The sequence below is a fragment of the Pleurodeles waltl genome, chromosome 11 (assembly GCF_031143425.1).
Source record: "Pleurodeles waltl isolate 20211129_DDA chromosome 11, aPleWal1.hap1.20221129, whole genome shotgun sequence".
NCBI classification, from domain to species: domain Eukaryota; kingdom Metazoa; phylum Chordata; class Amphibia; order Caudata; family Salamandridae; genus Pleurodeles; species Pleurodeles waltl.
Genome location: NC_090450.1, coordinates 366983632 through 367055720, shown reverse-complemented (window position 1 = coordinate 367055720; position 72089 = coordinate 366983632).

Genomic DNA, 72089 nt, shown 5'->3' with positions numbered 1-72089 from the left:
TCCGTTCGATATATACGGGCCTACAGAGATAATTCAAATACCATACGTGTTAAAAATTTCTATGTCTGATGTTATTACACCTAATGTTGTCTCTGATGATTGGGATGTCCAAACAGTGGATTCCATGCTAACTGAAATGAAGGACTACTCCGCTTTTGGAAGTGATGATGTATATGATTTTACAATGAATTATGGTGAAATGTTCTGCTATAATAATTGGGGACATCACTACCTGCACCGTGCAACTAGATATAGGCCTCTTTTTAACTACACACAATGGGAACATTGTTCAACACCACGTGTGGGGAGTCCAAAGTATTACAGTGACAAATTCACATACTTTTCTGGGCATGATACAACGAAAGCTGAATCTTATTATTTTAAATTACCCATGACACACATTAGAAAATTGTTGCTAACAGATGCAAAACTGATTTATTCAGATCCCTTTGTTTCCCGACTTTCGATTGAGGGTTATGAATATTGGAAGAACACTATCGATTTGAAGAGTGTATGGGGGACGCAAGATTGGCAGATACAGGGTAGGGAGGCTTTGTTTCGAGCTTCCTAATTCCTGTGCAAATGATTTTTTTAAATGACACTGTTGAGCAGACATCATGTCTGGGATTAGCTAAAATAAAGGATCTAAACACGCCCAGTATCCCTACACCGACAAAATTTAAAGATTGGCAACACTTTCTAAATGTTTCTGAGGAAAGGCTAGATGCATTGGTTAAGGCTGGTGACTATAATTCTTCACTTTCCAGTCCCGGGGGATGGTTGGTATGGCCCACCGATACTGATGAGTGTCAAAGGCGTTTTTTGAACTCTTCAGGGGGTTTTTCCATTCATAGACCAGACCCTCGCTTTTTGTCAGGTCAGCATGCTGGTATAATTACAACATACAGTGTGGGCAAGCTGTGCCAACAATGGGTACAAACGAACACCTTCACAGCGGTGAAACAACACCTGAATACTCTTTCTGACAGTATAGACCTACAAGATTTCCTATTAGGTCCTAGAAAACAACGCTCGAAACGGTTTTTATATGCCATGTATAATGAAATTTGGAAACTTTCTCAAATTGAGGCTGCTGCACGTTTACGGCAACTTGATAAAGAGAATTTGGAAAACACATTGGCTGTTGTCGACAATGGCATGAACACGCTATCCAACAGGATTTATTCCCTGTCGAATATAGTGTCATCTGCTATTGATATCACTCAGACTGATTTGTCTCGGTTATATCATGGGCAAACACAGCTGCGTTCCATCATGCAGCTGAGTTGGGCATTGCAGACGCTGAAAAGTGGCCACATTCCATGGAAATACCTTAATGGGAGTGAACTATTCGCTGCTTTTAATTTTTCCAGGGAACAAGTGACAATGGCTAAAAGAGAGGCTCGTTTCACCTTGCTTCAAGTAGAAAAATTAGATAAGTTGCCCTTCACGGTAGCAGAGAGTCCTTCAACTATCTGGCTCTTACACGGCATTATTAATTTACAGTTTTCAACGTTTAGTTTCTCAAGCTGCCTGAAACATCTTGCAGTGGGACGATATGAACGGCTGGGAGATAGCTTTATTAAGGAAGAGTGGGAGTTGCCCTTTGAGTATCGATGTCTGAACGGCGAACAAGAGGTCTTTCTTAGCGGAAGTGAATGTGAGACTACTGTTCGTCATTCCATGATATGCAAACAGGTGTCTCTTCACGGTCTTTGCAATGCGGGGGTCGCAAATTTGGCCTGTTTTCTGAAGGGTACTCCCGTCCCCTTGATTCGTTCAGTGTTTCATGTTCTTTCTAATGGGAGTTATGTTCTTCTGAGCGATGACAGCTGTTGCGGCTTGCAACCTGGAATTGCCTACGCAATCTCAGTCACGAAGGTCGTTACGTGTTGTGGCCATGTTTTGTTTCCCCCCACACGAGAGATACAAGTATCTGAAATGTGGCCCCACATTGATACTATTAATATGAACTATGACAAGTTAAGTAGACTGTTAGAAATGGGGTTTCTGGTTGGCTATGGTATGCACCTCAGCCAGGCAGAACTTACCCACTCTAGTCAGGGCAAGGGAGTTACACGTCCAAGATAACCCCTGCTCACCCCCTTGGTAGCTTGGCACGAGCAGTCAGGCTTAACCCGGAGGCAATGCGTAAAGCGTTTGCACAACACACACATACATGTGACGCAATATCCCCACCACAAAGGAAACACAACACCAGATTATATGAAAATACACTGTATTGTACACAACGTAATTATTAGACCAACATCACATAACAGTACTATCCTGCTACCTTAGCAGTTGTCAGAACGTTACACATTAGTTACTCTGCAAACTAGCAGTAGTCACACATAACACACAGGTTACTCAGTATTCTGCAACATAAGCAGTAGTCAGGAAACACGTAATTACATTAGCACACTTGTCATAAGAATATCATAAAACGCCCATAGTAGGAACATTAGAAAACCTATGGCAAGTTAAGCAAACATATTAGCAAGTCATGCCCATAAAAGGAACATGTGCACACATATGTAAAACAAAACATCATAGGACAGGCAGGCAATATAACATAATTACAAAGTCTGTAAAAAGAACTTTAAATCAACGTTACATTAGTCCGTTTTAAAGTACCTGAAAAATGATGCAAAGGCACCTCCAGTGCCTAAAACGAATAATGGGGCGGCACTTCCAGTGCCTAAACAACCAATGGGGCCCCCGGCGCTCCTCTGCGCAAAACGGGGGCCTCCTGTGCATATTTGGGCCAAAGAGGGGCGGCACGCACCCTCTCAGCGTTCCGGACGGGCCCCTCCTAGGACCCGTAATCACTGGGGGCCCCCCCGGGCCTCCACCGGCCCTCCTGTGGGGGGCCAAGGTCAGGGAAATCCTGAGGATCTGGAGGGGGGCGCCACGCACCCCCTCCACTCTGCGAACGGGCCCCTCTGGGGCCCGCAAACTCCTGGGGTCTCCCGGGGCCTCCGCTGGCCCTTTCAGAGGGGAGACCCCTTCACAATTGCCCTGGGCCCACGAGGGGGCCCACCAGAAAGCCGGCGGCACGGGCGAGCCTCCGATGAGGCTGCTGCCCCGCCCGCACGCGCCGAGAGAGCCCTCCGGGGCTGGAGCAGGTGAGGGAGAGGCGTCCTCCTCTCCCTCCTGCTCGCACACAACGCCGGCACCCGGTCGGGCCGGCCGGTGCCCCGGGGGCGCTCCTCGGAGCGATCCCTACCCCGGGGGCACCGCTAGGAGCAGGCTTGCTCCTTGTCACGTCCCAGGTGGATTTCTTGTGCCCCGGGGGCACGGAACGGAGCGCGATCCTCGCTCTTTACAGAATTAAGTTCCCCGGGCTGCGGCGGTGATTTTCTTTCACGAAGCGCTTTTCACAGCGCTTCCGAAAATTATGCAGCCTGGGCTGCGGCGGTGATTTCCTCTCAGCAGAAACGCGCTCCAGGAAGCGCAAGGGCACAATTTAAAAGCCCGGGCTGCGGCAGTGATTTCTTTTAGGAAAAGAAAAGCGCTTTCCAAGCGCTATAGTGCATCAGCAGCCCAGCACTTAAAAGAATGCCTGTTTCTCCTCCAGCATCCTGTCAAAGATGTAGAAGATCGTTGCAGGGGTCAGGGGCCACAGCACCCTGCCCCTGGGAACAACTTAACAAGAGGGAGCACAGGGCTGGTGGGCTCAGCTACAGGCCAGCACAAAGGGTGCAGATGGTGGCAGTTCCTCCTAGTGACCAGGCAGGTCACAGGTCAGCACAGCAGCAGCAGTCCATGGCGGTTTCCAGGTGAGTCCATTCATCAGCGTTCTGTGTCCAGTTCCAAGTTCCAAGAATGTTCAAATTGTGGGGAAAATTCCCCTGTACTTATAGTCAGTTCTTACAGTGTTTTACAGTGGTAGGGAGAGGAGGTTCCAGCCAGTTACAACTGGTTCTGGGAGTGCCCCCTCTCTCCTTTCAGCACAGGCTCCAAACATCAGTGGGGGGTTAACGACCCTATTGTGTGAGGCCAGGGCACAGCCTTTACAAATGTAGGTGTGCCCCGCCTCTCCCTTCTCTCAGCCCAGGAAGACTATTCAGTATGTAGATGCACCTCAGTGACACCTCCACCCTCCCTGTGTACAGGCTGTCTGAAAAGTATGCACAAAGCCCCAACTGTCACTCTGCCCAGACGTGGATTGGAGTCAAGCTGCAAAACACCAGAATCATAAGCACAGATAAATGCGCACTTTCTAGAAGTGACATTTCTGTGATAGTAATAAAAAATACACCCACACCAGTAAGCAGTATTTATTATCACCATCACCCCCATACCAAACACGCCTACGCTACCCCTCATAAATCAGACAATACCCTTTACACATAAGCCAGGGCATTTCTAATGCAATCCTATGAGAAGGCAGCACTCACAGCAGTGAGACACCAAGTTAGGCTGTTTGTCACTACCAGGACAGGCCATGCAATATGGCACATGTCCTGCCTTTCTACATACATGGCACCCTGCCCATAGGGCTAGCTAGGGCGTACTTTAGGGGTGACTTACATGTAGTAAAAGGGGAGTTCTGGGCCTGGCAAGTAAATTTAGATGCCAGGTCCCTGTGGCAGAAAACTGCGCACACAGGCCCTGCGCTAGCAGGCCTGAGACAGGTTTGAAAGTCTACTTCAGTGGGTGGCGCAAGCAGCGCTGCAGGCCCACTAGTAGTATTTAATTTACAGGCCCTGGGTATAGAGATACCACTGTACAAGGGACTTATAGGTAAATTAAATATGCCAATTAGGTATAAGCCAATCATACCAACTTTAGATGGGAGAGCACCTGCACTTTAGCACTGGTCAGCAGTGATAAAGTGCTCAGAGTCCTAGAGCCAACAGCGAGAGGTCAGAAAAACCAGGAGGAAGGAGGCAAAAAGACTAGGGATGACCATGCGTATGGCCAAAAGTCCAACATAGACTGAAGGCGCTATTGTTTCAAAAACAGGTCGCCTTGACATCCGCAAAAGAGACGTATGCTCTCCAGGTTGCGAGATCATCAGCCGAGATACAATCCCTTTTAAATACCGATTTCCCCATACACTTTGGAGAGTTGGTATCGAGAATATTCAATGCTTCAAGCACCACTGGGATTGTTCATTTCTTTAAGGCTGTCGGGTCTGGTTTCGTGTCCATCTTCCAGACTGTCTTCGGAGTCATCCCATCAGCCATCCATTCTCTCTTTTCCAGTGTGTTTGATGGCTTTCCAATTATTTTGGCTTTAATTGGCGGACTACTACTATTTTTTCTGATTCGCTGTGGTTGTTTTTTTCCAGCGACACAGAGCAATGGAGCCGCTCCCGTCAACCCCGCTGTGCCGTGAACGCATGGTTCGGATCTTCGGTACACCTTTGCTGGTGGAACTAGAGTTTAACTGGTCATTGTCATTCCGGCCTCTACTCTGGTGTGTACAATTGGTGTTCCACTGCATATGGTGTCTCTTTGAACATCTGCCTATGGTCTGTCTTGCTGTTGCACCAACATCTCCTGTGGACCACGAACTGCTGATGTCCCCGATGAGGGTTCATACACGGTCATGCCCCTTGAGACTGAGGTTGCTCCGCGAGGCCACCTGTGAGCCTTCTGTTATACAAACTAACATGGATGAGGACGCTGCAGCGAGTGTCGATACACCGATGAATATGGCTCACTTCTGCTCTGTGGATCCGTTTGTCCGTCCAGCTCTCAATTTCACTTCAGACGATGTTGACTCATTTTTAAGATCCTTGAATGGTGACTTCGATGACATTCTTCAAGATCCTGCATATAGCACATAATTTGGTGAATTCGCTTGCCAGTTCCCGGTTCTAAAAACTAGCAATTTAACTAAAAGTTTGCGATACTTGTCATGGTTGATATTAACATCTCTGAATGTTTTTTTTTTTAAAACGTATTTTAACACACAGCATTTATTTTTGTCATTACGTAAATTTTTTTAGCTTGAGTTTTTATTTTCGTTTTTCAGCTTTTTTAGCGCTTGGGTTTCCTTACCTTCATCATACCTGTTACGGCCATGGGGAGGGTGTAGTGAATCCTAGTTTGTTTTAGTGGGATAACAGGAGTTAGCTTAGCCGTAGGCTTGTAAACTCGTGCCCCCGTCACCCAGTGACTTTTAACCTACTTAGCTTGCTCTGTCATAGTCCATTTAATTATTTATTTCCTTTAAAATGGCGGCCTTGTTTATAGTTAGGCCACTTGTTATGGGTTCTATTATCAGAGTCATTGCGCCAAGGCGTCAAGATCAAGCACGAAAGACAAACATACAGTAGGCATTCACACTTAGGGATTTTCCCTCTCTATACTTTCGAGGGATTGTTGATATTAATTGCCGTCCCAAGCATGCCTGTTATCTATTGTTATGAATAACACTTATGTCAGGGGACCTTGTAGATCTGTATAAATACAACACACTTTTAGACAGATAATCATAGGGATTCTGACCAGAGGGCATCGCCACCATCGCTGATACCGATGCTGCAGTCATCTTGACACTGATCCAGTCTTCGTGTCCCTGCGGAGTCTGAGATAGAGACCTCATTCCAAGGTAACGAGGGTTGGGGGCTCCTCTCATGGACACGGTTTTGGCAGATTAGGTTTAACGAACCCAGCTCTTCCTTTTTAGGTAGGAGGTTAGACCTACTCTCCTTAGGGTATAAGGGCTTATTCCATCTTTTACATATACATATATTTCTTTCATATATTGCATAATGGTGGGGGTCTTTATAACAATGACTCTCCTCTTTACAATACTGTTGCTTGGTATATTCATTATCCTAATCATCGCAGTTCATGCAACTTATCACAAATTGCAGTTATGTTGAATAAAAACTATTATAACTTTACTGCATCTGTGTTATTGCCTTTGTTTATATGAGACATTATAAATCTGTGAGAAAAGGGTAATTTCCGTTTAACCACGACAACCCTGAGATATTGTATTTTGAGTCCATGCGTAAGCGACTGCTACAAATCACCTTTTACTATTGTGTTTTTGGTGAGGTACTGCTAGTAAGCCGGTAAGGTTTGGACAACAGTTACAAATAGTTGTAGGAAGAGACTTAGCCACCTACAAACGAAAGTACTGTCATCCTGAGACCAGCAGTCTTGCTCAGAGCAAGAGTCCAAACTACGACACATCCCTGCGCCGTAATGCAGCCCAGTGATCTAGGATTCCTAGGAGTCCTACGTAAGGACCCCCAGTCTTTCCTGGGAAATCGTATTATTTGTTTAAAATTGTTTTCTACTGCTACCAGTGCATGTTTACTGTAGACTGTCTGTGTTTCAGGCAGCCTGGCCTTTTTCAAGTGTTATTTTTTAGCCGTGACTATTCCAAATTTCCATCCTGGTTTCTGGCAAAAGACTGCATAAAGCTCCCCTTATTTTTTAGGTAAAAAGGCTACATACACCTCGGTGGCTAACCAGAGTGTGTTTAGGAGACTGTTAAATCTGTTTCTGTGATTTTAATTGTGTTCAGAAACTCTCTCCATCACCTGTTTTTGCCTTGAAAAGCCAATTTTCTGAGTGCGCCACAAGCAGTATTTCAGTGTTTTTTACAATCTCTGCATTACCTGGAAAGTAGACTCTGCTAGCATGGAAGTGTGGATTCAGCCTGTCTGTATCCAAGGCAATTCTGAATAGAGCAGCAACTCCCTCCTCCCTTCCAAAGGGGCTGGGGCTTGCTGATTGGCTGTCTGAGTACCAGTCACACTGAGCCCTCATCCCACACCTGCCCTGGCCTTTTAAGTTTGTGGACGGAACCCCAAGACAACCACCTACATTTTGTGACCCAGCTTTTTCCCTGCGCCGTAATACAGCTCAGTGATCAGGGATTCCTAGGAGACATACGTAGGGAGCCCCAGTCTTTCCTGGGAAATCATATTATTTGTTTAAAATAGTTTTCTACTGTACCAGTGCATGTTTACAGTAGACTGTCTGTGTTTCAGGCAGCCTGGCTTTTTCAAGTGCTATTTTTTAGCCGTGACTATTCGAAATTCCCCTCCTAGTTTGTGGCAAAAGACTGCATAAAGCCCCCCTTCTTTTTTAAGAAACAAGGATACATACACCTCAGTGGCTAACCAGAGTGTGTTTGGGAGACTGTTAAATCTGTTTCTGTGATTTTAATTGTGTTTAGAAACTGGATCCATCACCTGTTTTTCCTTAAAAAAGCCAATTTTCTGAGTATACGACAAGCAGTATTTCAGTGTTTTTTACCATCTCTCCATTACCTAGAAAGTAGACTCTGCTAGCATGGAAGTGTGGATTCAGCCTGTCTGTATCCAAGGCAATTCTGAATAGAGCAGGAACTGCCTCCTCCCTTCCAAAGGGGCTCAGGCTTGCTGATTGGCTCTCTGAGTCCCAGTCACACTGAGCCCTCCTCCCACACCTCTCCTGGCCTTTTAAGTTTGTGGATGGAATCCCAAGACAACCACCTACATTTTGTGACACAGCTTCTTCCCTGCGCCGTAATGCAGCCTAGTGATCTAGGATTCCTAGGAGTCCTACGTAAGGACCCCCAGTCTTTCCTGGGAAATCGTATTATTTGTTTAAAATTGTTTTCTACTGCTACCAGTGCATGTTTACTGTAGACTGTCTGTGTTTCAGGCAGCCTGGCCTTTTTCAAGTGTTATTTTTTAGCCGTGACTATTCCAAATTTCCATCCTAGTTTCTGGCAAAAGACTGCATAAAGCTCCACTTATTTTTTAGGTAAAAAGGCTACATACACCTCGGTGGCTAACCAGAGTGTGTTTAGGAGACTGTTAAATCTGTTTCTGTGATTTTAATTGTGTTCAGAAACTCTCTCCATCACCTGTTTTTGCCTTGAAAAGCCAATTTTCTGAGTGCGCCACAAGCAGTATTTCAGTGTTTTTTACAATCTCTGCATTACCTGGAAAGTAGACTCTGCTAGCATGGAAGTATGGATTCAACCTGTCTGTATCCAGGCAATTCTGAATAGAGCAGAAACTCCGTCCTCCCTTCCAAAGGTGCTGGGGCTTGCTGATTGGCTGTCTGAGCCCCAGTCACACTGAGCCCTCCTCCCAGACCTTCCCTGGCCTTTTAAGTTTGCGGACGGAACCCCAAGACAACCACCTACATTTTGTGACCCAGCTTTTTCCCTGCGCCGTAATACAGCTCAGTGATCAGGGATTCCTAGGAGACATACGTAGGGAGCCCCAGTCTTTCCTGGGAAATCGTATTATTTGTTTAAAATAGTTTTCTACTGTACCAGTGCATGTTTACAGTAGACTATCTGTGTTTCAGGCAGCCTGGCCTTTTTCAAGTGCTATTTTTTAGCCGTGACTATTCGAAATTCCCCTCCTAGTTTGTTGCAAAAGACTGCATAAAGCCCCCCTTCTTTTTTAAGAAACAAGGCTACATACACCTCAGTGGCTAACCTGAGTGTGTTTGGGAGACTGTTAAATCTGTTTCTGTGATTTTAATTGTGTTTAGAAACTGGATCCATCACCTGTTTTTCATTAAAAAAGCCAATTTTCTGAGTGCACAACAAGCAGTATTTCAGTGTTTTTTACCATCTCTCCATTACCTAGAAAGTAGACTCTGCTAGCATGGAAGTGTGGATTCAGCCTTTCTGTATCCAAGGCAATTCTGAATAGAGCAGGAACTGCCTCCTCCCTTCCAAAGGGGCTCAGGCTTGCTGATTGGCTCTCTGAGTCCCAGTCACACTGAGCCCTCCTCCCACACCTCACCTGGCCTTTTAAGTTTGTGGATGGAACCCCAAGACAACCACCTACATTTTGTGACACAGCTTCTTCCCTGCGCCGTAATGCAGCCTAGTGATCTAGGATTCCTAGGAGTCCTACGTAAGGACCCCCAGTCTTTCCTGGGAAATCGTATTATTTGTTTAAAATTGTTTTCTACTGCTACCAGTGCATGTTTACTGTAAACTGTCTGTGTTTCAGGCAGCCTGGCCTTTTTCAAGTGTTATTTTTTAGCCGTGACTATTCCAAATTTCCATCCTAGTTTCTGGCAAAAGACTGTATAAAGCTCCCCTTATTTTTTAGGTAAAAAGGCTACATACACCTCAGTGGCTAACCAGAGTGTGTTTAGGAGACTGTGAAATCTGTTTCTGTGATTTTAATTGTGTTCAGAAACTCTCTCCATCACCTGTTTTTGCCTTGAAAAGCCAATTTTCTGAGTGCGCCACAAGCAGTATTTCAGTGTTTTTTACAATCTCTGCATTACCTGGAAAGTAGACTCTGCTAGCATGGAAGTGTGGATTCAACCTGTCTGTATCCAGGCAATTCTGAATAGAGCAGCAACTCCCTCCTCCCTTGCAAAGGTGCTGGGGCTTGCTGATTGGCTGTCTGAGCCCCAGTCACACTGAGCCCTCCTCCCAGACCTTCCCTGGCCTTTTAAGTTTGCGGACGGAACCCCAAGACAACCACCTACATTTTGTGACCCAGCCTTTTCCCTGCGCCGTAATACAGCTCAGTGATCAGGGATTCCTAGGAGACATACGTAAGGAGCCCCAGTCTTTTCTGGGAAATCTTATTATTTGTTTAAAATCCTTTTCTACTGCTACCAGTGCATGTTTACTGTAGACTGTCTGTGTTTCAGGCAGCCTGGCCTTTTTCAAGTGCTACTTTTTAGCCGTGACTATTCCACATGTCCCTCCTAGTTTGTGGCAAAAGACTGCATAAAGCTCCCCCTTCTGTTTCAAGTAAAAAGGCTACATACACCTCAGTGGCTAACCAGAGTGTGTTTAGGACACTGTTTACTCTGTTTCTTTGATTTAAATTGTGTTTAGAAACTGTCTGCATCACCTGTTTTTTTCTTGAAAAACCCTAATTTCTGAGTGCGCAACAAGCAGTATTTCAGTGGTGTTTACAATCTCTGCATTACCTGAAAGTAGACTCTGCTAGCTTGGAAGTGTGGATTCAGCCTCTCTATCCAAGGAGATTCTGAATAGAACAGCGGCTCCCTCCTTTCATTCCATAGGGGCTGGGGCTTGCTGATTCGCTCGCTGAGTCCCAGGCAACCTGAGCGCTCCTCCCACACCTGTCCTGACCCTTTACGTTTGTGAAGGGAAAGCCAAGACAGCCACCTACATTTTGTGAGCTCAGCTTTTTCCCTGCATCCTAATGCAGCCCAGTTATCAAGGATTCCCACGAGACCTAGGTAAGGGGACCCAGACATTTCTGAGAAATCTTATTATGTGTTTAAAAATGTTTTCTACTGCTACCCATGCGTATTTGCTGTAGACACTGTGTTTCAGGCATCCTGGACTTTTTAAAGTGCTGTTTTTTAGCCGTGACATTTTGAAATTTCCCTCCTACTTTGAGGCAAAAGTATGCATAAAGCCCCCCCTTCTTTTTTAAGGAAAAATTGTACATACACCTCAGTCGCTAACCAGAGTATGTTAAGTAGACAGTTTAATATGTTTCTGTGATTTAAATTGTGATTAGAAACTGTCTGCATCACCTGTTTTTGCCTTGAAAATGCCATATTCTGAGTGCACAGCAAGCAGTATTTCAGTGTTTTTTACAAACTCTCCTTTACCTGGAAAGTAGACTCTGATAGTTTGCAAGTGTTGATTCAGCCTGTCTGTATGTAAGGTGATTCTGAATAGAGCAGTGTCTCCCTCCTCCCTTCCCACAGGGGCTGGGGCTTGCTGATTGGCTGTCTCAGTCCAAGTCAACCTCAGCTTTCCTCCCACACCTGCCATGGCCCTTTAATTTTGAGGAGGGAACCCCAAGACAGCCACCTACATTTTGAGACCAAGCTTTTTCCCAGTGCCCTAATGCAGCCCAGTGATCAAGGATTCCTAGGAGACCTAGGTGAGGAGCCCCAGACTTTCCTGGAAAATCATATTATTTGTTTAAAGGTGTATTCAACTGCTACCAGTGCATGTTTACTGTGCACTCTCTGTGTTTCAGGCAGCCTGACCTTTTTCAAGTGCTATTTGTTAGCCGTGACTATTTGAAATTCCCCTCCTAGTTTGTGGCAAAAGACTGCATAAAGCCCCCCTTCTTTTTTAAGAAACAAGGCTACATACACCTCAGTGGCTAACCAGAGTGTGTTTGGGAGACTGTTAAATCTGTTTCTGTGATTTTAATTGTGTTTAGAAACTGGCTCCATCACCTGTTTTTCCTGAAAAAAGCCAATTTTCTGAGTGCACGACAACCAGTATTTCAGTGTTTTTTACAATCTCTCCATTACCTAGAAAGTAGACTCTGCTAGCATGGAAGTGTGGATTCAGCCTGTCTGTATCCAAGGCAATTCTGAATAGAGCAGGAACTCCCTCCTCACTTCCAAAGGGGCTCAGGCTTGCTGATTGGTTCTCTGAGTCCCAGTCACACTGAGCCTTCCTCCCACACTTGCCCTGGCCTTTTAAGTTTGTGGATGGAACCCCAAAACAACCACCTACATTTTGTGACACAGCTTCTTCCCTGCACCGTAATGCAGCCCAGTGATCTAGGATTTCTAGGAGTCCTACGTAAGGAGCCCCAGTCTTTCCTGGGAAATCATATTATTTGTTTAAAATTGTTTTCTACTGCTACCAGTTCATGTTTACTGTAGACTGTCTGTGTTTCAGGCAGCCTGGCCTTTTTCAAGTGTTATTTTTTAGCCGTGACTATTCGAAATTCCCCTCCTAGTTTGTGGCAAAAGACTTCATAAAGCCCCCCTTCTTTTTTAAGAAACAAGGCTACATACACCTCGGTGGCTAACCAGAGTGTGTTTAGGAGTCTGTTAAATCTGTTTCTTTGATTTTAATTGTGTTTAGAAAGTGGCTCCATCACCTATTTTTGCCATAAAAAAAGCCAATTTTCTGAGTGCACGACAAGCAGTATTTTAGTGTTTTTTATAATCTCTGCATTACCTGGAAAGTAGACTCTGCTAACGTGGGAGTGTGGATTCAGCCTGTCTGTATCCAAGGCAATTCTGAATAGAGCAGCAACTCCCTCCTCCCTTCCAAAGGGGCAAGGGCTTGCTGATTGACTGTCTGAGTCCCAGTCACACTGAGCCCTCATCCCACACCTGCCCTGGCCTTTTAAGTTTGTTGATGAACCCCAAGACAACCAACTACATTTTGTGACACAGCTTCTTCCCTGCACCGTAATGCAGCCCAGTGATCTAGGATTTCTAGGAGTCCTACGTAAGGAGCCCCAGTCTTTCCTGGGAAATCGTATTATTTGTTTAAAATCCTTTTCTACTGCTACCAGTGCATGTTTACTGTAGACTGTCTGTGTTTCAGGCAGCCTGGCCTTTTTCAAGTGCTACTTTTTAGCCGTGACTATTCCAAATGTCCCTCCTAGTTTGTGGCAAAAGACTGCATAAAGCTCCCCCTTCTGTTTCAAGTAGAAAGGCTACATACACCTCAGTGGCTAACCAGAGTGTGTTTAGGACACTGTTTACTCTGTTTCTTTGATTTAAATTGTGTTTAGAAACTGTCTGCATCACCTGTTTTTGTCTTGAAAAACCCTAATTTCTGAGTGCGCAACAAGCAGTATTTCAGTGGTGTTTACAATCTCTGCATTACCTGAAAGTAGACTCTGCTAGCTTGGAAGCGTGCATTCAGCCTCTCTATCCAAGGAGATTCTGAATAGAACAGCGGCTCCCTCCTTTCATTCCATAGGGGCTGGGGCTTGCTGATTCGCTCGCTGAGTCCCAGGCAACCTGAGCGCTCCTCCCACACCTGTCCTGACCCTTTAAGTTTGTGGAGGGAAAGCCAAGACAGCCACCTACATTTTGTGAGCTCAGCTTTTTCCCTGCATCCTAATGCAGCCCAGTTATCAAGGATTCCCACGAGACCTAGGTAAGGGGACCCAGACATTTCTGAGAAATCTTATTATGTGTTTAAAAGTGTTTTCTACTGCTACCCATGCGTATTTGCTGTAGACACTGTGTTTCAGGCATCCTGGACTTTTTAAAGTGCTGTTTTTTAGCCGTGACATTTTGAAATTTCCCTCCTACTTTGAGGCAAAAGTATGCATAAAGCCCCCCCTTCTTTTTTAAGGAAAAATTGTACATATACCTCAGTCGCTAACCAGAGTATGTTAAGTAGACAGTTTAATATGTTTCTGTGATTTAAATTGTGATTAGAAACTGTCTGCATCACCTGTTTTTGCCTTGAAAATGCCATATTCTGAGTGCACAGCAAGCAGTATTTCAGTGTTTTTTACAAACTCTCCTTTACCTGGAAAGTAGACTCTGATAGTTTGCAAGTGTTGATTCAGCCTGTCTGTATATAATGTGATTCTGAATAGAGCAGTGTCTCCCTCCTCCCTTCCCACAGGGGCTGGGGCTTGCTAATTGGCTGTCTCAGTCCAAGTCAACCTCAGCCCTCCTCCCACACCTGCCCTGGCCCTTTAATTTTGTGGAGGGAACCCCAAGACAGCCACCTACATTTTGAGACCAAGCTTTTTCCCAGTGCCCTAATGCAGCCCAGTGATCAAGGATTCCTAGGAGACCTAGGTGAGGAGCCCCAGACTTTCCTGGGAAATCTTATTATTTGTTTAAAAGTGTATTCTACTGCTACCAGTGCATTTTTACTGTAGACTGTGTTTCAGGCAGCCTGGCCTTTTTCAAATGCTATTTGTTAGCCGTGACTATTCGAAATTCCCCTCCTAGTTTGTGGCAAAAGACTGCATAAAGCCCCCCTTCTTTTTTAAGAAACAAGGCTACATATGCCTCGGTGGCTAACCAGAGTGTGTTTAGGAGTCTGTTAAATCTGTTTCTGTGATTTTAATTGTGTTTAGAAACTGGCTCCATCACCTGTTTTTACCATAAAAAAGCTAATTTTCTGAGTGCACGACAAGCAGTATTTCAGTGTTTTTTATCATCTCTGCATTACCTGGAAAGTAGACTCTGCTAGCATGGAAGTGTGGATTCAGCCTGTCTGTATCCAAGGCAATTCTGAATAGAGCAGCAACTCCCTCCTCACTTCCAAAGGGGCTCAGGCTTGCTGATTGGCTCTCTGAGTCCCAGTCACACTGAGCCCTCATCCCACACCTGCCCTGGCCTTTTAAGTTTGTGGACAGAACCCCAAGACAACCACCTACATTTTGTGACCCAACTTTTTCCCTGCGCTGTAATACAGCTCAGTGATCAGGGATTCCTAGGAGACATGCGTAAGGAGCCCCAGTCTTTCCTGGGAAATCTTAATATGTGTTTAAAATTGTTTTCTACTGCTCCCACTGCATGTTTACTGTAGACTGTCTGTGTTTCAGGCAGCCTGGCCTTTTTCAAGTGTTATTTTTTAGCCGTGACTATTCGAAATTCCCCTCCTAGTTTGTGGCAAAAGACTGCATAAAGCCCCCTTTCTTTTTTAAGAAACAAGGCTACATACACCTCGGTGGCTAACCAGAGTGTGTTTAGGAGTCTGTTAAATCTGTTTCTTTGATTTTAATTGTGTTTAGAAAGTGGCTCCATCACCTATTTTTGCCATAAAAAAAGCCAATTTTCTGAGTGCATGACAAGCAGTATTTCAGTGTTTTTTATCATCTCTGCATTACCTGGAAAGTAGACTCTGCTAACGTGGGAGTGTGGATTCAGCCTGTCTGTATCCAAGGCAATTCTAAATAGAGCAGCTACTCCCACCTCCCTTCCAAAGGGGCTGGGGCTTGCTGATTGGCTGTCTGAGTCCCAGTCACACTGAGCCCTCATCCCACACCTGCCCTGGCCTTTTAAGTTTGTGGACGGAACCCCAAGACAACCACCTACATTTTGTGACCCAGCTTTTTCCCTGCGCCGTAATACAGCTCAGTGATCAGGGATTCCTACGAGACATACGTAGGGAGCCCCAGTCTTTCCTGGGAAATCGTATTATTTGTTTAAAATTGTTTTCTACTGTACCAGTGCATGTTTACAGTAGACTGTCTGTGTTTCAGGCAGCCTGGCCTTTTTCAAGTGCTATTTGTTAGCCGTGACTATTCGAAATTCCCCTCCTAGTTTGTGGCAAAAGACTGCATAAAGCCCCCCTTCTTTTTTAAGAAACAAGGATACATACACCTCAGTGGCTAACCAGAGTGTGTTTGGGAGACTGTTAAATCTGTTTCTGTGATTTTAATTGTGTTTAGAAACTGGATCCATCACCTGTTTTTCCTTAAAAAAGCCAATTTTCTGAGTGCACGACAAGCAGTATTTCAGTGTTTTTTACCATCTCTCCATTACCTAGAAAGTAGACTCTGCTAGCATGGAAGTGTGGATTCAGCCTGTCTGTATCCAAGGCAATTCTGAATAGAGCAGGAACTGCCTCCTCCCTTCCAAAGTGGCTCAGGCTTGCTGATTGTCTCTCTGAGTCCCAGTCACACTGAGCCCTCCTCCCACACCTCTCCTGGCCTTTTAAGTTTGTGGATGGAACCCCAAGACAACCACCTACATTTTGTGACACAGCTTCTTCCCTGCGCCGTAATGCAGCCTAGTGATCTAGGATTCCTAGGAGTCCTACGTAAGGACCCCCAGTCTTTCCTGGGAAATCGTATTATTTGTTTAAAATTGTTTTCTACTGCTACCAGTGCATGTTTACTGTAGACTGTCTGTGTTTCAGGCAGCCTGGCCTTTTTCAAGTGTTATTTTTTAGCCGTGACTATTCCAAATTTCCATCCTAGTTTCTGGCAAAAGACTGCATAAAGCTCCCCTTATTTTTTAGGTAAAAAGGCTACATACACCTCGGTGGCTAACCAGAGTGTGTTTAGGAGACTGTTAAATCTGTTTCTGTGATTTTAATTGTGTTCAGAAACTGGATCCATCACCTGTTTTTGCCTTGAAAAGCCAATTTTCTGAGTGCGCCACAAGCAGTATTTCAGTGTTTTTTACAATCTCTGCATTACCTGGAAAGTAGACTCTGCTAGCATGGAAGTGTGGATTCAACCTGTCTGTATCCAGGCAATTCTGAATAGAGCAGCAACTCCCTCCTCCCTTGCAAAGGTGCTGGGGCTTGTTGATTGGCTGTCTGAGCCCCAGTCACACTGAGCCCTCCTCCCAGACCTTCCCTGGCCTTTTAAGTTTGCGGACGGAACCCCAAGACAACCACCTACATTTTGTGACCCAGCCTTTTCCCTGCGCCGTAATACAGCTCAGTGATCAGGGATTCCTAGGAGACATACATAAGGAGCCCCAGTCTTTTCTGGGAAATCTTATTATTTGTTTAAAATCCTTTTCTACTGCTACCAGTGCATGTTTACTGTAGACTGTCTGTGTTTCAGGCAGCCTGGCCTATTTCAAGTGCTACTTTTTAGCCGTGACTATTCCAAATGTCCCTCCTAGTTAGTGGCAAAAGACTGCATAAAGCTCCCCCTTCTGTTTCAAGTAAAAAGGCTACATACACCTCAGTGGCTAACCAGAGTGTGTTTAGGACACTGTTTACTCTGTTTCTTTGATTTAAATTGTGTTTAGAAACTGTCTGCATCACCTCTTTTTGTCTTGAAAAACCCTAATTTCTGAGTGCGCAACAAGCAGTATTTCAGTGGTGTTTACAATCTCTGCATTACCTGAAAGTAGACTCTGCTAGCTTGGAAGTGTGGATTCAGCCTCTCTATCCAAGGAGATTCTGAATAGAACAGCGGCTCCCTCCTTTCATTCCATTGGGGCTGGGACTTGCTGATTCGCTCGCTGAGTCCCAGGCAACCTGAGCGCTCCTCCCACACCTGTCCTGACCCTTTAAGTTTGTGAAGGGAAAGCCAAGACAGCCACCTACATTTTGTGAGCTCAGCTTTTTCCCTGCATCCTAATGCAGCCCAGTTATCAAGGATTCCCACGAGACCTAGGTAAGGGGACCCAGACATTTCTGAGAAATCTTATTATGTGTTTAAAAGTGTTTTCTACTGCTACCCATGCGTATTTGCTGTAGACACTGTGTTTCAGGCATCCTGGACTTTTTAAAGTGCTGTTTTTTAGCCGTGACATTTTGAAATTTCCCTCCTACTTTGAGGCAAAAGTATGCATAAAGCCCCCCCTTCTTTTTTAAGGAAAAATTGTACATACACCTCAGTCGCTAACCAGAGTATGTTAAGTAGACAGTTTAATATGTTTCTGTGATTTAAATTGTGATTAGAAACTGTCTGCATCACCTGTTTTTGCCTTGAAAATGCCATATACTGAGTGCACAGCAAGCAGTATTTCAGTGTTTTTTACAAACTCTCCTTTACCTGGAAAGTAGACTCTGATAGTTTGCAAGTGTTGATTCAGCCTGTCTGTATATAAGGTGATTCTGAATAGAGCAGTGTCTCCCTCCTCCCTTCCCACAGGGGCTGGGGCTTGCTGATTGGCTGTCTCAGTCCAAGTCAACCTCAGCTTTCCTCCCACACCTGCCATGACCCTTTAATTTTGAGGAGGGAACCCCAAGACAGCCACCTACATTTTGAGACCAAGCTTTTTCCCAGTGCCCTAATGCAGCCCAGTGATCAAGGATTCCTAGGAGACCTAGGTGAGGAGCCCCAGACTTTCCTGGAAAATCATATTATTTGTTTAAAGGTGTATTCAACTGCTACCAGTGCATGTTTACTGTACACTCTCTGTGTTTCAGGCAGCCTGACCTTTTTCAAGTGCTATATGTTTTTGCCGTTACTATTTGAAATTCCCCTACTAGTTTGTGGCAAAAGACTGCATAAAGCCCCCCTTCTTTTTTAAGAAACAAGGCTACATACACCTCAGTGGCTAACCAGAGTGTGTTTGGGAGACTGTTAAATCTGTTTCTGTGATTTTAATTGTGTTTAGAAACTGGCTCCATCACCTGTTTTTCCTTAAAAAAGCCAATTTTCTGAGTGTACGACAACCAGTATTTCAGTGTTTTTTACAATCTCTCCATTACCTAGAAAGTAGACTCTGCTAGCATGGAAGTGTGGATTCAACCTGTCTGTATCCAAGGCAATTGTGAATAGAGCAGGAACTCCCTCCTCACTTCCAAAGGGGCTCAGGCTTGCTGATTGGTTCTCTGAGTCCCAGTCACACTGAGCCCTCCTCCCACACCTGCCCTGGCCTTTTAAGTTTGTGGATGGAACCCCAAAACAACCACCTACATTTTGTGACACAGCTTCTTCCCTGCACCGTAATGCAGCCCAGTGATCTAGGATTTCTAGGAGTCCTATGTAAGGAGCCCCAGTCTTTCCTGGGAAATCGTATTATTTGTTTAAAATTGTTTTCTACTGCTACCAGTTCATGTTTACTGTAGACTGTCTGTGTTTCAGGCATCCTGGCCTTTTTCAAGTGTTATTTTTTAGCCGTGACTATTCGAAATTCCCCTCCTAGTTTGTGGCAAAAGACTGCATAAAGCCCCCCTTCTTTTTTAAGAAACAAGGCTACATACACCTCGGTGGCTAACCAGAGTGTGTTTAGGAGTCTGTTAAATCTGTTTCTTTGATTTTAATTGTGTTTAGAAAGTGGCTCCATCACCTATTTTTGCCATAAAAAAAGCCAATTTTCTGAGTGCACGACAAGCAGTATTTTAGTGTTTTTTATAATCTCTGCATTACCTGGAAAGTAGACTCTGCTAACGTGGGAGTGTGGATTCAGCCTGTCTGTATCCAAGGCAATTCTGAATAGAGCAGCAACTCCCTCCTCCCTTCCAAAGGGGCAAGGGCTTGCTGATTGACTGTCTGAGTCCCAGTCACACTGAGCCCTCATCCCACACCTGCCCTGGCCTTTTAAGTTTGTTGATGAACCCCAAGACAACCACCTACATTTTGTGACACAGCTTCTTCCCTGCACCGTAATGCAGCCCAGTGATCTAGGATTTCTAGGAGTCCTACGTAAGGAGCCCCAGTCTTTCCTGGGAAATCGTATTATTTGTTTAAAATCCTTTTCTACTGCTACCAGTGCATGTTTACTGTAGACTGTCTGTGTTTCAGGCAGCCTGGCCTTTTTCAAGTGCTACTTTTTAGCCGTGACTATTCCAAATGTCCCTCCTAGTTTGTGGCAAAAGACTGCATAAAGCTCCCCCTTCTGTTTCAAGTAGAAAGGCTACATACACCTCAGTGGCTAACCAGAGTGTGTTTAGGACACTGTTTACTCTGTTTCTTTGATTTAAATTGTGTTTAGAAACTGTCTGCATCACCTGTTTTTGTCTTGAAAAACCCTAATTTCTGAGTGCGCAACAAGCAGTATTTCAGTGGTGTTTACAATCTCTGCATTACCTGAAAGTAGACTCTGCTAGCTTGGAAGTGTGGATTCAGCCTCTCTATCCAAGGAGATTCTGAATAGAACAGCGGCTCCCTCCTTTCATTCCATAGGGGCTGGGGCTTGCTGATTCGCTCGCTGAGTCCCAGGCAACCTGAGCGCTCCTCCCACACCTGTCCTGACCCTTTAAGTTTGTGGAGGGAAAGCCAAGACAGCCACCTACATTTTGTGAGCTCAGCTTTTTCCCTGCATCCTAATGCAGCCCAGTTATCAAGGATTCCCACGAGACCTAGGTAAGGGGACCCAGACATTTCTGAGAAATCTTATTATGTGTTTAAAAGTGTTTTCTACTGCTACCCGTGCGTATTTGCTGTAGACACTGTTTCAGGCATCCTGGACTTTTTAAAGTGCTGTTTTTTAGCCGTGACATTTTGAAATTTCCCTCCTACTTTGAGGCAAAAGTATGCATAAAGCCCCCCCTTCTTTTTTAAGGAAAAATTGTACATACACCTCAGTCGCTAACCAGAGTATGTTAAGTAGACAGTTTAATATGTTTCTGTGATTTAAATTGTGATTAGAAACTGTCTGCATCCCCTGTTTTTGCCTTGAAAATGCCATATTCTGAGTGCACAGCAAGCAGTATTTCAGTGTTTTTTACAAACTCTCCTTTACCTGGAAAGTAGACTCTGATAGTTTGCAAGTGTTGATTCAGCCTGTCTGTATATAATGTGATTCTGAATAGAGCAGTGTCTCCCTCCTCCCTTCCCACAGGGGCTGGGGCTTGCTGATTGGCTGTCTCAGTCCAAGTCAACCTCAGCCCTCCTCCCACACCTGCCCTGGCCCTTTAATTTTGTGGAGGGAACCCCAAGACAGCCACCTACATTTTGAGACCAAGCTTTTTCCCAGTGCCCTAATGCAGCCCAGTGATCAAGGATTCCTAGGAGACCTAGGTGAGGAGCCCCAGACTTTCCTGGGAAATCTTATTATTTGTTTAAAAGTGTATTCTACTGCTACCAGTGCATTTTTACTGTAGACTGTGTTTCAGGCAGCCTGGCCTTTTTCAAATGCTATTTGTTAGCCGTGACTATTCGAAATTCCCCTCCTAGTTTGTGGCAAAAGACTGCATAAAGCCCCCCTTCTTTTTTAAGAAACAAGGCTACATATGCCTCGGTGGCTAACCAGAGTGTGTTTAGGAGTCTGTTAAATCTGTTTCTGTGATTTTAATTGTGTTTAGAAACTGGCTCCATCACCTGTTTTTACCATAAAAAAGCTAATTTTCTGAGTGCACGACAAGCAGTATTTCAGTGTTTTTTATCATCTCTGCATTACCTGGAAAGTAGACTCTGCTAGCATGGAAGTGTGGATTCAGCCTGTCTGTATCCAAGGCAATTCTGAATAGAGCAGCAACTCCCTCCTCACTTCCAAAGGGGCTCAGGCTTGCTGATTGGCTCTCTGAGTCCCAGTCACACTGAGCCCTCATCCCACACCTGCCCTGGCCTTTTAAGTTTGTGGACAGAACCCCAAGACAACCACCTACATTTTGTGACCCAACTTTTTCCCTGCGCTGTAATACAGCTCAGTGATCAGGGATTCCTAGGAGACATGCGTAAGGAGCCCCAGTCTTTCCTGGGAAATCTTAATATGTGTTTAAAATTGTTTTCTACTGCTACCACTGCATGTTTACTGTAGACTGTCTGTGTTTCAGGCAGCCTGGCCTTTTTCAAGTGTTATTTTTTAGCCGTGACTATTCGAAATTCCCCTCCTAGTTTGTGGCAAAAGACTGCATAAAGCCCCCTTTCTTTTTTAAGAAACAAGGCTACATACACCTCGGTGGCTAACCAGAGTGTGTTTAGGAGTCTGTTAAATCTGTTTCTTTGATTTTAATTGTGTTTAGAAAGTGGCTCCATCACCTATTTTTGCCATAATAAAAGACAATTTTCTGAGTGCATGACAAGCAGTATTTCAGTGTTTTTTATAATCTCTGCATTACCTGGAAAGTAGACTCTGCTAACGTGGGAGTGTGGATTCAGCCTGTCTGTATCCAAGGCAATTCTGAATAGAGCAGAAACTCCCTCCTCCCTTCCAAAGGGGCAAGGGCTTGCTGATTGACTGTCTGAGTCCCAGTCACACTGAGCCCTCATCCCACACCTGCCCTGGCCTTTTAAGTTTGTTGATGAACCCCAAGACAACCACCTACATTTTGTGACACAGCTTCTTCCCTGCACCGTAATGCAGCCCAGTGATCTAGGATTTCTAGGAGTCCTACGTAAGGAGCCCCAGTCTTTCCTGGGAAATCGTATTATTTGTTTAAAATCCTTTTCTACTGCTACCAGTGCATGTTTACTGTAGACTGTCTGTGTTTCAGGCAGCCTGGCCTTTTTCAAGTGCTACTTTTTAGCCGTGACTATTCCAAATGTCCCTCCTAGTTTGTGGCAAAAGACTGCATAAAGCTCCCCCTTCTGTTTCAAGTAGAAAGGCTACATACACCTCAGTGGCTAACCAGAGTGTGTTTAGGACACTGTTTACTCTGTTTCTTTGATTTAAATTGTGTTTAGAAACTGTCTGCATCACCTGTTTTTGTCTTGAAAAACCCTAATTTCTGAGTGCGCAACAAGCAGTATTTCAGTGGTGTTTACAATCTCTGCATTACCTGAAAGTAGACTCTGCTAGCTTGGAAGTGTGGATTCAGCCTCTCTATCCAAGGAGATTCTGAATAGAACAGCGGCTCCCTCCTTTCATTCCATAGGGGCTGGGGCTTGCTGATTCGCTCGCTGAGTCCCAGGCAACCTGAGCGCTCCTCCCACACCTGTCCTGACCCTTTAAGTTTGTGGAGGGAAAGCCAAGACAGCCACCTACATTTTGTGAGCTCAGCTTTTTCCCTGCATCCTAATGCAGCCCAGTTATCAAGGATTCCCACAAGACCTAGGTAAGGGGACCCAGACATTTCTGAGAAATCTTATTATGTGTTTAAAAGTGTTTTCTACTGCTACCCGTGCGTATTTGCTGTAGACACTGTTTCAGGCATCCTGGACTTTTTAAAGTGCTGTTTTTTAGCCGTGACATTTTGAAATTTCCCTCCTACTTTGAGGCAAAAGTATGCATAAAGCCCCCCCTTCTTTTTTAAGGAAAAATTGTACATACACCTCAGTCGCTAACCAGAGTATGTTAAGTAGACAGTTTAATATGTTTCTGTGATTTAAATTGTGATTAGAAACTGTCTGCATCCCCTGTTTTTGCCTTGAAAATGCCATATTCTGAGTGCACAGCAAGCAGTATTTCAGTGTTTTTTACAAACTCTCCTTTACCTGGAAAGTAGACTCTGATAGTTTGCAAGTGTTGATTCAGCCTGTCTGTATATAATGTGATTCTGAATAGAGCAGTGTCTCCCTCCTCCCTTCCTACAGGGGCTGGGGCTTGCTGATTGGCTGTCTCAGTCCAAGTCAACCTCAGCCCTCCTCCCACACCTGCCCTGGCCCTTTAATTTTGTGGAGGGAACCCCAAGACAGCCACCTACATTTTGAGACCAAGCTTTTTCCCAGTGCCCTAATGCAGCCCAGTGATCAAGGATTCCTAGGAGACCTAGGTGAGGAGCCCCAGACTTTCCTGGGAAATCTTATTATTTGTTTAAAAGTGTATTCTACTGCTACCAGTGCATTTTTACTGTAGACTGTGTTTCAGGCAGCCTGGCCTTTTTCAAATGCTATTTGTTAGCCGTGACTATTCGAAATTCCCCTCCTAGTTTGTGGCAAAAGACTGCATAAAGCCCCCCTTCTTTTTTAAGAAACAAGGCTACATATGCCTCGGTGGCTAACCAGAGTGTGTTTAGGAGTCTGTTAAATCTGTTTCTGTGATTTTAATTGTGTTTAGAAACTGGCTCCATCACCTGTTTTTACCATAAAAAAGCTAATTTTCTGAGTGCACGACAAGCAGTATTTCAGTGTTTTTTATCATCTCTGCATTACCTGGAAAGTAGACTCTGCTAGCATGGAAGTGTGGATTCAGCCTGTCTGTATCCAAGGCAATTCTGAATAGAGCAGCAACTCCCTCCTCACTTCCAAAGGGGCTCAGGCTTGCTGATTGGCTCTCTGAGTCCCAGTCACACTGAGCCCTCATCCCACACCTGCCCTGGCCTTTTAAGTTTGTGGACAGAACCCCAAGACAACCACCTACATTTTGTGACCCAACTTTTTCCCTGCGCTGTAATACAGCTCAGTGATCAGGGATTCCTAGGAGACATGCGTAAGGAGCCCCAGTCTTTCCTGGGAAATCTTAATATGTGTTTAAAATTGTTTTCTACTGCTACCACTGCATGTTTACTGTAGACTGTCTGTGTTTCAGGCAGCCTGGTTTTTTTCAAGTGTTATTTTTTAGCCGTGACTATTCGAAATTCCCCTCCTAGTTTGTGGCAAAAGACTGCATAAAGCCCCCTTTCTTTTTTAAGAAACAAGGCTACATACACCTCGGTGGCTAACCAGAGTGTGTTTAGGAGTCTGTTAAATCTGTTTCTTTGATTTTAATTGTGTTTAGAAAGTGGCTCCATCACCTATTTTTGCCATAAAAAAAGACAATTTTCTGAGTGCATGACAAGCAGTATTTCAGTGTTTTTTATAATCTCTGCATTACCTGGAAAGTAGACTCTGCTAACGTGGGAGTGTGGATTCAGCCTGTCTGTATCCAAGGCAATTCTAAATAGAGCAGCTACTCCCACCTCCCTTCCAAAGGGGCTGGGGCTTGCTGATTGGCTGTCTGAGTCCCAGTCACACTGAGCCCTCATCCCACACCTGCCCTGGCCTTTTAAGTTTGTGGACGGAACCCCAAGACAACCACCTACATTTTGTGACCCAGCTTTTTCCCTGCGCCGTAATACAGCTCAGTGATCAGGGATTCCTACGAGACATACGTAGGGAGCCCCAGTCTTTCCTGGGAAATCGTATTATTTGTTTAAAATTGTTTTCTACTGTACCAGTGCATGTTTACAGTAGACTGTCTGTGTTTCAGGCAGCCTGGCCTTTTTCAAGTGCTATTTGTTAGCCGTGACTATTCGAAATTCCCCTCCTAGTTTGTGGCAAAAGACTGCATAAAGCCCCCCTTCTTTTTTAAGAAACAAGGATACATACACCTCAGTGGCTAACCAGAGTGTGTTTGGGAGACTGTTAAATCTGTTTCTGTGATTTTAATTGTGTTTAGAAACTGGATCCATCACCTGTTTTTCCTTAAAAAAGCCAATTTTCTGAGTGCACGACAAGCAGTATTTCAGTGTTTTTTACCATCTCTCCATTACCTAGAAAGTAGACTCTGCTAGCATGGAAGTGTGGATTCAGCCTGTCTGTATCCAAGGCAATTCTGAATAGAGCAGGAACTGCCTCCTCCCTTCCAAAGTGGCTCAGGCTTGCTGATTGTCTCTCTGAGTCCCAGTCACACTGAGCCCTCCTCCCACACCTCTCCTGGCCTTTTAAGTTTGTGGATGGAACCCCAAGACAACCACCTACATTTTGTGACACAGCTTCTTCCCTGCGCCGTAATGCAGCCTAGTGATCTAGGATTCCTAGGAGTCCTACGTAAGGACCCCCAGTCTTTCCTGGGAAATCGTATTATTTGTTTAAAATTGTTTTCTACTGCTACCAGTGCATGTTTACTGTAGACTGTCTGTGTTTCAGGCAGCCTGGCCTTTTTCAAGTGTTATTTTTTAGCCGTGACTATTCCAAATTTCCATCCTAGTTTCTGGCAAAAGACTGCATAAAGCTCCCCTTATTTTTTAGGTAAAAAGGCTACATACACCTCGGTGGCTAACCAGAGTGTGTTTAGGAGACTGTTAAATCTGTTTCTGTGATTTTAATTGTGTTCAGAAACTGGATCCATCACCTGTTTTTGCCTTGAGAAGCCAATTTTCTGAGTGCGCCACAAGCAGTATTTCAGTGTTTTTTACAATCTCTGCATTACCTGGAAAGTAGACTCTGCTAGCATGGAAGTGTGGATTCAACCTGTCTGTATCCAGGCAATTCTGAATAGAGCAGCAACTCCCTCCTCCCTTGCAAAGGTGCTGGGGCTTGCTGATTGGCTGTCTGAGCCCCAGTCACACTGAGCCCTCCTCCCAGACCTTCCCTGGCCTTTTAAGTTTGCGGACGGAACCCCAAGACAACCACCTACATTTTGTGACCCAGCCTTTTCCCTGCGCCGTAATACAGCTCAGTGATCAGGGATTCCTAGGAGACATACATAAGGAGCCCCAGTCTTTTCTGGGAAATCTTATTATTTGTTTAAAATCCTTTTCTACTGCTACCAGTGCATGTTTACTGTAGACTGTCTGTGTTTCAGGCAGCCTGGCCTATTTCAAGTGCTACTTTTTAGCCGTGACTATTCCAAATGTCCCTCCTAGTTAGTGGCAAAAGACTGCATAAAGCTCCCCCTTCTGTTTCAAGTAAAAAGGCTACATACACCTCAGTGGCTAACCAGAGTGTGTTTAGGACACTGTTTACTCTGTTTCTTTGATTTAAATTGTGTTTAGAAACTGTCTGCATCACCTCTTTTTGTCTTGAAAAACCCTAATTTCTGAGTGCGCAACAAGCAGTATTTCAGTGGTGTTTACAATCTCTGCATTACCTGAAAGTAGACTCTGCTAGCTTGGAAGAGTGGATTCAGCCTCTCTATCCAAGGAGATTCTGAATAGAACAGCGGCTCCCTCCTTTCATTCCATTGGGGCTGGGACTTGCTGATTCGCTCGCTGAGTCCCAGGCAACCTGAGCGCTCCTCCCACACCTGTCCTGACCCTTTAAGTTTGTGAAGGGAAAGCCAAGACAGCCACCTACATTTTGTGAGCTCAGCTTTTTCCCTGCATCCTAATGCAGCCCAGTTATCAAGGATTCCCACGAGACCTAGGTAAGGGGACCCAGACATTTCTGAGAAATCTTATTATGTGTTTAAAAGTGTTTTCTACTGCTACCCATGCGTATTTGCTGTAGACACTGTGTTTCAGGCATCCTGGACTTTTTAAAGTGCTGTTTTTTAGCCGTGACATTTTGAAATTTCCCTCCTACTTTGAGGCAAAAATATGCATAAAGCCCCCCCTTCTTTTTTAAGGAAAAATTGTACATACACCTCAGTCGCTAACCAGAGTATGTTAAGTAGACAGTTTAATATGTTTCTGTGATTTAAATTGTGATTAGAAACTGTCTGCATCACCTGTTTTTGCCTTGAAAATGCCATATACTGAGTGCACAGCAAGCAGTATTTCAGTGTTTTTTACAAACTCTCCTTTACCTGGAAAGTAGACTCTGATAGTTTGCAAGTGTTGATTCAGCCTGTCTGTATATAAGGTGATTCTGAATAGAGCAGTGTCTCCCTCCTCCCTTCCCACAGGGGCTGGGGCTTGCTGATTGGCTGTCTCAGTCCAAGTCAACCTCAGCTTTCCTCCCACACCTGCCATGGCCCTTTAATTTTGAGGAGGGAACCCCAAGACAGCCACCTACATTTTGAGACCAAGCTTTTTCCCAGTGCCCTAATGCAGCCCAGTGATCAAGGATTCCTAGGAGACCTAGGTGAGGAGCCCCAGACTTTCCTGGAAAATCATATTATTTGTTTAAAGGTGTATTCAACTGCTACCAGTGCATGTTTACTGTACACTCTCTGTGTTTCAGGCAGCCTGACCTTTTTCAAGTGCTATTTGTTAGCCGTGACTATTCGAAATTCCCCTCCTAGTTTGTGGCAAAAGACTGCATAAAGCCCCCCTTCTTTTTTAAGAAACAAGGCTACATACACCTCAGTGGCTAACCAGAGTGTGTTTGGGAGACTGTTAAATCTGTTTCTGTGATTTTAATTGTGTTTAGAAACTGGCTCCATCACCTGTTTTTCCTTAAAAAAGCCAATTTTCTGAGTGTACGACAACCAGTATTTCAGTGTTTTTTACAATCTCTCCATTACCTAGAAAGTAGACTCTGCTAGCATGGAAGTGTTGTAGGAAAGTACCATCTTGCCTGGCATGTTACCCCCATTTTTCACTGTATATATGTTGTTTTAGTTGTATGTGTCACTGGGACCCTGGTAACCCAGGGCCCCAGTGCTCATAAGTGTGCCTGTATGTGTTACCTGTGTAGTGACTAACTGTCTCACTGAGGCTCTGCTAATCAGAACCTCAGTGGTTATGCTCTCTCATTTCTTTCCAAATTGTCACTGACAGGCTAGTGACCATTTTTACCAATTTACATTGGCTTACTGGAACACCCTTATAATCCCCTAGTATATGGTACTGAGGTACCCAGGGTATTGGGGTTCCAGGAGATCCCTATGGGCTGCAGCATTTCTTTTGCCACCCATAGGGAGCTCTGACAATTCTTACACAGGCCTGCCACTGCAGCCTGAGTGAAATAACGTCCACGTTATTTCACAGCCATTTTACACTGCACTTAAGTAACTTATAAGTCACCTATATGTCTAACCTTTACCTGGTAAAGGTTAGGTGCAAAGTTACTTAGTGTGAGGGCACCCTGGCACTAGCCAAGGTGCCCCCACATTGTTCAGAGCCAATTCACTGAACTTTGTGAGTGCGGGGACACCATTACACGCGTGCACTACATATAGGTCACTACCTATATGTAGCTTCACCATGGTAACTCCGAATATGGCCATGTAACATGTCTATGATCATGGAATTGCCCCCTCTATGCCATCCTGGCATTGTTGGTACAATTCCATGATCCCAGTGGTCTGTAGCACAGACCCTGGTACTGCCAGACTGCCCTTCCTGGGGTTTCTCTGCAGCTGCTGCTGCTGCCAACCCCTCAGACAGGCATCTGCCCTCCTGGGGTCCAGCCAGGCCTGGCCCAGGATGGCAGAACAAAGAACTTCCTCTGAGAGAGGGTGTGACACCCTCTCCCTTTGGAAAATGGTGTGAAGGCAGGGGAGGAGTAGCCTCCCCCAGCCTCTGGAAATGCTTTGTTGGGCACAGATGTGCCCAATTCTGCATAAGCCAGTCTACACCGGTTCAGGGACCCCTTAGCCCCTGCTCTGGTGCGAAACTGGATAAAGGAAAGGGGAGTGACCACTCCCCTGACCTGCACCTCCCCTGGGAGGTGTCCAGAGCTCCTCCAGTGTGCTCCAGACCTCTGCCATCTTGGAAACAGAGGTGCTGCTGGCACACTGGACTGCTCTGAGTGGCCAGTGCCACCAGGTGACGTCAGAGACTCCTTGTGATAGGCTCCTTCAGGTGTTAGTAGCCTTTCCTCTCTCCTAGGTAGCCAAACCCTCTTTTCTGGCTATTTAGGGTCTCTGTCTCTGGGGAAACTTTAGATAACGAATGCATGAGCTCAGCCGAGTTCCTCTGCATCTCCCTCTTCACCTTCTGATAAGGAATCGACCGCTGACCGCGCTGGAAGCCTGCAAACCTGCAACATAGTAGCAAAGACGACTACTGCAACTCTGTAACGCTGATCCTGCCGCCTTCTCGACTGTTTTCCTGCTTGTGCATGCTGTGGGGGTAGTCTGCCTCCTCTCTGCACCAGAAGATCCGAAGAAATCTCCCGTGGGTCGACGGAATCTTCCCCCTGCAACCGCAGGCACCAAAAAGCTGCATCTCCGGTCCCTTGGGTCTCCTCTCAGCACGACGAGCGAGGTCCCTCGAATCCAGCGACACCGTCCAAGTGACCCCCACAGTCCAGTGACTCTTCAGCCCAAGTTTGGTGGAGGTAAGTCCTTGCCTCACCTCGCTGGGCTGCATTGCTGGGAACCGCGACTTTGCAAGCTTCTCCGGCCCCTGTGCACTTCCAGCGGAAATCCTGTGTGCACAGCCAAGCCTGGGTCCACGGCACTCTAACCTGCATTGCACGACTTTCTAAGTTGGTCTCCGGCGACGTGGGACTCCTTTGTGCAACTTCGGCGAGCACCGTTTCACACATCCTCGTAGTGCCTGTTTCTGGCACTTCTCCGGGTGCTACCTGCTTCAGTGAGGGCTCCTTGTCTTGCTCGACGTCCCCTCTCTCTGCAGGTCCAATTTGCGATCTCCTGGTCCCTCCTGGGCCCCAGCAGCGTCCAAAAACGCCAAACGCACGATTTGCGTGTAGCAAGGCTTGTTGGCGTCCATCCGGCGGGAAAACACTTCTGCACGACTCTCCAAGGCGTGGGGGATCCATCCTCCAAAGGGGAAGTCTCTAGCCCTTGTCGTTCCTGCAGTATTTACAGTTCTTCAGCCTAGTAAGAGCTTCTTTGCACCAACCGCTGGCATTTCTTGGGCATCTGCCCATCTCCGAGCTGCTTGTGACTTTTGGACTTGGTCCCCTTGTTCCACAGGTACCTTCAGACAGGAATCCATCGTTGTTGCATTGCTGATTTGTGTTTTCCTTGCATTCTCCCTCTAACACGACTATTTTGTCCTTAGGGGAACTTTGGTGCACTTTGCACTCACTTTTCAGGGTCTTGGGGTGGGTTATTTTGCTAACTCTCACTATTTTCTAATAGTCCCAGCGACCCTCTACAAGGTCACATAGGTTTGGGGTCCATTCGTGGTTCGCATTCCACTTCTGGAGTATATGGTTTGTGTTGCCCCTATCCCTATGTTTCCCCATTGCATCCTATTGTAACTATACATTGTTTGCACTGTTTTCTAAGACTATACTGCATATTTTTGCTATTGTGTATATATATCTTGTGTATATTTCCTATCCTCTCACTGAGGGTACACTCTAAGATACTTTGGCATATTGTCATAAAAATAAAGTACCTTTATTTTTAGTATAACTGTGTATTGTGTTTTCTTATGATATTGTGCATATGACACTAAGTGGTACTGTAGTAGCTTCACACGTCTCCTAGTTCAGCCTGAGCTGCTTTGCTAAGCTACCATTATCTATCAGCCTAAGTTGCTAGACACCCTATACACTAATAAGGGATAACTGGGCCTGGTGCAAGGTGCAAGTACCCCTTGGTACTCACTACAAGCCAGTCCAGCCTCCTACATTGGTTGTGCAGTGGTGGGATAAGTGCTTTGAGACTACTTACCACTCTTGTCATTGTACTTTTCATAAGAGAAAAATATACAAAACAAGGTCAGTGTATATACACATAGCCAAAAAGTTTTGCATTTCCTCTTTTTCACTCTTTTCTAAAGTGCTGAAAAGTACTTCTAAACTTTCAAAAAGTTCTTAAAAGTTTAAAAAGTTTTTTCTGTCTTTCCAAAAAGTTCTGAAAACTTTTTTCTCTTTGTCTATCACTTTAACTCTCTCTAAAAATGTCTGGCACAGGCCAAAAAGTTGAACTGTCCAAACTTGCATATGATCACCTTAGCTGGAAAGGAGCAAGGAGTCTCTGCATAGAGAGAGGTTTGAGTGTAGGGAAGAATCCTTCTTTAGAACTGTTAATTAATATGCTTAGAGTACAGGATAAGGCCATAAGTGACCAATCTGTAGAAAAAGTAGCTAATGGTTCTCAATCTGATCCAGGGACTCCCCCAGGAAAAGGTTCAGGAAAGAAACTTCTCAGCCTGCCCATTACTAGACAGTCTAGCATAGTTGGTACAGAGGTTGAATCACATCATACTGATGATGTGCTCTCACATTATACTGGTAGCCAAGCTGTTAGGGTGCCCTCTGTAAGGGACAGGTCTCCTTCTGTTCATTCCCATCATACCTCTGTATCTAGAAATGTCCCTCCCACCCACCCTGATGACAGATTGTTGGAAAGGGAGCTCAATAGATTGAGAGTGGAGCAAACCAGACTGAAGCTCAAGAAGCAACAGCTGGATTTGGATAGACAGTCTTTAGAAATAGAGAGGGAAAGACAGAAAATGGGTTTAGATACCCATGGTGGCAGCAGCAGTATTCCCCATAGTCATCCTGCAAAAGAGCATGATTCCAGGAATCTGCATAAGATAGTTCCCCCTTACAAGGAGGGGGATGACATTAACAAGTGGTTTGCTGCACTTGAGAGGGCCTGTGCTGTACAGGATGTCCCTCAAAAGCAGTGGGCTGCTATCCTATGGCTATCATTTACTGGAAAAGGTAGGGATAGGCTCCTTACTGTAAAAGAAAATGATGCTAACAATTTCCAAGTTCTTAAGAATGCACTCCTGGATGGTTATGGCTTAACCACTGAACAGTACAGGATCAAGTTCAGAGATACCAAAAAGGAGTCTTCACAAGACTGGGTTGATTTCATTGACCAGGCAGTGAAGGCCTTGGAGGGGTGGTTACATGGCAGTAAAGTTACTGATTATGACAGCCTGTATAACTTAATCCTGAGAGAGCATATTCTTAATAATTGTGTGTCTGATTTGTTGCACCAGTACTTGGTGGACTCTGATCTGACCTCTCCCCAAGAATTGGGAAAGAAGGCAGACAAATGGGTCAGAACAAGAGTGAACAGAAAAGTTCATACAGGGGGTGACAAAGATGGCAACAAAAAGAAGGATGGTAAGTCTTCAGACAAGGGTGGGGACAAATCTAAAAATGAGTCTTCATCAGGCCCACAAAAACACTCTGGTGGGGGTGGTGGGCCCAAATCCTCCTTTAATCAGAACAAGGAAAAGAAACCATGGTGCTATTTATGTAAGATAAAAGGCCATTGGACAACAGATCCCAGTTGTCCAAAGAAAGGCACCACAGCTCCTACCACTACAACCCCTACTGCTACACCTAGTGTCCCTACTAATAGCAGTGGTGGTGGGAGCAAACCTACTAATAGCCAATCCAAGGGAGTAGCTGGGCTCACTTTTGGTAATTTAGTTGGGGTTGGTCTGATTAGGGAGACCACAGAGGCTACTTTAGTCTCTGAAGGGGCTATTGACTTAGCCACTTTGGTTGCTTGCCCCCATAACTTGGAGAAGTACAAGCAACTAACCCTAATAAATGGTGTTGAGGTCCAGGCCTACAGGGACACAGGTGCCAGTGTCACAATGGTGATTGAGAAACTGGTGCACCCTGAACAACACATACTTGGACACCAGTACCAAGTAACCGATGCTCACAACATAACACAAAGCCACCCCATGGCTGTTGTAAATCTCAACTGGGGGGGGGTATCTGGTCCAAAGAAAGTTGTGGTAGCTTCAGATTTACCTGTAGACTGTCTATTAGGGAACGATTTGGAGACATCAGCTTGGTCAGATGTGGAGTTGGAGGCCCATGCAGCAATGCTGGGCATCCCAGGGCATATTTTTGCTTTGACAAGGGCTCAGGCCAAAAAGCAAAAAGGACAGGGAAGCTTGGATCCTGGAACAATGGACCAAGTGCTCCCTAAAGCTAGGGCTAGTAGAAGCAAACCACTTCCTACTATCCCTCCCTCTACAGTGGATTCTACTTCTGAGGAAGAAGAATTCCCTCCCTGTGCAGAACCTACACCAGAGGAGCTGGAAGCAGACACTGCTGAGCTTTTGGGTGAAGGGGGGCCTGCCAGAGAGGAGCTGAGTGTGGCACAGCAAACCTGTCCCACATTAGAGGGTCTCAGACAGCAAGCTGTCAAACAGGCTAATGGGGATGTCAGTGACTCACACAGAGTTTACTGGGAGGACAACCTCTTGTACACTGAGCATAGGGATCCTAAACCTGGAGCTGCCAGGAGATTAGTGATTCCTCAGGAGTACAGGAAGTTCCTCCTAACACTGGCACATGACATTCCCTTAGCTGGGCACCTGGGTCAAATGAAAACTTGGGACAGATTGGTACCACTGTTTCATTGGCCTAGGATGTCTGAGGACACAAAAGAATTTTGTAAGTCCTGTGAAACCTGTCAAGCCAGTGGCAAGACAGGTGGCACTCCAAAGGCACCCCTTATCCCACTGCCTGTGGTTGGGGTTCCCTTTGAAAGGGTAGGGGTTGACATAGTTGGCCCCCTTGACCCTCCTACTGCTTCAGGCAATAGGTTTATCTTAGTGGTAGTGGACCATGCCACAAGGTATCCTGAAGCAATTCCTTTAAGGACCACTACAGCTCCTGCAGTGGCAAAGGCCCTCCTGGGAATATTTTCCAGGGTGGGCTTCCCAAAGGAAGTAGTATCAGACAGAGGAAGCAATTTCATGTCTGCATACTTAAAGGCCATGTGGAAGGAGTGTGGTGTAACTTACAAGTTCACAACACCCTATCATCCACAAACAAATGGACTGGTGGAGAGATTTAATAAAACTCTCAAAGGCATGATTATGGGACTCCCAGAAAAACTCCGCAGGAGATGGGATATCCTTCTACCATGCCTCCTTTTTGCCTACAGGGAGGTACCCCAGAAAGGAGTGGGCTTCAGCCCCTTTGAACTTCTTTTTGGACACCCTGTTAGGGGTCCACTCACACTTGTAAAGGAGGGTTGGGAACAACCTTTAAAAGCTCCTAAGCAGGATATTGTGGATTATGTACTTGGCCTCAGATCAAGGATGGCTGAGTACATGAAAAAGGCCAGTAAAAACCTTCAGGCCAGCCAAGAGCTCCAGAAGCAATGGCATGATCAGAAGGCTGTTTTGGTTCAGTACCAACCAGGGCAGAAAGTGTGGGTCTTGGAGCCTGTGGCCCCAAGAGCACTCCAAGATAAATGGAGTGGTCCACACACAATTGTTGAAAAGAAGGGTGAAGTCACCTACTTGGTTGACTTAGGCACTGCCAGGAGTCCCCTTAGGGTGCTCCATGTCAACCGCCTGAAACCCTACTATGACAGGGCTGATCTCACCCTGCTCATGGCAACAGATGAGGGACAGGAAGAAGACAGTGATCCTCTACCTGATCTCTTCTCTTCCACAGAACAAGATGCTCTTGTGGAAGGGGTAGTTTTGGCAGATTGTCTTACTGCTGAGCAGAAAGATAATTGCATAAATCTCCTAGGACAATTTTCAGAACTCTTCTCCATTGTGCCAGGCACCACTTCTTGGTGTGAGCACACTATAGATACTGGAGACAGTTTACCTGTCAAAAGTAAGATCTATAGGCAGCCTGACCATGTCAGGGACTGCATAAAGCAAGAAGTTCAGAAGATGTTGGAACTAGGAGTGGTTGAGCACTCTGACAGTCCATGGGCTTCTCCTGTGGTACTGGTACCAAAACCCAATTCTAAAGATGGAAAGAAGGAAATGAGGTTTTGTGTAGACTATAGAGGTCTCAACTTGGTAACCAAAACGGATGCTCACCCTATACCCAGGGCAGATGAGCTAATAGATACACTGGCATCTGCCAAGTATCTAAGCACTTTTGATTTGACTGCAGGGTATTGGCAGATCAAAATGTCAGAAGATGCTAAACCTAAGACTGCATTTTCTACCATTGGAGGACATTACCAGTTCACTGTAATGCCTTTTGGTTTGAAAAATGCACCTGCCACTTTTCAGAGGTTGGTGAACACAGTCCTGCAAGGGCTGGAAGCTTTCAGTGCAGCATATTTGGATGATATAGCTGTCTTTAGCTCCAGCTGGGATGATCACCTGGTCCACCTTTGGAAAGTTTTGGAGGCCCTGCAAAAGGCAGGCCTCACTATCAAGGCTTCAAAGTGCCAGATAGGGCAGGGTAAGGTGGTTTATCTGGGACACCTTGTTGGTGGGGAACAGATTGCACCACTTCAGGGGAAAATCCAAACTATTATTGATTGGATTCCCCCTACCACTCAGACTCAGGTGAGAGCCTTCCTAGGCCTCACTGGGTATTACAGGAGGTTCATTAAGAACTATGGCTCCATTGCAGCCCCTCTTAATGACCTCACATCCAAGAAAATGCCTAAAAAGGTATTATGGACAGCAAACTGTCAGAAAGCTTTTGAGGAGCTGAAGCAGGCCATGTGCTCTGCACCTGTCCTGAAAAGCCCTTGTTACTCTAAAAAATTCTATGTCCAGACTGATGCATCTGAATTAGGAGTAGGGGCAGTCCTATCACAACTTAATTCTGAGGGCCAGGATCAACCTGTTGCTTTTATTAGTAGAAGGTTGACCCCTAGAGAAAAGCGTTGGTCTGCCATTGAGAGGGAGGCCTTTGCTGTGGTCTGGGCTCTGAAGAAGTTGAGGCCATACCTGTTTGGCACTCACTTCATTGTTCAGACAGACCACAAACCTCTACTTTGGCTAAAACAAATGAAAGGTGAAAATCCTAAATTGTTGAGGTGGTCCATATCCCTACAGGGAATGGACTATACAGTGGAACATAGACCTGGGAGTAGCCACTCCAATGCAGATGGACTCTCCAGATATTTCCACTTAGACAATGAAGACTCATCAGGTAATGGCTAGTCTTATTGTCCTTCGTTTGGGGGGGGGGTTGTGTAGGAAAGTACCATCTTGCCTGGCATGTTACCCCCATTTTTCACTGTATATATGTTGTTTTAGTTGTATGTGTCACTGGGACCCTGGTAACCCAGGGCCCCAGTGCTCATAAGTGTGCCTGTATGTGTTACCTGTGTAGTGACTAACTGTCTCACTGAGGCTCTGCTAATCAGAACCTCAGTGGTTATGCTCTCTCATTTCTTTCCAAATTGTCACTGACAGGCTAGTGACCATTTTTACCAATTTACATTGGCTTACTGGAACACCCTTATAATCCCCTAGTATATGGTACTGAGGTACCCAGGGTATTGGGGTTCCAGGAGATCCCTATGGGCTGCAGCATTTCTTTTGCCACCCATAGGGAGCTCTGACAATTCTTACACAGGCCTGCCACTGCAGCCTGAGTGAAATAACGTCCACGTTATTTCACAGCCATTTTACACTGCACTTAAGTAACTTATAAGTCACCTATATGTCTAACCTTTACCTGGTAAAGGTTAGGTGCAAAGTTACTTAGTGTGAGGGCACCCTGGCACTAGCCAAGGTGCCCCCACATTGTTCAGAGCCAATTCACTGAACTTTGTGAGTGCGGGGACACCATTACACGCGTGCACTACATATAGGTCACTACCTATATGTAGCTTCACCATGGTAACTCCGAATATGGCCATGTAACATGTCTATGATCATGGAATTGCCCCCTCTATGCCATCCTGGCATTGTTGGTACAATTCCATGATCCCAGTGGTCTGTAGCACAGACCCTGGTACTGCCAGACTGCCCTTCCTGGGGTTTCTCTGCAGCTGCTGCTGCTGCCAACCCCTCAGACAGGCATCTGCCCTCCTGGGGTCCAGCCAGGCCTGGCCCAGGATGGCAGAACAAAGAACTTCCTCTGAGAGAGGGTGTGACACCCTCTCCCTTTGGAAAATGGTGTGAAGGCAGGGGAGGAGTAGCCTCCCCCAGCCTCTGGAAATGCTTTGTTGGGCACAGATGTGCCCAATTCTGCATAAGCCAGTCTACACCGGTTCAGGGACCCCTTAGCCCCTGCTCTGGCGCGAAACTGGACAAAGGAAAGGGGAGTGACCACTCCCCTGACCTGCACCTCCCCTGGGAGGTGTCCAGAGCTCCTCCAGTGTGCTCCAGACCTCTGCCATCTTGGAAACAGAGGTGCTGCTGGCACACTGGACTGCTCTGAGTGGCCAGTGCCACCAGGTGACGTCAGAGACTCCTTGTGATAGGCTCCTTCAGGTGTTAGTAGCCTTTCCTCTCTCCTAGGTAGCCAAACCCTCTTTTCTGGCTATTTAGGGTCTCTGTCTCTGGGGAAACTTTAGATAACGAATGTATGAGCTCAGCCGAGTTCCTCTGCATCTCCCTCTTCACCTTCTGATAAGGAATCGACCGCTGACCGCGCTGGAAGCCTGCAAACCTGCAACATAGTAGCAAAGACGACTACTGCAACTCTGTAACGCTGATCCTGCCGCCTTCTCGACTGTTTTCCTGCTTGTGCATGCTGTGGGGGTAGTCTGCCTCCTCTCTGCACCAGAAGATCCGAAGAAATCTCCCGTGGGTCGACGGAATCTTCCCCCTGCAACCGCAGGCACCAAAAAGCTGCATCTCCGGTCCCTTGGGTCTCCTCTCAGCACGACGAGCGAGGTCCCTCGAATCCAGCGACACCGTCCAAGTGACCCCCACAGTCCAGTGACTCTTCAGCCCAAGTTTGGTGGAGGTAAGTCCTTGCCTCACCTCGCTGGGCTGCATTGCTGGGAACCGCGACTTTGCAAGCTTCTCCGGCCCCTGTGCACTTCCGGTGGAAATCCTGTGTGCACAGCCAAGCCTGGGTCCACGGCACTCTAACCTGCATTGCACGACTTTCTAAGTTGGTCTCCGGCGACGTGGGACTCCTTTGTGCAACTTCGGCGAGCACCGTTTCACGCATCCTCGTAGTGCCTGTTTCTGGCACTTCTCCGGGTGCTACCTGCTTCAGTGAGGGCTCCTTGTCTTGCTCGACGTCCCCTCTCTCTGCAGGTCCAATTTGCGACCTCCTGGTCCCTCCTGGGCCCCAGCAGCGTCCAAAAACGCCAAACGCACGATTTGCGTGTAGCAAGGCTTGTTGGCGTCCATCCGGCGGGAAAACACTTCTGCACGACTCTCCAAGGCGTGGGGGATCCATCCTCCAAAGGGGAAGTCTCTAGCCCTTGTCGTTCCTGCAGTATTCACAGTTCTTCAGCCTAGTAAGAGCTTCTTTGCACCAACCGCTGGCATTTCTTGGGCATCTGCCCATCTCCGAGCTGCTTGTGACTTTTGGACTTGGTCCCCTTGTTCCACAGGTACCTTCAGAGAGGAATCCATCATTGTTGCATTGCTGATTTGTGTTTTCCTTGCATTCTCCCTCTAACACGACTATTTTGTCCTTAGGGGAACTTTGGTGCACTTTGCACTCACTTTTCAGGGTCTTGGGGTGGGTTATTTTGCTAACTCTCACTATTTTCTAATAGTCCCAGCGACCCTCTACAAGGTCACATAGGTTTGGGGTCCATTCGTGGTTCGCATTCCACTTCTGGAGTATATGGTTTGTGTTGCCCCTATCCCTATGTTTCCCCATTGCATCCTATTGTAACTATACATTGTTTGCACTGTTTTCTAAGACTATACTGCATATTTTTGCTATTGTGTATATATATCTTGTGTATATTTCCTATCCTCTCACTGAGGGTACACTCTAAGATACTTTGGCATATTGTCATAAAAATAAAGTACCTTTATTTTTAGTATAACTGTGTATTGTGTTTTCTTATGATATTGTGCATATGACACTAAGTGGTACTGTAGTAGCTTCACACGTCTCCTAGTTCAGCCTGAGCTGCTTTGCTAAGCTACCATTATCTATCAGCCTAAGTTGCTAGACACCCTATACACTAATAAGGGATAACTGGGCCTGGTGCAAGGTGCAAGTACCCCTTGGTACTCACTACAAGCCAGTCCAGCCTCCTACAAGTGTGGATTCAACCTGTCTGTATCCAAGGCAATTGTGAATAGAGCAGGAACTCCCTCCTCACTTCCAAAGGGGCTCAGGCTTGCTGATTGGTTCTCTGAGTCCCAGTCACACTGAGCCCTCCTCCCACACCTGCCCTGGCCTTTTAAGTTTGTGGATGGAACCCCAAAACAACCACCTACATTTTGTGACACAGCTTCTTCCCTGCACCGTAATGCAGCCCAGTGATCTAGGATTTCTAGGAGTCCTACGTAAGGAGCCCCAGTCTTTCCTGGGAAATCGTATTATTTGTTTAAAATTGTTTTCTACTGCTACCAGTTCATGTTTACTGTAGACTGTCTGTGTTTCAGGCAGCCTGGCCTTTTTCAAGTGTTATTTTTTAGCCGTGACTATTCGAAATTCCCCTCCTAGTTTGTGGCAAAAGACTGCATAAAGCCCCCCTTCTTTTTTAAGAAACAAGGCTACATACACCTCGGTGGCTAACCAGAGTGTGTTTAGGAGTCTGTTAAATCTGTTTCTTTGATTTTAATTGTGTTTAGAAAGTGGCTCCATCACCTATTTTTGCCATAAAAAAAGCCAATTTTCTGAGTGCACGACAAGCAGTATTTTAGTGTTTTTTATAATCTCTGCATTACCTGGAAAGTAGACTCTGCTAACGTGGGAGTGTGGATTCAGCCTGTCTGTATCCAAGGCAATTCTGAATAGAGCAGCAACTCCCTCCTCCCTTCCAAAGGGGCAAGGGCTTGCTGATTGACTGTCTGAGTCCCAGTCACACTGAGCCCTCATCCCACACCTGCCCTGGCCTTTTAAGTTTGTTGATGAACCCCAAGACAACCAACTACATTTTGTGACACAGCTTCTTCCCTGCACCGTAATGCAGCCCAGTGATCTAGGATTTCTAGGAGTCCTACGTAAGGAGCCCCAGTCTTTCCTGGGAAATCGTATTATTTGTTTAAAATCCTTTTCTACTGCTACCAGTGCATGTTTACTGTAGACTGTCTGTGTTTCAGGCAGCCTGGCCTTTTTCAAGTGCTACTTTTTAGCCGTGACTATTCCAAATGTCCCTCCTAGTTTGTGGCAAAAGACTGCATAAAGCTCCCCCTTCTGTTTCAAGTAGAAAGGCTACATACACCTCAGTGGCTAACCAGAGTGTGTTTAGGACACTGTTTACTCTGTTTCTTTGATTTAAATTGTGTTTAGAAACTGTCTGCATCACCTGTTTTTGTCTTGAAAAACCCTAATTTCTGAGTGCGCAACAAGCAGTATTTCAGTGGTGTTTACAATCTCTGCATTACCTGAAAGTAGACTCTGCTAGCTTGGAAGTGTGGATTCAGCCTCTCTATCCAAGGAGATTCTGAATAGAACAGCGGCTCCCTCCTTTCATTCCATAGGGGCTGGGGCTTGCTGATTCGCTCGCTGAGTCCCAGGCAACCTGAGCGCTCCTCCCACACCTGTCCTGACCCTTTAAGTTTGTGGAGGGAAAGCCAAGACAGCCACCTACATTTTGTGAGCTCAGCTTTTTCCCTGCATCCTAATGCAGCCCAGTTATCAAGGATTCCCACGAGACCTAGGTAAGGGGACCCAGACATTTCTGAGAAATCTTATTATGTGTTTAAAAGTGTTTTCTACTGCTACCCGTGCGTATTTGCTGTAGACACTGTGTTTCAGGCATCCTGGACTTTTTAAAGTGCTGTTTTTTAGCCGTGACATTTTGAAATTTCCCTCCTACTTTGAGGCAAAAGTATGCATAAAGCCCCCCCTTCTTTTTTAAGGAAAAATTGTACATACACCTCAGTCGCTAACCAGAGTATGTTAAGTAGACAGTTTAATATGTTTCTATGATTTAAATTGTGATTAGAAACTGTCTGCATCCCCTGTTTTTGCCTTGAAAATGCCATATTCTGAGTGCACAGCAAGCAGTATTTCAGTGTTTTTTACAAACTCTCCTTTACCTGGAAAGTAGACTCTGATAGTTTGCAAGTGTTGATTCAGCCTGTCTGTATATAATGTGATTCTGAATAGAGCAGTGTCTCCCTCCTCCCTTCCCACAGGGGCTGGGGCTTGCTGATTGGCTGTCTCAGTCCAAGTCAACCTCAGCCCTCCTCCCACACCTGCCCTGGCCCTTTAATTTTGTGGAGGGAACCCCAAGACAGCCACCTACATTTTGAGACCAAGCTTTTTCCCAGTGCCCTAATGCAGCCCAGTGATCAAGGATTCCTAGGAGACCTAGGTGAGGAGCCCCAGACTTTCCTGGGAAATCTTATTATTTGTTTAAAAGTGTATTCTACTGCTACCAGTGCATTTTTACTGTAGACTGTGTTTCAGGCAGCCTGGCCTTTTTCAAATGCTATTTGTTAGCCGTGACTATTCGAAATTCCCCTCCTAGTTTGTGGCAAAAGACTGCATAAAGCCCCCCTTCTTTTTTAAGAAACAAGGCTACATATGCCTCGGTGGCTAACCAGAGTGTGTTTAGGAGTCTGTTAAATCTGTTTCTGTGATTTTAATTGTGTTTAGAAACTGGCTCCATCACCTGTTTTTACCATAAAAAAGCTAATTTTCTGAGTGCACGACAAGCAGTATTTCAGTGTTTTTTATCATCTCTGCATTACCTGGAAAGTAGACTCTGCTAGCATGGAAGTGTGGATTCAGCCTGTCTGTATCCAAGGCAATTCTGAATAGAGCAGCAACTCCCTCCTCACTTCCAAAGGGGCTCAGGCTTGCTGATTGGCTCTCTGAGTCCCAGTCACACTGAGCCCTCATCCCACACCTGCCCTGGCCTTTTAAGTTTGTGGACAGAACCCCAAGACAACCACCTACATTTTGTGACCCAACTTTTTCCCTGCGCTGTAATACAGCTCAGTGATCAGGGATTCCTAGGAGACATGCGTAAGGAGCCCCAGTCTTTCCTGGGAAATCTTAATATGTGTTTAAAATTGTTTTCTACTGCTACCACTGCATGTTTACTGTAGACTGTCTGTGTTTCAGGCAGCCAGGCCTTTTTCAAGTGTTATTTTTTAGCCGTGACTATTCGAAATTCCCCTCCTAGTTTGTGGCAAAAGACTGCATAAAGCCCCCTTTCTTTTTTAAGAAACAAGGCTACATACACCTCGGTGGCTAACCAGAGTGTGTTTAGGAGTCTGTTAAATCTGTTTCTTTGATTTTAATTGTGTTTAGAAAGTGGCTCCATCACCTATTTTTGCCATAAAAAAAGCCAATTTTCTGAGTGCATGACAAGCAGTATTTCAGTGTTTTTTATAATCTCTGCATTACCTGGAAAGTAGACTCTGCTAACGTGGGAGTGTGGATTCAGCCTGTCTGTATCCAAGGCAATTCTAAATAGAGCAGCTACTCCCACCTCCCTTCCAAAGGGGCTGGGGCTTGCTGATTGGCTGTCTGAGTCCCAGTCACACTGAGCCCTCATCCCACACCTGCCCTGGCCTTTTAAGTTTGTGGACGGAACCCCAAGACAACCACCTACATTTTGTGACCCAGCTTTTTCCCTGCGCCGTAATACAGCTCAGTGATCAGGGATTCCTACGAGACATACGTAGGGAGCCCCAGTCTTTCCTGGGAAATCGTATTATTTGTTTAAAATTGTTTTCTACTGTACCAGTGCATGTTTACAGTAGACTGTCTGTGTTTCAGGCAGCCTGGCCTTTTTCAAGTGCTATTTGTTAGCCGTGACTATTCGAAATTCCCCTCCTAGTTTGTGGCAAAAGACTGCATAAAGCCCCCCTTCTTTTTTAAGAAACAAGGATACATACACCTCAGTGGCTAACCAGAGTGTGTTTGGGAGACTGTTAAATCTGTTTCTGTGATTTTAATTGTGTTTAGAAACTGGATCCATCACCTGTTTTTCCTTAAAAAAGCCAATTTTCTGAGTGCACGACAAGCAGTATTTCAGTGTTTTTTACCATCTCTCCATTACCTAGAAAGTAGACTCTGCTAGCATGGAAGTGTGGATTCAGCCTGTCTGTATCCAAGGCAATTCTGAATAGAGCAGGAACTGCCTCCTCCCTTCCAAAGTGGCTCAGGCTTGCTGATTGGCTCTCTGAGTCCCAGTCACACTGAGCCCTCCTCCCACACCTCTCCTGGCCTTTTAAGTTTGTGGATGGAACCCCAAGACAACCACCTACATTTTGTGACACAGCTTCTTCCCTGCGCCGTAATGCAGCCTAGTGATCTAGGATTCCTAGGAGTCCTACGTAAGGACCCCCAGTCTTTCCTGGGAAATCGTATTATTTGTTTAAAATTGTTTTCTACTGCTACCAGTGCATGTTTACTGTAGACTGTCTGTGTTTCAGGCAGCCTGGCCTTTTTCAAGTGTTATTTTTTAGCCGTGACTATTCCAAATTTCCATCCTAGTTTCTGGCAAAAGACTGCATAAAGCTCCCCTTATTTTTTAGGTAAAAAGGCTACATACACCTCGGTGGCTAACCAGAGTGTGTTTAGGAGACTGTTAAATCTGTTTCTGTGATTTTAATTGTGTTCAGAAACTGGATCCATCACCTGTTTTTGCCTTGAAAAGCCAATTTTCTGAGTGCGCCACAAGCAGTATTTCAGTGTTTTTTACAATCTCTGCATTACCTGGAAAGTAGACTCTGCTAGCATGGAAGTGTGGATTCAACCTGTCTGTATCCAGGCAATTCTGAATAGAGCAGCAACTCCCTCCTCCCTTGCAAAGGTGCTGGGGCTTGCTGATTGGCTGTCTGAGCCCCAGTCACACTGAGCCCTCCTCCCAGACCTTCCCTGGCCTTTTAAGTTTGCGGACGGAACCCCAAGACAACCACCTACATTTTGTGACCCAGCCTTTTCCCTGCGCCGTAATACAGCTCAGTGATCAGGGATTCCTAGGAGACATACATAAGGAGCCCCAGTCTTTTCTGGGAAATCTTATTATTTGTTTAAAATCCTTTTCTACTGCTACCAGTGCATGTTTACTGTAGACTGTCTGTGTTTCAGGCAGCCTGGCCTATTTCAAGTGCTACTTTTTAGCCGTGACTATTCCAAATGTCCCTCCTAGTTAGTGGCAAAAGACTGCATAAAGCTCCCCCTTCTGTTTCAAGTAAAAAAGCTACATACACCTCAGTGGCTAACCAGAGTGTGTTTAGGACACTGTTTACTCTGTTTCTTTGATTTAAATTGTGTTTAGAAACTGTCTGCATCACCTCTTTTTGTCTTGAAAAACCCTAATTTCTGAGTGCGCAACAAGCAGTATTTCAGTGGTGTTTGCAATCTCTGCATTACCTGAAAGTAGACTCTGCTAGCTTGGAAGTGTGGATTCAGCCTCTCTATCCAAGGAGATTCTGAATAGAACAGCGGCTCCCTCCTTTCATTCCATTGGGGCTGGGACTTGCTGATTCGCTCGCTGAGTCCCAGGCAACCTGAGCGCTCCTCCCACACCTGTCCTGACCCTTTAAGTTTGTGAAGGGAAAGCCAAGACAGCCACCTACATTTTGTGAGCTCAGCTTTTTCCCTGAATCCTAATGCAGCCCAGTTATCAAGGATTCCCACAAGACCTAGGTAAGGGGACCCAGACATTTCTGAGAAATCTTATTATGTGTTTAAAAGTGTTTTCTACTGCTACCCATGCGTATTTGCTGTAGACACTGTGTTTCAGGCATCCTGGACTTTTTAAAGTGCTGTTTTTTAGCCGTGACATTTTGAAATTTCCCTCCTACTTTGAGGCAAAAGTATGCATAAAGCCCCCCCTTCTTTTTTAAGGAAAAATTGTACATACACCTCAGTCGCTAACCAGAGTATGTTAAGTAGACAGTTTAATATGTTTCTGTGATTTAAATTGTGATTAGAAACTGTCTGCATCACCTGTTTTTGCCTTGAAAATGCCATATACTGAGTGCACAGCAAGCAGTATTTCAGTGTTTTTTACAAACTCTCCTTTACCTGGAAAGTAGACTCTGATAGTTTGCAAGTGTTGATTCAGCCTGTCTGTATATAAGGTGATTCTGAATAGAGCAGTGTCTCCCTCCTCCCTTCCCACAGGGGCTGGGGCTTGCTGATTGGCTGTCTCAGTCCAAGTCAACCTCAGCTTTCCTCCCACACCTGCCATGGCCCTTTAATTTTGAGGAGGGAACCCCAAGACAGCCACCTACATTTTGAGACCAAGCTTTTTCCCAGTGCCCTAATGCAGCCCAGTGATCAAGGATTCCTAGGAGACCTAGGTGAGGAGCCCCAGACTTTCCTGGAAAATCATATTATTTGTTTAAAGGTGTATTCAACTGCTACCAGTGCATGTTTACTGTACACTCTCTGTGTTTCAGGCAGCCTGACCTTTTTCAAGTGCTATTTGTTAGCCGTGACTATTCGAAATTCCCCTCCTAGTTTGTGGCAAAAGACTGCATAAAGCCCCCCTTCTTTTTTAAGAAACAAGGCTACATACACCTCAGTGGCTAACCAGAGTGTGTTTGGGAGACTGTTAAATCTGTTTCTGTGATTTTAATTGTGTTTAGAAACTGGCTCCATCACCTGTTTTTCCTTAAAAAAGCCAATTTTCTGAGTGTACGACAACCAGTATTTCAGTGTTTTTTACAATCTCTCCATTACCTAGAAAGTAGACTCTGCTAGCATGGAAGTGTGGATTCAACCTGTCTGTATCCAAGGCAATTCTGAATAGAGCAGGAACTCCCTCCTCACTTCCAAAGGGGCTCAGGCTTGCTGATTGGTTCTCTGAGTCCCAGTCACACTGAGCCCTCCTCCCACACCTGCCCTGGCCTTTTAAGTTTGTGGATGGAACCCCAAAACAACCACCTACATTTTGTGACACAGCTTCTTCCCTGCACCGTAATGCAGCCCAGTGATCTAGGATTTCTAGGAGTCCTACGTAAGGAGCCCCAGTCTTTCCTGGGAAATCGTATTATTTGTTTAAAATTGTTTTCTACTGCTACCAGTTCATGTTTACTGTAGACTGTCTGTGTTTCAGGCAGCCTGGCCTTTTTCAAGTGTTATTTTTTAGCCGTGACTATTCGAAATTCCCCTCCTAGTTTGTGGCAAAAGACTGCATAAAGCCCCCCTTCTTTTTTAAGAAACAAGGCTACATACACCTCGGTGGCTAACCAGAGTGTGTTTAGGAGTCTGTTAAATCTGTTTCTTTGATTTTAATTGTGTTTAGAAAGTGGCTCCATCACCTATTTTTGCCATAAAAAAAGCCAATTTTCTGAGTGCACGACAAGCAGTATTTTAGTGTTTTTTATAATCTCTGCATTACCTGGAAAGTAGACTCTGCTAACGTGGGAGTGTGGATTCAGCCTGTCTGTATCCAAGGCAATTCTGAATAGAGCAGCAACTCCCTCCTCCCTTCCAAAGGGGCAAGGGCTTGCTGATTGACTGTCTGAGTCCCAGTCACACTGAGCCCTCATCCCACACCTGCCCTGGCCTTTTAAGTTTGTTGATGAACCCCAAGACAACCACCTACATTTTTTGACACAGCTTCTTCCCTGCACCGTAATGCAGCCCAGTGATCTAGGATTTCTAGGAGTCCTACGTAAGGAGCCCCAGTCTTTCCTGGGAAATCGTATTATTTGTTTAAAATCCTTTTCTACTGCTACCAGTGCATGTTTACTGTAGACTGTCTGTGTTTCAGGCAGCCTGGCCTTTTTCAAGTGCTACTTTTTAGCCGTGACTATTCCAAATGTCCCTCCTAGTTTGTGGCAAAAGACTGCATAAAGCTCCCCCTTCTGTTTCAAGTAGAAAGGCTACATACACCTCAGTGGCTAACCAGAGTGTGTTTAGGACACTGTTTACTCTGTTTCTTTGATTTAAATTGTGTTTAGAAACTGTCTGCATCACCTGTTTTTGTCTTGAAAAACCCTAATTTCTGAGTGCGCAACAAGCAGTATTTCAGTGGTGTTTACAATCTCTGCATTACCTGAAAGTAGACTCTGCTAGCTTGGAAGTGTGGATTCAGCCTCTCTATCCAAGGAGATTCTGAATAGAACAGCGGCTCCCTCCTTTCATTCCATAGGGGCTGGGGCTTGCTGATTCGCTCGCTGAGTCCCAGGCAACCTGAGCGCTCCTCCCACACCTGTCCTGACCCTTTAAGTTTGTGGAGGGAAAGCCAAGACAGCCACCTACATTTGTGAGCTCAGCTTTTTCCCTGCATTCTAATGCAGCCCAGTTATCAAGGATTCCCACGAGACCTAGGTAAGGGGACCCAGACATTTCTGAGAAATCTTATTATGTGTTTAAAAGTGTTTTCTACTGCTACCCGTGCGTATTTGCTGTAGACACTGTGTTTCAGGCATCCTGGACTTTTTAAAGTGCTGTTTTTTAGACGTGACATTTTGAAATTTCCCTCCTACTTTGAGGCAAAAGTATGCATAAAGCCCCCCCTTCTTTTTTAAGGAAAAATTGTACATACACCTCAGTCGCTAACCAGAGTATGTTAAGTAGACAGTTTAATATGTTTCTGTGATTTAAATTGTGATTAGAAACTGTCTGCATCCCCTGTTTTTGCCTTGAAAATGCCATATTCTGAGTGCACAGCAAGCAGTATTTCAGTGTTTTTTACAAACTCTCCTTTACCTGGAAAGTAGACTCTGATAGTTTGCAAGTGTTGATTCAGCCTGTCTGTATATAATGTGATTCTGAATAGAGCAGTGTCTCCCTCCTCCCTTCCCACAGGGGCTGGGGCTTGCTGATTGGCTGTCTCAGTCCAAGTCAACCTCAGCCCTCCTCCCACACCTGCCCTGGCCCTTTAATTTTGTGGAGGGAACCCCAAGACAGCCACCTACATTTTGAGACCAAGCTTTTTCCCAGTGCCCTAATGCAGCCCAGTGATCAAGGATTCCTAGGAGACCTAGGTGAGGAGCCCCAGACTTTCCTGGGAAATCTTATTATTTGATTAAAAGTGTATTCTACTGCTACCAGTGCATGTTTACTGTAGACAGTGTTTCAGGCAGCCTGGCCTTTTTCAAATGCTATTTGTTAGCCGTGACTATTCGAAATTCCCCTCCTAGTTTGTGGCAAAAGACTGCATAAAGCCCCCCTTCTTTTTTAAGAAACAAGGCTACATACGCCTCGGTGGCTAACCAGAGTGTGTTTAGGACTCTGTTAAATCTGTTTCTGTGATTTTAATTGTGTTTAGAAACTGGCTCCATCACCTGTTTTTACCATAAAAAAGCTAATTTTCTGAGTGCACGACAAGCAGTATTTCAGTGTTTTTTATCATCTCTGCATTACCTGGAAAGTAGACTCTGCTAACGTGGAAGTGTGGATTCAGCCTGTCTGTATCCAAGGCAATTCTGAATAGAGCAGCAACTCCCTCATCCCTTCCAAAGGGGCAAGGGCTTGCTGATTGGCTGTCTGAGTCCCAGTCACACTGAGCCCTCATCCCACACCTGCCCTGGCCTTTTAAGTTTGTGGACAGAACCCCAAGACAACCACCTACATTTTGTGACCCAACTTTTTCCCTTCGCTGTAATACAGCTCAGTGATCAGGGATTCCTAGGAGACATGCGTAAGGAGCCCCAGTCTTTCCTGGGAAATCTTAATATGTGTTTAAAATTGTTTTCTACTGCTACCACTGCATGTTTACTGGAGACTGTCTGTGTTTCAGGCAGCCTGGCCGTTTTCAAGTGTTAATTTTTAGCCGTGACTATTCCAAATTTCCCTCCTCGTTTGTGGCAAAAGACTGCATAAAGCTCCCCCTTCTTTTTTAGGTAAAAAGGCTACATACACCTCGGTGGCTAACCAGAGTGTCTTTAGGAGTCTGTTAAATCTGTTTCTTTGATTTTAATTGTGTTTAGAAAGTGGCTCCATCACCTATTTTTGCCATAAAAAAGCCAATTTTCTGAGTGCATGACAAGCAGTATTTCAGTGTTTTTTATAATCTCTGCATTACCTGGAAAGTAGACTCTGCTAACGTGGGAGTGTGGATTCAGCCTGTCTGTATCCAAGGCAATTCTGAATAGAGCAGCAACTCCCTCCTCCCATCCAAAGGGGCAAGGGCTTGCTGATTGGCTGTCTGAGTCCCAGTCACACTGAGCCCTCATCCCACACCTGCCCTGGCCTTTTAAGTTTGTTGATGAACCCCAAGACAACCACCTACATTTTGTGACACAGCTTCTTCCCTGCACCGTAATGCAGCCCAGTGATCTAGGATTTCTAGGAGTCCTACGTAAGGAGCCCCAGTCTTTCCTGGGAAATCGTATTATTTGTTTAAAATCCTTTTCTACTGCTACCAGTGCATGTTTACTGTAGACTGTCTGTGTTTCAGGCAGCCTGGCCTTTTTCAAGTGCTACTTTTTAGCCGTGACTATTCCAAATGTCCCTCCTAGTTTGTGGCAAAAGACTGCATAAAGCTCCCCCTTCTGTTTCAAGTAGAAAGGCTACATACACCTCAGTGGCTAACCAGAGTGTGTTTAGGACACTGTTTACTCTGTTTCTTTGATTTAAATTGTGTTTAGAAACTGTCTGCATCACCTGTTTTTGTCTTGAAAAACCCTAATTTCTGAGTGCGCAACAAGCAGTATTTCAGTGGTGTTTACAATCTCTGCATTACCTGAAAGTAGACTCTGCTAGCTTGGAAGTGTGGATTCAGCCTCTCTATCCAAGGAGATTCTGAATAGAACAGCGGCTCCCTCCTTTCATTCCATAGGGGCTGGGGCTTGCTGATTCGCTCGCTGAGTCCCAGGCAACCTGAGCGCTCCTCCCACATCTGTCCTGACCCTTTAAGTTTGTGGAGGGAAAGCCAAGACAGCCACCTACATTTTGTGAGCTCAGCTTTTTCCCTGCATCCTAATGCAGCCCAGTTATCAAGGATTCCCACGAGACCTAGGTAAGGGGACCCAGACATTTCTGAGAAATCTTATTATGTGTTTAAAAGTGTTTTCTACTGCTACCCATGCGTATTTGCTGTAGACACTGTTTTCAGGCATCCTGGACTTTCTAAAGTGCTGTTTTTTAGCCGTGACATTTTGAAATTTCCCTCCTACTTTGAGGCAAAAGTATGCATAAAGCCCCCCCTTCTTTTTTAAGGAAAAATTGTACATACACCTCAGTCGCTAACCAGAGTATGTTAAGTAGACAGTTTAATATGTTTCTGTGATTTAAATTGTGATTAGAAACTGTCTGCATCACCTGTTTTTGCCTTGAAAATGCCATATTCTGAGTGCACAGCAAGCAGTATTTCAGTGTTTTTTACAAACTCTCCTTTACCTGGAAAGTAGACTCTGATAGTTTGCAAGTGTTGATTCAGCCTGTCTGTATATAATGTGATTCTGAATAGAGCAGTGTCTCCCTCCTCCCTTCCCACAGGGGCTGGGGCTTGCTAATTGGCTGTCTCAGTCCAAGTCAACCTCAGCCCTCCTCCCACACCTGCCCTGGCCCTTTAATTTTGTGGAGTGAACCCCAAGACAGCCACCTACATTTTGAGACCAAGCTTTTTCCCAGTGCCCTAATGCAGCCCAGTGATCAAGGATTCCTAGGAGACCTAGGTGAGGAGCCCCAGACTTTCCTGGGAAATCTTATTATTTGTTTAAAAGTGTATTCTACTGCTACCAGTGCATTTTTACTGTAGACTGTGTTTCAGGCAGCCTGGCCTTTTTCAAATGCTATTTGTTAGCCGTGACTATTCGAAATTCCCCTCCTAGTTTGTGGCAAAAGACTGCATAAAGCCCCCCTTCTTTTTTAAGTAACAAGGCTACATACGTCTCGGTGGCTAACCAGAGTGTGTTTAGGAGTCTGTTAAATCTGTTTCTGTGATTTTAATTGTGTTTAGAAACTGGCTCCATCACCTGTTTTTACCATAAAAAAGCTAATTTTCTGAGTGCACGACAAGCAGTATTTCAGTGTTTTTTATCATCTCTGCATTACCTGGAAAGTAGACTCTGCTAGCATGGAAGTGTGGATTCAGCCTGTCTGTATCCAAGGCAATTCTGAATAGAGCAGCAACTCCCTCCTCACTTCCAAAGGGGCTCAGGCTTGCTGATTGGCTCTCTGAGTCCCAGTCACACTGAGCCCTCATCCCACACCTGCCCTGGCCTTTTAAGTTTGTGGACAGAACCCCAAGACAACCACCTACATTTTGTGACCCAACTTTTTCCCTGCGCTGTAATACAGCTCAGTGATCATGGATTCCTAGGAGACATGCGTAAGGAGCCCCAGTCTTTCCTGGGAAATCTTAATATGTGTTTAAAATTGTTTTCTACTGCTACCACTGCATGTTTACTGTAGACTGTCTGTGTTTCAGGCAGCCTGGCCTTTTTCAAGTGTTATTTTTTAGCCGTGACTATTCAAAATTCCCCTCCTAGTTTGTGGCAAAAGACTGCATAAAGCCCCCCTTCTTTTTTAAGAAACAAGGCTACATACACCTCGGTGGCTAACCAGAGTGTGTTTAGGAGTCTGTTAAATCTGTTTCTTTGATTTTAATTGTGTTTAGAAAGTATCTCCATCACCTATTTTTGCCATAAAAAAAGCAAATTTTCTGAGTGCATGACAAGCAGTATTTCAGTGTTTTTTATACTCTCTGCATTACCTGGAAAGTAGACTCTGCTAACGTGGGAGTGTGGATTCAGCCTGTCTGTATCCAAGGCAATTCTGAATAGAGCAACAACTCCCACCTCCCTTCCAAAGGGGCTGGGGCTTGCTGATTGGCTGTCTGAGTCCCAGTCACACTGAGCCCTCATCCCACACCTGCCCTGGCCTTTTAAGTTTGTGGACGGAACCCCAAGACAACCACCTACATTTTGTGACCCAGCTTTTTCCCTGCGCCGTAATACAGCTCAGTGATCAGGGATTCCAGGAGACATACGTAGGGAGCCCCAGTCTTTCCTGGGAAATCGTATTATTTGTTTAAAATAGTTTTTACTGTACCAGTGCATGTTTACAGTAGACTGTCTGTGTTTCAGGCAGCCTGGCCTTTTTCAAGTGCTATTTGTTAGCCGTGACTATTCGAAATTCCCCTCCTAGTTTGTGGCAAAAGACTGCATAAAGCCCCTCTTCTTTTTTAAGAAACAAGGATACATACACCTCAGTGGCTAACCAGAGTGTGTTTGGGAGACTGTTAAATCTGTTTCTGTGATTTTAATTGTGTTTAGAAACTGGATCCATCACCTGTTTTTCCTTAAAAAAGCCAATTTTCTGAGTGCACGACAAGCAGTATTTCAGTGTTTTTTACCATCTCTCCATTACCTAGAAAGTAGACTCTGCTAGCATGGAAGTGTGGATTCAGCCTGTCTGTATCCAAGGCAATTCTGAATAGAGCAGGAACTGCCTCCTCCCTTCCAAAGGGGCTCAGGCTTGCTGATTGGCTCTCTGAGTCCCAGTCACATTGAGCCCTCCTCCCACACCTCTCCTGGCCTTTTAAGTTTGTGGATGGAACCCCAAGACAACCACCTACATTTTGTGACACAGCTTCTTCCCTGCGCCGTAATGCAGCCTAGTGATCTAGGATTCCTAGGAGTCCTACGTAAGGCCCCCAGTCTTTCCTGGGAAATCGTATTATTTGTTTAAAATTGTTTTCTACTGCTACCAGTGCATGTTTACTGTAGACTGTCTGTGTTTCAGGCAGCCTGGCCTTTTTCAAGTGTTATTTTTTAGCCGTGACTATTCCAAATTTCCATCCTAGTTTCTGGCAAAAGACTGCATAAAGCTCCCTTATTTTTTAGGTAAAAAGGCTACATACACCTCGGTGGCTAACCAGAGTGTGTTTAGGAGACTGTTAAATCTGTTTCTGTGATTTTAATTGTGTTCAGAAACTCTCTCCATCACCTGTTTTTGCCTTGAAAAGCCAATTTTCTGAGTGCGCCACAAGCAGTATTTCAGTGTTTTTTACAATCTCTGCATTACCTGGAAAGTAGACTCTGCTAGCATGGAAGTGTGGATTCAACCTGTCTGTATCCAGGCAATTCTGAATAGAGCAGAAACTCCCTCCTCCCTTCCAAAGGTGCTGGGTCTTGCTGATTGGCTGTCTGAGCCCCAGTCACACTGAGCCCTCCTCCTAGACCTTCCCTGGCCTTTTAAGTTTGCGGACGGAACCCCAAGACAACCACCTACATTTTGTGACCCAGCTTTTTCCCTGCGCCGTAATACAGCTCAGTGATCAGGGATTCCTAGGAGACATACGTAGGGAGCCCCAGTCTTTCCTGGGAAATCGTATTATTTGTTTAAAATTGTTTTCTACTGTACCAGTGCATGTTTACAGTAGACTGTCTGTGTTTCAGGCAGCCTGGCCTTTTTCAAGTGCTATTTTTTAGCCGTGACTATTCGAAATTCCCCTCCTAGTTGGTTGCAAAAGACTGCATAAAGCCCCACTTCTTTTTTAAGAAACAAGGCTACATACACCTCAGTGGCTAACCTGAGTGTGTTTGGGAGACTGTTAAATCTGTTTCTGTGATTTTAATTGTGTTTAGAAACTGGATCCATCACCTGTTTTTCCTTAAAAAAGCCAATTTTCTGAGTGCACGACAAGCAGTATTTCAGTGTTTTTTACCATCTCTCCATTACCTAGAAAGTAGACTCTGCTAGCATGGAAGTGTGGATTCAGCCTGTCTGTATCCAAGGCAATTCTAAATAGAGCAGGAACTGCCTCCTCCCTTCCAAAGGGGCTCAGGCTTGCTGATTGGCTCTCTGAGTCCCAGTCACACTGAGCCCTCCTCCCACACCTCTCCTGGCCTTTTAAGTTTGTGGATGGAACCCCAAGAGAACCACCTACGTTTTGTGACACAGCTTCTTCCCTGCGCCGTAATGCAGCCTAGTTATCTAGGATTCCTAGGAGTCCTACGTAAGGACCCCCAGTCTTTCCTGGGAAATCGTATTATTTGTTTAAAATTGTTTTCTACTGCTACCAGTGCATGTTTACTGTAGACTGTCTGTGTTTCAGGCAGCCTGGCCTTTTTCAAGTGTTATTTTTTAGCCGTGACTATTCCAAATTTCCATCCTAGTTTCTGGCAAAAGACTGCATAAAGCTCCCCTTATTTTTTAGGTAAAAAGGCTACATACACCTCGGTGGCTAACCAGAGTGTGTTTAGGAGACTGTTAAATCTGTTTCTGTGATTTTAATTGTGTTCAGAAACTGGATCCATCACCTGTTTTTGCCTTGAAAAGCCAATTTTCTGAGTGCGCCACAAGCAGTATTTCAGTGTTTTTTACAATCTCTGCATTACCTGGAAAGTAGACTCTGCTAGCATGGAAGTGTGGATTCAACCTGTCTGTATCCAGGCAATTCTGAATAGAGCAGCAACTCCCTCCTCCCTTGCAAAGGTGCTGGGGCTTGCTGATTGGCTGTCTGAGCCCCAGTCACACTGAGCCCTCCTCCCAGACCTTCCCTGGCCTTTTAAGTTTGCGGACGGAACCCCAAGACAACCACCTACATTTTGTGACCCAGCCTTTTCCCTGCACCGTAATACAGCTCAGTGATCAGGGATTCCTAGGAGACATACATAAGGAGCCCCAGTCTTTTCTGGGAAATCTTATTATTTGTTTAAAATCCTTTTCTACTGCTACCAGTGCATGTTTACTGTAGACTGTCTGTGTTTCAGGCAGCCTGGCCTATTTCAAGTGCTACTTTTTAGCCGTGACTATTCCAAATGTCCCTCCTAGTTTGTGGCAAAAGACTGCATAAAGCTCCCCCTTCTGTTTCAAGTAAAAAGGCTACATACACCTCAGTGGCTAACCAGAGTGTGTTTAGGACACTGTTTACTCTGTTTCTTTGATTTAAATTGTGTTTAGAAACTGTCTGCATCACCTGTTTTTGTCTTGAAAAACCCTAATTTCTGAGTGCGCAACAAGCAGTATTTCAGTGGTGTTTACAATCTCTGCATTACCTGAAGGTAGACTCTGCTAGCTTGGAAGTGTGGATTCAGCCTCTCTATCCAAGGAGATTCTGAATAGAACAGCGGCTCCCTCCTTCATTCCATAGGGGCTGGGGCTTGCTGATTCGCTCGCTGAGTCCCAGGCAACCTGAGCGCTCCTCCCACACCTGTCCTGACCCTTTAAGTTTGTGAAGGGAAAGCCAAGACAGCCACCTACATTTTGTGAGCTCAGCTTTTTCCCTGCATCCTAATGCAGCCCAGTTATCAAGGATTCCCACGAGACCTAGGTAAGGGGACCCAGACATTTCTGAGAAATCTTACTATGTGTTTAAAAGTGTTTTCTACTGCTACCCATGCGTATTTGCTGTAGACACTGTGTTTCAGGCATCCTGGACTTTTTAAAGTGCTGTTTTTTAGCCGTGACATTTTGAAATTTCCCTCCTACTTTGAGGCAAAAGTATGCATAAAGCCCCCACTTCTTTTTTAAGGAAAAATTTTACATACACCTCAGTCGCTAACCAGAGTATGTTAAGTAGACAGTTTAATATGTTTCTGTGATTTAAATTGTGATTAGAAACTGTCTGCATCACCTGTTTTTGCCTTGAAAATGCCATATACTGAGTGCACAGCAAGCAGTATTTCAGTGTTTTTTACAAACTCTCCTTTACCTGGAAAGTAGACTCTGATAGTTTGCAAGTGTTGATTCAGCCTGTCTGTATATAAGGTGATTCTGAATAGAGCAGTGTCTCCCTCCTCCCTTCCCACAGGGGCTGGGGCTTGCTGATTGGCTGTCTCAGTCCAAGTCAACCTCAGCTTTCCTCCCACACCTGCCATGGCCCTTTAATTTTGAGGAGGGAACCCCAAGACAGCCACCTACATTTTGAGACCAAGCTTTTTCCCAGTGACCTAATGCAGCCCAGTGATCAAGGATTCCTAGGAGACCTAGGTGAGGAGCCCCAGACTTTCCTGGAAAATCATATTATTTGTTTAAAGGTGTATTCAACTGCTACCAGTGCATGTTTACTGTACACTCTCTGTGTTTCAGGCAGCCTGACCTTTTTCAAGTGCTATTTGTTAGCCGTGACTATTCGAAATTCCCCTCCTAGTTTGTGGCAAAAGACTGCATAAAGCCCCCCTTCTTTTTTAAGAAACAAGGCTACATACACCTCAGTGGCTAACCAGAGTGTGTTTGGGAGACTGTTAAATCTGTTTCTGTGATTTTAATTGTGTTTAGAAACTGGCTCCATCACCTGTTTTTCCTTAAAAAAGCCAATTTTCTGAGTGCACGACAACCAGTATTTCAGTGTTTTTTACAATCTCTCCATTACCTAGAAAGTAGACTCTGCTAGCATGGAAGTGTGGATTCAACCTGTCTGTATCCAAGGCAATTCTGAATAGAGCAGGAACTCCCTCCTCACTTCCAAAGGGGCTCAGGCTTGCTGATTGGTTCTCTGAGTCCCAGTCACACTGAGCCCTCCTCCCACACCTGCCCTGGCCTTTTAAGTTTGTGGATGGAACCCCAAAACAACCACCTACATTTTGTGACACAGCTTCTTCCCTGCACCGTAATGCAGCCCAGTGATCTAGGATTTCTAGGAGTCCTACGTAAGGAGCCCCAGTCTTTCCTGGGAAATCGTATTATTTGTTTAAAATTGTTTTCTACTGCTACCAGTTCATGTTTACTGTAGACTGTCTGTGTTTCAGGCAGCCTGGCCTTTTTCAAGTGTTATTTTTTAGCCGTGACTATTCGAAATTCCCCTCCTAGTTTGTGGCAAAAGACTGCATAAAGCCCCCCTTCTTTTTTAAGAAACAAGGCTACATACACCTCGGTGGCTAACCAGAGTGTGTTTAGGAGTCTGTTAAATCTGTTTCTTTGATTTTAATTGTGTTTAGAAAGTGGCTCCATCACCTATTTTTGCCATAAAAAAAGCCAATTTTCTGAGTGCACGACAAGCAGTATTTCAGTGTTTTTTATAATCTCTGCATTACCTGGAAAGTAGACTCTGCTAACGTGGGAGTGTGGATTCAGCCTGTCTGTATCCAAGGCAATTCTGAATAGAGCAGCAACTCCCTCCTCCCTTCCAAAGGGGCAAGGGCTTGCTGATTGGCTGTATGAGTCCCAGTCACACTGAGCCCTCATCCCACACCTGCCCTGGCCTTTTAAGTTTGTTGATGAACCCCAAGACAACCACCTACATTTTGTGACACAGCTTCTTCCCTGCACCGTAATGCAGCCCAGTGATCTAGGATTTCTAGGAGTCCTACGTAAGGAGCCCCAGTCTTTCCTGGGAAATCGTATTATTTGTTTAAAATCCTTTTCTACTGCTACCAGTGCATGTTTACTGTAGACTGTCTGTGTTTCAGGCAGCCTGGCCTTTTTCAAGTGCTACTTTTTAGCCGTGACTATTCCAAATGTCCCTCCTAGTTTGTGGCAAAAGACTGCATAAAGCTCCCCCTTCTGTTTCAAGTAGAAAGGCTACATACACCTCAGTGGCTAACCAGAGTGTGTTTAGGACACTGTTTACTCTGTTTCTTTGATTTAAATTGTGTTTAGAAACTGTCTGCATCACCTGTTTTTGTCTTGAAAAACCCTAATTTCTGAGTGCGCAACAAGCAGTATTTCAGTGGTGTTTACAATCTCTGCATTACCTGAAAGTAGACTCTGCTAGCTTGGAAGTGTGGATTCAGCCTCTCTATCCAAGGAGATTCTGAATAGAACAGCGGCTCCCTCCTTTCATTCCAAAGGGGCTGGGTCTGGCTGATTCGCTCTCTGAGTCCCAGGCAACCTGAGCGCTCCTCCCACACCTGTCCTGACCCTTTAAGTTTGTGGAGGGAAAGCCAAGACAGCCACCTACATTTTGTGAGCTCAGCTTTTTCCCTGCATCCTAATGCAGCCCAGTTATCAAGGATTCCCACGAGACCTAGGTAAGGGGACCCAGACATTTCTGAGAAATCTTATTATGTGTTTAAAAGTGTTTTCTACTGCTACCTGTGCGTATTTGCTGTAGACACTGTGTTTCAGGCATCCTGGACTTTTTAAAGTGCTGTTTTTTAGCCGTGACATTTTGAAATTTCCCTCCTACTTTGAGGCAAAAGTATGCATAAAGCCCCCCCTTCTTTTTTAAGGAAAAATTGTACATACACCTCAGTCGCTAACCAGAGTATGTTAAGTAGACAGTTTAATATGTTTCTGTGATTTAAATTGTGATTAGAAACTGTCTGCATCACCTGTTTTTGCCTTGAAAATGCCATATTCTGAGTGCACAGCAAGCAGTATTTCAGTTTTTTTTACAAACTCTCCTTTACCTGGAAAGTAGACTCTGATAGTTTGCAAGTGTTGATTCAGCCTGTCTGTATATAATGTGATTCTGAATAGAGCAGTGTCTCCCTCCTCCCTTCCCACAGGGGCTGGGGCTTGCTGATTGGCTGTCTCAGTCCAAGTCAACCTCAGCCCTCCTCCCACACCTGCCCTGGCCCTTTAATTTTGTGGAGGGAACCCCAAGACAGCCACCTAAATTTTGAGACCAAGCTTTTTCCCAGTGCCCTAATGCAGCCCAGTGATCAAGGATTCCTAGGAGACCTAGGTGAGGAGCCCCAGACTTTCCTGGGAAATCTTATTATTTGATTAAAAGTGTATTCTACTGCTACCAGTGCATGTTTACTGTAGACTGTGTTTCAGGCAGCCTGGCCTTTTTCAAATGCTATTTGTTAGCCGTGACTATTCAAAATTCCCCTCCTAGTTTGTGGCAAAAGACTGCATAAAGCCCCCCTTCTTTTTTAAGAAACAAGGCTACATACGCCTCGGTGGCTAACCAGAGTGTGTTTAGGACTCTGTTAAATCTGTTTCTGTGATTTTAATTGTGTTTAGAAACTGGCTCCATCACCTGTTTTTACCATAAAAAAGCTAATTTTCTGAGTGCACGACAAGCAGTATTTCAGTGTTTTTTATCATCTCTGCATTACCTGGAAAGTAGACTCTGCTAACGTGGAAGTGTGGATTCAGCCTGTCTGTATCCAAGGCAATTCTGAATAGAGCAGCAACTCCCTCCTCCCTTCCAAAGGGGCAAGGGTTGCTGATTGGCTGTCTGAGTCCCAGTCACACTGAGCCCTCATCCCACACCTGCCCTGGCCTTTTAAGTTTGTGGACAGAACCCCAAGACAACCACCTACATTTTGTGACCCAACTTTTTCCCTTCGCTGTAATACAGCTCAGTGATCAGGGATTCCTAGGAGACATGCGTAAGGAACCCCAGTCTTTCCTGGGAAATCTTAATATGTGTTTAAAATTGTTTTCTACTGCTACCACTGCATGTTTACTGGAGACTGTCTGTGTTTCAGGCAGCCTGGCCGTTTTCAAGTGTTAATTTTTAGCCGTGACTATTCCAAATTTCCCTCCTCGTTTGTGGCAAAAGACTGCATAAAGCTCCCCCTTCTTTTTTAGGTAAAAAGGCTACATACACCTCAGTGGCTAACCAGAGTGTGTTTAGGAGACTGTTTAGACTGTTTCTGTGATTTCAATTGTGTTTAGAAATTGTCTGCATCACCTGTTTTTACCTTGAAAAAACAAAATTTCTGAGTGCGCAACAAGCGGTATTTCAGTGTCTTTCACAATCTCTGCATCACCTGGAAAGTAGACTCTGCTAGCTTGGAAGTGTGGATTCAGCCTGTCTCTATCCAAGGAGATTCTGAATAGAGCAGTGTCTCCCTCCTTTTGTCCCAGAGGGGTTGGGGCTTGCTGACTGGCTCTCTGAGTCAGAGGCTACCTGAACCCTCCTTCCACACCAGTCCAGGCCCTTTAAGTTTGTGGAGGGAAACCCAAGACAGCCACCTACAATTTGTGAGCTCAGATTCTTCCCTGCACCCTAATATAGCCCAATGATGAGGGGTTCCTAGCCTAGAAGACCCAGGTACGGAGCCCCAGACTTTACTGGGAAATCTTATTATGTGTTTAAAGGTTTTTGCTATTGGTACCTGTGCCTGTTTACTGTAGTCTCTCTGTGTTTCTAGAGCCTGGCCTTTTTAGGATGCTGTTTTTTAGCCGTGACTGTTTGAGTTTTCCCTCCTAGTTTGTGGCAAAAGACTGCATAAAGCCCCCTTTCATTTTTAAGTAAAAAGGCTACATACACCTCAGTGGCTACCCAGAGTGTGTTTAGGAGACTGTTTAATCTGTTTCTGTGACTGAAATTGTGTTTAGAAACTGTCCCCATCAACTGTTTTTGCCTTGAAAAAACTAAATTCTGACTGCGCAACAAACAGTATTTCAGTGTTTTTTGCAATCTCTCTCTCACCTAGAAAGTAGACTCTGCTAGCTTGAAAGGGGGGATTCAGCCTATCTCTATCCAAGGAAACTCTGAATAGAACAGCGGCTCCCTCCTTTCGTTCCATAGGGGCTGGGGCTTGCTGATTCGCTCGCTGAGTCCCAGGCAACCTGAGCCCTCCTCCCACACCTGCCCTGGCTTTTTAAGTTTGTGGAGGGGACCCCAAGACAGCCACCTCTATTTTGTGAGCCCAGCTTTTTCCCTGCACTCTAATACAGCCCAGTTATCAAGGATTCCCACGAAACCTAGGTGAGGAGCCCCAGATTTTCCTGGGAAATCTTATAATTTGTTTAAAAGTGTATTCTAATGCTACCAGTGCATGTTTACTGTAGACTCTCTGTGTTTCTGGCAGCCTGGCCTTTTTCAATTGCTATTTGTTAGCTGTCACTATTCGAAATTCCCCTCCTAGTTTGTGGCAAAAGACTGCATAAAGCCCCCCTTCTTTTTTAAGGAACAAGGCTACATACACCTCGGTGGCTAACCAGAGTGTGTTTAGGAGTCTGATAAATCTGTTTCTGTGGTTTTAATTGTGTTTAGAAACTCGATCCATCACCTGTTTTTGCCTTAAAAAAAACAATTTTCTGAGTGCACGACAAGCAGTATTTCAGTGTTTTTTACAATCTCTGCATTACCTGGAAAGTAGACTCTGCTAGAGTGGAATTGTGGATTCAGCCTGTCTGTTTCTAAGGCAATTCTGAATAGAGCAGCAATTCCCTCCTCCCTTCCAAAGGGGATGGGGCTTGCTGATTGGCTGTCTGAGTCCCAGTCACACGGAGCCCTCATCCCACACCTGCCCTGGCCTTTTAAGTTTGTGGACGGAACCCTAAGACAACCACCTAAATTTTGTGACCCAGCTTTTTCCCTGCGCTATAATACAGCTCAGTGATCAGGGATTCCTAGGAGACATACGTAAGGAGCCACAGTCTTTCCTGGGAAATCTTGTTATTTGTTTAAAATTGTTTTCTACTGCTACCAGTGCATGTTTACTGTAGACTGTCTGTGTTCCAGGCAGCCTGGCCTTTTTCAAGTGCTAATTTTTTAGCCGTGGCTATTCCAAATATCCCCCCTAGTTTGTGGCAAAAGGCTGCATAAAGCTCCCCCTTCTGTTTTAAGTAAAAAGGCTACATACACCTCAGTGGCTAACCAGAGTGTGTTTAGGAGAGTGTTTTCTCTGTTTCTTTGGTTTAAATTGTGTTTAGAAACTGTCTGCATCACCTGTTTTTGCCTTGATAAACCCAAATTTCTGAGTACGCAATAAGCGGTATTTCAGTGGTTTTTACAATCTCTGCATTACCTGGAAAGTAGACTCTGCTAGCTTGGAAGTGTGGATTCAGCCTGTCTCTATCCAAGGAGATTCTGAATAGAGCAGCGGCTCCCTCCTTTCGTCCCAGAGGGGCTGGGGCTTGCTGACTGGCTCTCTGAGTCCCAGGCTACCTGAGCCCTCCTCCCACACCTGTCCTGGCCCTTTAAGTTTGTGGAGGGAAACCCAAGACAGCCACCTACAATTTGTGAGCCCAGCTTCTTCCCTGCACCCTAATATAGCCCAATGATGAAGGATTCCTAGGAGACCCAGGTACGGAGCCCCAGACTTTACTGGGAAATCTTATTATGTGTTTAAACGTTTTTGCTACTGGTACCTGTGCCTGTTTATTGTAGACGCTCTGTGTTTCTAGAGCCTGACCTTTTTAAGATGCTGTTTTTTAGCCGTGACTGTTTGAGTTTTCCCTCCTAGTTTGTGGCAAAAGACTGCCTAAAACCCCCTTCTTTCTAAAGTAAAAGGCTGCTTACACCTCAGTGGCTAACCAGAGTGTGTTTAGGAGACTGTTTAATCTGTTTCTGTGACTTAAATTGTGTTTAGAAAATGTCTTCATCAACTGTTTTTGCCTTGAAAAAACTAAATTCTGACTGGGCAACAAACAGTATTTCAGTGTTTTTTACAATCTCTCTCTCACCTGGAAAGTAGACTCTGCTAGCTTGAAAGGGGGGATTCAGCCTATCTCTATCCAAGGAAATTCTGAATAGAACAGCGGATCCCTCCTTTCATTCCATAGGGGCTGGGGCTTGCTGATTCGCTCACTGAGTCCCAGCCAACCTCAGTGCTCCTCCCACACCTATCCTGACCCTTTAAGTTTGTGGAGGGAAACCCAAGACAGCCACCTCCATTTTGTGAGCCCAGCTTTTTCCCTGCATCCTAATACAGCCCATTTATCAAGGATTCCCACAAGACCTAGGTAAGGGGACCTAGACGTTTCTGGGAAATCTTATTATGTGTTTAAAAGTGTGTTCTACTGCTGCCCGTGCGCATCTGCTGTAGACTCTGTGTTTCAGGCAGCCTGGCCTTTTTAAAGTGCTGTTTTTTTAGCCGTGACTGCTTGAAATTTCCCTCATACTTTGAGGCATAAGTATGCATAAAGCCTCCCTTCTTTTTTGAGTAAAAATTGTACATACACCTCAGTTGCTAACCAGAGTGTGTTTAGGAGACAGTTCAATATGTTTCTGTGATTTAAATTGTGATTAGAAACTGTCTGCATCACCTGTTTTTGCCTTGAAAAAGCCATATTCTGAGTGCACAACAAGCAGTATTTCAGTGTTTTTTACAAACTTTCCCTTACCTGGAAAGTAGACTCTGCTATCTTGCAAGTGTTGATTCAGCCTGTATGTATCCAAGGTGATTCTGAATAGAGCAGTGGCTCCCTCCTCCCTTCTCACAGGGGCTGGGGCTTGCTGATTGGCTATATCAGTCCAAGTCAACATCAGCCCTCCTCCCACACCTGCCCTGGCCCTTAAAGTTTGTGGAGGGAACCCCAAGACAGCCACCTACATTTTGAGACCAAGCTTTTTCCCAGTGCCTAATGCAGCCCAGTGATCAAGGATTCCTAGGAGACCTAGGTGAGGAGCCCCAGACTTTCCTGGGAAATCTTATTATTTGTTTAAAAGTGTATTCTACTGCTACCAGTGCATGTTTACTGTAGACTGTGTTTCAGGCAGCCTGGCCTTTTTCAAATGCTATTTGTTAGCCGTGACTATTCGAAATTCCCTTCCTAGTTTGTGGCAAAAGACTGCTTAAAGCCCCCCTTCTTTTTTAAGAAACAAGGCTACATACGCCTCGGTGGCTAACAGAGTGTGTTTAGGAGTCTGTTAAATCTGTTTCTGTGATTTTAATTGTGTTTAGAAACTGGCTCCATCACCTGTTTTTACCATAAAAAATGCTAATTTTCTGAGTGCACGACAAGCAGTATTTCAGTGTTTTTTATCATCTCTGCATTACCTGGAAAGTAGACTCTGCTAACGTGGAAGTGTGGATTCAGCCTGTCTGTATCCAAGGCAATTCTGAATAGAGCAGCAACTCCCTCCTCCCTTCCAAAGGGGCAAGGGCTTGCTGATTGGCTGTCTGAGTCCCAGTCACACTGAGCCTTCATCCCACACCTGCCCTGGCCTTTTAAGTTTGTGGACAGAACCCCAAGACAACCACCTACATTTTGTGACCCAACTTTTTCCCTGCGCTGTAATACAGCTCAGTGATCAGGGATTCCTAGGAGACATGCGTAAGGATCCCCAGTCTTTCCTGGGAAATCTTAATATTTGTTTTAAGTTGTTTTCTACTGCTACCACTGCATGTTTACTGGAGACTGTCTGTGTTTCAGGCAGCCTGGCCGTTTTCAAGTGTTAATTTTTAGCCGTGACTATTCCAAATTTCCCTCCTCGTTTGTGGCAAAAGACTGCATAAAGCTCCTCCTTCTTTTTTAGGTAAAAAGGCTACATACACCTCAGTGGCTAACCAGAGTGTGTTTAGGAGACTGTTTAGACTGTTTCTGTGATTTAACTTGTGTTTAGAAATTGTCTGTATCACCTGTTTTTACCTTGAAAAAACAAAATTTCTGAGTGCGCAACAAGCAGTATTTCAGTGTCTTTCGCAATCTCGGCATTACCTGGAAAGTAGACTCTGCTAGCTTGGAAGTGTGGATTCAGCCTGTCTCTATCCAAGGAGATTCTGAATAGAGCAGTGCCTCCCTCCTTTCGTCCTAGAGGGGCTGGGGCTTGCTGACTGGCTCTCTGAGTCAGAGGCTACCTGAACCCTCCTTCCACACCAGTCCAGGCCCTTTAAGTTTGTGGAGGGAAACCCAAGACAGCCACCTACAATTTGTGAGCTCAGATTCTTCTCTGCACCCTAATATAGCCCAATGATGAGGGATTCCTAGCCTAGAAGACCCAGGTACGGAGCCCCAGACTTTACTGGGAAATCTTATTATGTGTTTAAAAGTTTTTGCTCTTGGTACCTGTACCTGTTTACTGTAGTCTCTCTGTGTTTCTAGAGCCTGGCCTTTTTAGGATGCTGTTTTTTAGCCGTGACTGTTTGAGTTTTCCCTCCTAGTTTGTGGCAAAAGACTGCATAAAGCCCCCTTTCTTTTTTAAGTAAAAAGGCTACATACACCTCAGTGGCTACCCAGAGTGTGTTTAGGAGACTGTTTAATCTGTTTCTGTGACTGAAATTGTGTTTAGAAACTGTCCCCATCAACTGTTTTTGCCTTGAAAAAAACTCAATTCTGACTGCGCAACAAACAGTATTTCAGTTTTTTTTGCAATCTCTCTCTCACCTAGAAAGTAGACTCTGCTAGCTTGAAAGGGGGGATTCAGCCTATCTCTATCCAAGGAAACTCTGAATAGAACAGCGGCTCCCTCCTTTCGTTCCATAGGGGCTGGGGCTTGCTGATTCGCTCGCTGAGTCCCAGGCAACCTGAGCCCTCCTCCCACACCTGCCCTGGCCTTTTAAGTTTGTGGAGGGGACCCCAAGACAGCCACCTCCCTTTTGTGAGCCCAGCTTTTTCCCTGCACTCTAATACAGCCCAGTTATCAAGGATTTCCACGAGACCTAGGTGAGGAGCCCCAGATAATCCTGGGAAATCTTATAATTTGTTTAAAAGTGTATTCTAATGCTACCAGTGCATGTTTACTGTAGACTCTCTGCGTTTCAGGCAGCCTGGCATTTTTCAAGTGCTATTTGTTAGCTGTCACTATTCAAAATTCCCCTCCTAGTTTGTGGCAAAAGACTGCATAAAGCCCCCCTTCCTTTTTAAGGAACAAGGCTACATACACCTCGGTGGCTAACCAGAGTATGTTTAGGAGTCTGTTAAATCTGTTTCTGTGATTTTAATTGTGTTTAGAAACTGGATCCATCACCTGTTTTTGCCTTAAAAAAAAAAAAATTCTGAGTGCACGACAAGCAGTATTTCAGTGTTTTTTACAATCTCTGCATTACCTGGAAAGTAGACTCTGCTAGAGTGGAATTGTGGATTCAGCCTGTCTGTATCTAAGGCAATTCTGAATAGAGCAGCAACTCCCTCCTTCTTTCCAAAGGGGATGGGGCTTGCTGATTGGCTGTCTGAGTCCCAGTCACACGGAGCCCTCATCCCACACCTGCCCTGGCCTTTTAAGTTTGTGGACGGAACCCCAAGACAACCACCTACATTTTGTGACCCAGCTTTTTCCCTGCGCTATAATACAGCTCAGTGATCAGGGATTCCTAGGAGACATATGTAAGGAGCCACAGTCTTTCCTGGGAAATCTTGTTATTTGTTTAAAATTGTTTTCTACTGCTACCAGTGCATGTTTACTGTAGACTGTCTGTGTTCCAGGCAGCCTGGCCTTTTTCAAGTGCTAATTTTTTAGCTGTGGCTATTCCAAATATCCCCCCTAGTTTGTGGCAAAAGACTGCATAAAGCTCCCCCTTCGGTTTTAAGTAAAAAGGCTAGATACACCTCAGTGGTTAACCAGAGTGTGTTTAGGAGACTGTTTACTCTGTTTCTTTGATTCAAATTGTATTTAGAAACTGTCTGCATCACCTGTTTTTGCCTTGAAAAACCCATGTTTCTGAGTGCGCAACAAGCGGTATTTCAGTGGTTTTTACAATCTCTGCATTACCTGGAAAGTAGACTCTGCTAGCTTGGAAGTGTGGATTCAGCCTGTCTCTATCCAAGGAGATTCTGAATAGAGCAGCAGCTCACTCCTTTCGTCCCAGAGGGGCTGGGGCTTGCTGACTGGCTCTCTGAGTCCCAGGCTACCAGACCTCTCCTCCCACACCTGTCCTGGCCCTTTAAGTTTGTGGAGGGAAACCCAAGACACCCACCTACAATTTGTGAGCCCAACTTGTTCTCTGCACCCTAATATAGCCCAATGATGAAGGATTCCTAGGAGACCCAGGTACGGAGCTCCAGACTTTACTGGGAAATCGTATTATGTGTTTAAACGTTTTTGCTACTGGTACCTGTGCCAGGTTACTGTAGACTCTCTGGCCCTTATTTATACTTTTTGACGCAAAACTGCGCTGGCGCAGTTTTGTGTCAAAAATATTACCACCGGCTAACGCCATTTTGGTGCGCCATGCGGGCATCATATTTATACTTTGACGCACGGAGGCGCAAACCACAGGTGTGGGTCATTATTTTTGACGCACACCGCAGCGTCAAGTCGTTTAGCAAAACTACGTTAACACGGCGGAAATGACTGTGGGTCGATTTACGACACCGCAAACCGGATATGCACCTTTTTTTGACGCAATAGTGTCAAAAAACCAGCGAACACTGCCATTTCACCAGAGGAGAGCCAAAATGGATCCCAGATGCCACTACAGACCCCATTAAGATGACAGCAGACCAGGAACCAGCCAGGATGACCCACACAAGAACCAGGACACTTTTAAGAAGAAAAGAAAGTGTCGCTTTAGTGCAGAGGAGCAGGAAATTCTGGTTAAAGAGGTGACAGAACACCAGCACCAACTGTTTGTCACATCAAAGTTGCCAATCAGTAGGAGAGATGCTATATGGCAACAAATTGTCGACAAGATTAACAGTGTGGCTGAAGTACGCAGAACTGTCATCGAGTGCAAGAAACACTGGCATGACTGCAAGCGCAGGACGAAGGAAAAGATGGCCAGGAACAGGAAGGCAGCACTGCAGACTGGAGGGGGGAATCCAGCACACCAGGAGGCCCTGGACCACATGGAGGAGATGGTCGCAGCCGTCATCCCTGAGGAGATCGTCACAGGGATTCAAGGACAGGACAGCGCAGACTACCAGGAGACAATGCACATGCAGGGTAAGTCGCATGGGGAATTATAATGCACTAATGTCAACTGTGAGCAGGGGGGGATACCGACCACTAAATGCATGGAAGTCATCTAATACATGGAGTGGCATGGGTAAAGGGGCACGGCAGGGGGGCATGGCCCGTTCTGAAAAGACCTGGGGCACACCATTACACAACACCAACAACAGTCCCATGGGGGCATGCTGTCATGCCAACGATGGAGCGAAGGGAAAGCCACGCCAGGAGGTAAGGCCACAGCGTCAAACTGACATCCCGTCCCACACCATACCCCCTACATTAACTAGGGCCCTATTAACAACCTCTAGCCATACCGACAACTGGAATGTAACTGCGACAACAGTTGCCACTACCACCTCTGCTCTGTGTGCAACTCAAGTAGCCAATGGCAGTAACCTCCCCATGGATCATACATACCTAAATTAGGGGGTGAGGATGACAACTGCAACAAACCCCAAGAAACAAGACAAAGGCCCCAGTACTGTCAAATGTCAATGCCCATAGTTGTCGCAAACATCAGCCAATGTAGACAACAATAGGAGCTACACAGCACTAAGGACACACCCATGCTCCATATGCCAGGGTCCATCCTGTGCCTAGGTAACAATGCAACAGAACAAATGTCATACTGTTGAGACAACAGCATTGAGGGGGGGACACATGTAACAGGTCACTGAAATACACCTGCACAGTCAGAGGAGGAAATAGGACACTGATATGATTATCAGGGCAATCCAATGTAACACTGTAAGGAAATGCCTCTTTGGCATGGTTACCCCCTGACTTTTTGCCTTTGCTGATGCTAAGTTTTGATTTGAAAGTGTGCTGAGGCCTGCTAACCAGGCCCCAGCACCAGTGTTCTTTCCCTAACCTGTACTTTTGGTTCCACAATTGGCACACCCTGGCATCCAGGTAAGTCCCTTGCACCTGGTACCCCTGGTACCAAGGGCCCTGTTGCCAGGGAAGGTCTCTAAGGGCTGCAGCATATCTTATGCCACCCTGGGGACCCCTCACTCAGCACAGATACACTGCTTGCCAGCTTGTGTGTGCTAGTGGGGATAAAACGACAAAGTCAACATGGCACTCCCCTCAGGGTGCCATGCCAACCTCACATTGCCTATACAGTATAGATAAGTCACCCCTCTAGCAGGACTTACAGCCCTAAGCAGGGTGCACTATACTATAGGTGACGGCATAAGTGCTTGAGCACTATGCCCCTACAGTGTCTAAGCAAAACCTTAGACATTGTAAGTGCAGAGTAGCCATAAGAGTATATGGTCTGGGAGTCTGTCATGCACGAACTCCACAGCACCATAATGGCTACACTGAAAACTGTGAAGTTTGGTATCAAACTTCTCAGCACAATAAATGCACACTGATGCCAGTGTACATTTTATTGTAACATACACCCCAGAGGGCACCTTAGAGGTGCCCCCTGAAACCTTAACCGACTACCTGTGTACTCTGTGGCTAGTAACAAAGCCTGTACTGGGTGGAGATGCTTATCACCTCCCCCTGCAGGAACTGTAACACCTGGCGGTGAGCCTCAAAGGCTCACCCCCTTTGTTACAGCACCCCAGGGCATTCCAGCTAGTGGAGTTGCCCGCCCCTCCGGCCACGGCCCCACTTTTGGCGGCAAGGCCGGAGGAGATAATGAGAAAAACAAGGAGGAGTCACTGGCCAGTCAGGACAGCCCCTAGGGCATCCTGAGCTGAGGTGACTCTGACTTTTAGAAATCCTCCATCTTGCAGATGGAGGATTCCCCCAATAGTGATAGGAATGTGCCCCCCTCCCCTCAGGAGGAGGCACAAAGAGGGTGTAGCCACCCTCAAGGCTAGTAGCCATTGGCTACTAACCCCCTAGACCTACCCACACCCCTAAATTCAGTATTTAGGGGCTCCCCAGAACCTAAGAACTCAGATTCCTGCAACCTTGACTTGTGGAGAACAATCACTTCAGGGAGGACTCCCCAGCGACTGCGAGACTGTGAGTAGCCAGAGTTGACCCCCCTGAGCCCCCACAGCGACGCCTGCAGAGGGAATCCCGAGGCTCCCCCTGAACGCGACTGCCTGCGCCTAAGATCCGACGCCTGGTAAAGACTCTGCACCCGCAGCCCCCAGGGCCTGAAGGATCCGACCTCCAGTGCAGGAGCGACCCCCAGGTGGCCCTCTCCCTTGCCCAGGTGGTGGCTACCCCGAGGAGTCCCCCCTTGCCTGCCTGCATCGCTGAAGAGACCCCTTGGTCTCCCATTGCTTTCTATTACAAACCCGACGCTTGTTTGCACACTGCACCCGGCCGCCCCCATGCCGCTGAGGGTGTACTTTCTGTGTGGACTTGTGTCCCCCCCGGTGCCCTACAAAACCCCCCTGGTCTGCCCTCCGAAGACGCGGGTACTTACCTGCTGGCAGACTGGAACCGGGGCACCCCCTTCTCCATTGAAGCCTATGCGTTTTGGGCACCACTTTGACCTCTGCACCTGACCGGCCCTGAGCTGCTGGTGTGGTAACTTTGGGGTTGCTCTGAACCCCCAACGGTGGGCTACCTTGTACCCAAACTTGAACCCCGTAGGTGGTTTACTTACCTGCAAAAACTAACAAACTCTTACTCCCCCCAGGAACTGTTGAAAATTGCACTGTGTCTAGTTTTAAAATAGCTATATGTGATTTATGTGAAAACTATATATGCTATTTTGCTAATTCAAAGTTCCTAAAGTACCTACCTGTAATACCTTTCATTTGAAGTATTACATGTAAATCTTGAACCTGTGGTTCTTAAAATAAACTAAGAAAATATATTTTTCTATACAAAAACCTGTTAGCCTGGAATTGTCTTTGAGTGTGTGTTCCTCATTTATTGCTTGTGTATGTACAACAAATGCTTAACACTACTCCTTTGATAAGCCTACTGCTCGACCACACTACCACAAAATAGAGCATTAGTATTATCTCTTTTTGCCACTATCTTACCTCTAAGGGGAACCCTTGGACTCTGTGCATACTATTCCTTAATTTGAAATAGTGCATACAGAGACAACTTCCTACATTGGTGGATCAGCGGTGGGGTACAACACTTTGCATTTGCTGGACTACTCAGCCAATACCTGATCACACGACTAAATTCCAAAAATTGTCATTAGAAACAGATTTTTGAAATTTGAGCTATTTTTCTAAATTTTTAAAAGTCCTGCTAGGGCCTTGTGTTAGTCCCTGTTAGCAATTCTTTTAGAGTTTAAAAGTTTTGTGAAAGTTTGAATTAAGTTCTAGAGATAGTTTTAGATTCTTAAAAAGTATTAGAAACATAGGTGGTCATTACAACCCTGGCGGACGGTGTTAAAGGTGCAGTAATACCGTAAACAGGCCGGCGGACAAAAAAAGGGAATCATGACCGTGGCGGAAACCGCCAACAAAGACAGCCACTTGAACACTCCGCCCGCCACGGCGGTACAGACAAGCAGCGCGACGGTCACCGCCAACAGACAGGCGGAAGACAACGTACCACCCATAGTATCACAACCCGCCAAGCCGTCACCTTTTCCGGGGCGGATTCACTGTGGATAAAAACACGGAGGAAACAGTTTCTGCAATGGGAAAACGCTCACCTTAACACATCCCACGAGGAAGGACGACACCATGGAGCCGGAATTACAAATCCTACCTGCCATTGTATTCCTACTCATCTACAAAGACCAGCGCCAGCGTCGGCGAAGACAACAGTGAGTACTGCACCTACGACATAGGGGAGGGGGGAGGCAAAAGTCAGGGGGACACACAGGCAACACCCCCACCCCACCCCCACCCTCGCATATTACAACACACACACCAATGCATTTACAAACATCACAGTAACAACCCACAACCGCCCCGGAAGAATGCAAAGACAAAACGAAATCAGTTCAAACATTGTAATGCATCAAAATACATGTGTCAAATATATACAGATATATATAAACTCATACAAAGGTATATACATTACGAGAAGTAGTGCAGATATGCACATCTCAATGTCCGTGCACCACTAGGCCAAAAATGCATGGGTGAGGCCCACACAAGATACCTGTCCAGAAACTGAGAGAACACTGCCGGGGCATCAGAGAGAAAAACAACAGGCACCTCAGGGGGAAGGGAAGGGGGGGCACCTTAGTCGGATTACTGCACCACACCACATCCACGACGGGGCTCCATGCCCATTGATGTATCCTGGGGAGTGCAAAGCCACAGTCTCACAAGTCTCTACAGTGGGTGGTTTGCCCACTGTTCAATCCTGGGGATTGCAAAGCCACAGTCTCACAAGTGTCTACAGTGGGTGGTTTGCCCACTGTTCAATCCTGGGGAGTGCAAAGCCACAGTCTCACAAGTCTCTACAGTGGGTGGGTTGCCCACTGTTCAATCCTGGGGAGCGCAAAGCCACAGTCTCACAAGTCTCTACAGTGGGTGGGTTGCCCACAGTTCAATCCTGGGGAGTGCAAAGCCACTGTCTCTCAAGTAGATAACAGCCTCCACTGGTTCTGGAGGGGGACTGGTGCCCAGAGTGCTTCATCCTATGAAGGACAGAGGTAGTGGATGGATCTCTCCACTGGTTCTGGAGGGAGACTGGTGCCCAGAGTGC